Source organism: Ochotona princeps, chromosome 8 (genome assembly GCF_030435755.1).
Source record: "Ochotona princeps isolate mOchPri1 chromosome 8, mOchPri1.hap1, whole genome shotgun sequence".
Taxonomy (NCBI): domain Eukaryota; kingdom Metazoa; phylum Chordata; class Mammalia; order Lagomorpha; family Ochotonidae; genus Ochotona; species Ochotona princeps.
In genome coordinates this window covers 64539430-64610311 of record NC_080839.1, presented here as the reverse complement: position 1 = coordinate 64610311, position 70882 = coordinate 64539430, and the positions used below count along the sequence as shown (strand labels likewise).

At 49.5% G+C, this 70882-nt stretch overlaps 1 protein-coding gene and 1 pseudogene across 2 annotated transcripts; both read right to left on the bottom strand.

Moving 5' to 3' along the window:
* Positions 1 to 31245: 31245 nt before the first annotated feature.
* Positions 31246 to 67947, bottom strand: KIF3C (kinesin family member 3C). Of its 2 annotated transcripts, none has more exons than XM_004582645.2 (8): positions 65634 to 67947; positions 47474 to 47575; positions 46681 to 46803; positions 45702 to 45820; positions 44740 to 44856; positions 32064 to 32172; positions 31749 to 31921; positions 31246 to 31593 (listed from the first exon to the last, which is right to left on the bottom strand). In XM_004582645.2, the coding sequence occupies exons 1-8, from the start codon at positions 67185 to 67187 to the stop codon at positions 31494 to 31496; spliced, it is 2397 nt and encodes a 798-aa protein (XP_004582702.2). In that variant the 5' UTR covers positions 67188 to 67947; the 3' UTR covers positions 31246 to 31493. The 2 variants fall into 2 exon arrangements, with proteins under 2 accessions (XP_004582702.2, XP_058524162.1); XM_058668179.1 differs by having other exon boundaries at positions 32064 to 32169.
* On the bottom strand, positions 46981 to 47066 carry LOC118760753 (U6 spliceosomal RNA; annotated as a pseudogene).
* Positions 67948 to 70882: the final 2935 nt, after the last annotated feature.

Sequence of the window (70882 nt, the reverse complement as noted above, 5' to 3'; positions counted from 1 at the left end):
TTAGAACCGGCGCCCATTTGAGATCCTGATGCGTGCAAGGCAAGGTCTTCAGCAGCTCTGCTATCGCGCAGGGCCCCACAGGGCCCCGGCCATTCCTTTCTTAAGGATAGGGCATGCCTTGGCCAGTACTCTGATCTTCCTCACCTTGACAGTGTTGCTCCAAGAACTGCTATTGTTTTTGTTTTTCATTATTTTCTAACCCTGATTTCCCTCCACCCCCTTCTATAAACATACCCAGGATCCCTCCAGATTAAATAAGTCCCTTCGTTACACTGCCCTCTCAATTTATTTCTTTTCCCTCTTCCTTACCCATAAATACCTCAAAAAGTGTGACCTGCCCTCACTATCTCCATTTCCACACCTTCCTGGCCCCTTTCCTGGCCTCCTCAATGCAACAGTACTTTCTCTACATTAAGAAATAGAGATTTAGGCCTAACGCGGTAGCCTAGCAGCCAAAGTACTTGCCTTGCATGCGCCAGTTTCCCCTATCAGTGCTGGTTCATGTCCTGGCAGCCCCAATTCCCATCCAGCTCCCTGCTTGTGGCCTGGGAAAGCAGTCAAGGACGGCCCAAGGCATTGGGACCCTACACCGGCGTGGGAGACCTGGAAGAGGTTCCTGGCTCCTGGCTTCAGATTGGCTCAGCTCCAGCTGTTGCGACCTCTTGGGGAGTGAACCATTGGACAGAAGATCTTCCTATCTGTCTCTCCTCCTCTCTGCATATCTGCCTTTCCAATAAAAATAAAAATCTTAGAAAAAAAAGAAAGAAAGAAAGAAAGGTCTAGGTAGGGCCTGTGCTATGATAAATGTGGCGTAGTGCGTAAAGCAGTCCTGCAATACTGGCATCTCATATGAATGTCTGTGTCCTAGCTGCCGTACTTCTGAAGCAGCTCCCTGTTAAGGGATTGGGGGAAAGCTATGGAAGATTGTCCAGTTGGGCCCCTGCCACCTGTGTGGGAAGAAATTCCTGGCTCCTGGCTTTAGCTTGGCCCAGCCCAGCTGTTGGAACCATATAGGGAGTAAACCAATAGATAGAAGATTCTCTCTCTCTCTCTACGTATGTGTGTGTCTGGGGGGGTGGGGGGTGTCTCCTATTCTGTAGCTCTGACTTTCAAATAAATCTTAGGGGAAAAAAATGAGAAAGAAAAAAAAAGAAAGAAAAAGAAAGAACTAGAGGTCTTAGAGTGGGCATTTGACAAAGTAGTTAAGTCCCTGCTTGCAACACCCACGTTCCCTCTCAGTGGCCCTGCATGTACCACTCTGATGCAGCTTCCTGCTAATGTGCCTCCAAGGAGTTGACAGGTGATGACCAAGTACTTGAGTCCCTGCCATTCACCTGGGAGGCAGACATTTGGAGAGTGATGAAAGATTCTCTCCCCCTACTCCGCTCCTTTCAAATAAGCACATAAGCATTAAAACTAAACTAAATGGAGGTCTGATTCTCACAGCAAAGTGAATGACCTGCTGCTTAGACAAACATGATCTTTGCACACTTGAAACCTGAAATCAAGAACAGGTTGTAAAAAAAAAAAAGGCTGTAGAGACTCAGTTTAAATAATATGCATATTTTATCTTGGAATTCTTGTGAGATTTTCATTAAAAATTTAAAAAAAATTAGCATTAGCAAAATTCTAAAACTTCCATAGTTTATTTTTTAATGTCCGGAAAAGCACAAACTGAAGACATTATTTTTACTTTGAAAAGCATATCTAGAGAGAAGGAATTATGCAAGTAATTATCAGTTACTTCTGAGTGCTCTTTGAAGAACCTGTAAGTCTTCAGAAACAGAAGAACAGTAAACTTCCTTCGGGACTCAGGAGAGGAGCTTTCTCTGGTCCTTACTTAGTTCCAACTTTGGCTCTCTACCCTGTCTTGCAATGACCATCATGGTCTCTCCTGAGCCCCCAAAATTAGATCAGATAGACAGAGAGCAATAAGGAAAGCTTAGAACAGACAGGAAAAAGTCAACTTGGACTATCATATACCTTACTAAGTAGGACACAAAGATCAGTTACTCCTCACGAAGGTATTGAAGATTTCTCTGCACACCCCTCCTAAAATTGTTCTGCTCCTCAACTGTTAAAATATGGCTTGTTAGAGTTATAAGGCTGTTTAGACCATCCTAAAATTTGTGAAATTCAGTAAAAGTCACACTTGAATTCAATAAACTACTAAATATAAAAATGAAAATAGACACGAAACAGCCGAATAGCACCCTATATCCATTTTTAGGTTTATAGCACTGTTTTGATGACCACTGCCCTGTAGTGTCTCTTGAGGTCTAGAATTGTGATTCCTCCTGCTTGAGTTTTATTCTCCAGGATAGCTTTGGCTATCCGTGGTCTCTTGTGTTTCCAGATGAACTTTTGTATCATCTTTTCTGTTGCTGAGAAAAATGTTGGGATTTTGATTGGGATCTTGTTGAATCTGTATATTACTTTTGGTAATATGGACATTTTGATGATGTTGATCCTGCTAATCTGGAAACATGGTAAAATTTCTACATATTTTAATGTCTTCTATTTCTTTTTGTAATGTTTTGTAATTTTCATCATAGAGATATTCTATATGTTTGGTTAGGTTAATTCCAAGGTATTTGAAATTCCTCTCGCTGTTTTAAAGGGGACTTTATTTAAAATTTCTTTCTCAGCCAAGGAGTAATTTACGTAGACTACTGCCATCAATTTATGTTCTTTAATTTTGCATCCTGCTACCCTGTCAAATTCTCTTATGAGTTCCAGTAGCCTCTTGATGGAATCTTTTGGTTCCATACAGAGAATCATGTCATTTGTAAACAGGGATAATTTTAATTCCTCAGCTCCAATTTGAATTCCTTTAATTTGTTTCTCTTGCCTTGCTCTGACAAGGACTTCCAATACTGTGTGAACAGCAGTGGTGAAAGTAGACATCCTAAACAAACAACCCTGTGAAGAGATGGGTGAAGGAAATAAACAAACATTTTTCCAAAAGAACAAATTAAAATGACTAATAGGCATATGAAAAAATGCTCATGTTCCTAGGCCCAGTGCAATAGCCTAATGGCAAAATCCTCACCTTGCAACCACCAGAATCCATATGGATGTCGGTTCATGTCCTGGCTGTTCCACTTCCCTTCCAATTCCCTGCTTGTGGCCTGGGAAGGCAGGAGAAGATGGCCCAAGGTTTTGGGACCCTACACCTGGCTCCTGGCTTTGGATGGGCTGTGCTCCAGCTATTGCGGCCACTTGGGGAGTAAATAAATGGATGGAAGATCTTCCTCTCTGTCTCTCCTCCTCTGTGTATATCTGACTTTCCAATAAAAATAGATAAATTTTTTTTAAAAAGTGCTCAGGCTCTCTAGCTGTCAGGGAAATACAAATGAAAACCACATTGAGGTTCCACCTAACACCAGCGAGAATGACCTACATTCAGAATGCTACTAACAACACCTGCAGGCATGGATGTGGGGAGGAAATGTACCCTCCTTCACTGTTGGTGGGAGTATAGGCTAGTAAAAGCACCATGGAAGTCAGTAGGGAGAGTGCTAAGAGAACTGAAAATCAGTCTGTCAGGTTTCCCAACTATCCCACTTCTGGGAATATATCCAAAGGAAATGAAATCTGCATATGATAAATGGATCTGTAGTCCTATATTCATAGCAGCACAATCTACAATTGCTAAGACATGTAAACAACCCAAATGTTCATCAAAAGAGGAGTGGATAAAGAAACTGTGATATATTTACCTCCATGAAAAACTACTCAGCCGTTAAAAAAGAATGAAATTCTACTATTTGTAGCAAAATGGTCCCAACTTGATAAAATGATGCTCATCGAAAGAAGTCAATTCCTGAAGGGCAAATATCGTGTTCTCTCTGAAACAATTCAACCTTCATGCAAAATACAAGATCAATAGCCCTTTCAATACTGTTTTTGCTATATCTCATGGGTTTTGAAATTTTTGTTTTTATTTTCATTTTAAAAAAGGTTTTTTTCTGGTTAATTTCTTCACTGACTCAGGTCACACAATAACACTGTTTGCCTCAAGAAGGATTTTGATTTTCTTCTTCATTTCTTCAGCAGCATGTTGGTCATATAGGAGCATGTTATTTAACTTTATATTGTTAATTTTCTATTTTTTTCTTCCGGTTGTTGATTTTGTTTTATGGCTTTTCATTTTAAGGGGCTCCATAGTAACTGTGTAATAGAGATTACCACATCCAGATGGGAAGAAACAATGCAGTATACATCCCTACTTCCAAATCAAAGATGGACTCCCAATGAAACTATTAAATATATCTTAATAGAGTTCCGGACTCTCTGCAATTGTCCATATCTACAATGTTAGGATACACTTAAATATCAAAATGATGGACTTACGACTGATTTTGAAGGACTATACTATTGTAACAATATAGAGAAAACCAGTGAGGGGTGGGGTGGAGGTTTGGAAAGGGTTGGGAAATCCCAGAGCTCATGGAACTGTGTCATAAAATGATAAAATTTAAAAAAAAAGAAAGTGAAACTCAGCTTCATTACAGTTCCATTTAGGGGTGGCCTTGAAAGATGACAGTGTGGGCCGAGCTTCAGACAATATGCTGAATTATCTACTTTATGTGGGGATAGAAAAAGTCCAAGGTCAAGCCATAAATAGACTCATAGTCAGTACAGAATAGCTTGGCCAAGTGTGCAGGGGCCTGGGCAGAAACTGTGAGACTGGAGAAAGTGAGGCTGGAGGAGGGGGTATGCAAATAGACCTGGAGCAAAAAGTGTGAGGCTGTCATAGTAATGCTCACCCAAGAGCATCTACCATGGAAAAGGCACTCAACAACCAGACAAAACGATTTAGCTGCCATCAGCCACGTATTTGAGTATTTGATCCATTGAGTATTTGATCCATTGTAAGACTACATCAAAACCAAGTCCATGTAATAAACAAAGAGCTAAGGCAGCAGACACATGACTGTAGGAGCCTGTGGTCCCAGGAATTGGGGTTTTAGCAAGTGTGTGGATTCTTCACTTAGTAGTCAGGATACCAATTGATTGAATTACTGTCAGGTAGTCAACTGCCATCCTACACTACTCAGAAATGTCAGAGTGATGCAAGGGCCATCAAAGGCTCTCTGAGATACCAGCTCAGAGACGTATTCTATGAGGACAAGACACCACCCTATGACAATGTATTTTAGCTGTCAACTTGACCGCATAAAGGAATACCTAGTAAAGCATTGTTTTGAGGACATCTGCAAGGATGTTTCTTAGAGAAAATTATTAGCATGTGAGTTGGAGAGGACTTGGTGGAAAAGATTTGCCCTCAGTGTGAGCAGACACTGTCTGATCAATTGGGCCAAAGGATAACAACTAAGGAAGGCAAATTGGCTTCTTGGCTGAAAGTTGGGCTAGACTTTTCTTCTCACTTGACTAGTAAAACCCCAGGCTCACTGGCCTTTGTACTCCTGGACTCAAAGGGCCTCCTGGACTCTCGGGCACTTGGCTTAGGACTGAGTCACAGCATCAGCTTTCCTGGGTTATTTTCAAGATTTATTGTTTTATGATTTTATTCTGGAACTCCACCTGTGCTGGGAGGAGCCTGAGTACTTGTGCCGTCTTCTGCAGCAGGGAGCTGGATCGACAGAAACTTGGACCACTTCCAATATATGGGATGCCAGAATCACAAGCAGTGGTTTAACCTATTGAGCCACAAAATGCCAGCCCCAGAAATCTTGATTCCCAAAGCGAGGTCTTTCCCCCATGTGACTCACTCATTGAATTTTAATCTAACTTTGGGACCTGAATGCTTAGGGCTCCCTGTGTCAAGGCAACAGTTGACACAGAGAAGTCACCATCTTGGCCAGGGGACCTGAGCCTGATGATCAGGAGAAGGTGGGATTTTGTTGCACTTTGGAAGCCAGGAAGACCCTGTCTAGTACCCAAGGAATGAATTCACTTAGCCAGTATCATTAGTAAACAGATACAGCCATTTAGCCATAGCCCGAGTCAAGGATGGCTACCAGGGTGCTGGTCCCTTCAAGGCATGAGGGGCTGGGCCACACCACCAGGTGGCTCACCTAGACCAGCCCACAGCACTCACAAAGGGTGTGAGAATGCTGGATGGAGGAGGGAGACAACGAGGCGACAATAGTGGATTCTGGGTTTTGTCTCACTCTGACCCCTTTAAGCTTCACTGACTACAAGAGGCCCACAAGAATCCTACAAGCACTGCATCCAAAGGTACACAAGTCCCTGGTTCCTGGTTCACAGCACACATGCCCAGAACACTGAAAGACTTTCTTCCAGCTGCTAGGCATGTTCGCTGAACATTTTTCTCATCTGAAGAGTCATTTTGTCCAAGGCTGCTTCTCAGGGCAGCTCACATTCTGTGATGGGTCACTTGGGGTACAAAGACTCGGCTACCTGACCCTAACTCAGGATGACTGTGAAGTGCCCGGCCAGCTTCCGGGCTGCCTAGGAAGTGAGCTGCAGCAGTGGCTGGAACAGAATCCAAAGTAATTTTCTCCTTTGTCCAATCCTGCTGCCCTCCCTACCATCCCCTGCTGGTGTCAGTCCTGAGCATGCTTAATAAACCTGCCACATCCTAGCCCTCTTTGCAACCATGCTGTTACACACCAAAGAAGTTTCTGGAAGGATACCCGAGAAATTATTAAAAGTGATTATCTCACAGTAGTAGGACTGGGAGGTGAAAATTATGAAAAAGCGTTATTTTTTAATGAAGCAAAAATATACTAGTAATGATGTCTATTGAGAACCAATGAAGTTTTTTAAATGAAAGATTTTATTTCTCCATTTCTTCCTGCATCTATGCTGCTGCTACATGAAAGGCAATCCAAAATTTATTGAAATGCGTTGTCTTACCCCAGGAGGAAACACATACACATCGTTTGGCCCTGCTAAAACATCACAGGAGCTCCCGAAAGGAAAATAAAGAACAAATGTGAACAGATAATTCACAAAAAAGGAAAATTCCACTTGATAATAAACATAAAAAAAACAGCATCTACTTCATGAAGATCAGTGAAATTCATATTAAAATATGACTGATTGGGGCATAGCAGGCTAAGCCTCTGCAGCAGCATAATTCTCAGGAAACATTTCCTACTGCTCCCACCTTGAAATAACCAATCCAGTTCAACTAAACAGATTCCCTTGCTGTCTTTCCATTAGGAGATTGGCACTGAAGACCACCAAGGAGTGCAGGACTGGAGTGCAGCAAGGAGGCAGGGACTGTGTCTGCCACGTCCATTACACACCCTTACAATAGTTTGTTTTCATAGCACACTGTTGACAGGCGTGAATTCACCCACCTCAGGGATAAGAATGGGGAGCCAGAATCCTGATGTAAACTAGACTGTACTGCAGGTGGCCAAAAGGACATAGATGGTAGGAAGCTGGAAGGAAGGCAAAGGAACTGGAGGCCAGCCAGGAGCGAGTCGGGGGCAGCGAGTGGAGCTGCACCTTAGTTACCGTGAGGCTTTGTCTGGCCAGCTGTCCCCAGCATCTCCTTGGTTTCCTGCCAGAGGGATTTGACAGTTCCTTCCTCAGCAGTGCTAAATGCTCTTCATATTCCCAAACATTTGTCAGAAGCCAAAAATGCCTTTTTAAAAAAAGATTTATTTATTTTATTACAAAGTCAGATATACAGAGAGGAGGAGAGACAGAGAGGAAGATCTTCATCCGATGATTCACTCCCCAAGTGAGCTGCAACGGGCCGGTGCTGTGTTGATCTGAAACCAAGAACCTGGAACCTCTTCTGGGTCTCCCACGCGGGTGCAATGTCCCAATGCATTGGGCCGTCCTCGACTGCTTTCCCAGGCCACAAGTAGGGAGCTGGATGGGAAGTGGAGCTACCGGGATTAGAACCGGCGCCCATATGGGATCCCAGGGCGTTCAAGGCTAGGACTTTAGCCACTAGGCCATGCCGCTGGGCCCCAAAAATGCCTTTTTAAATGCTCATTACAGCAAGAGGTTTTCACATAGGTGAGCAGATAGCCTAGACCCAAATAGATTTGGGCTTCATCCCAACCTTGTCAACATGAAGCAATTCATTCAGATCCTGAAACGTTCAGTCTTTTCATTCACCAGAAGTTGGGAGAATTTACTTAATTAAACTCTAATTTTTAAATGCAAACAAGATAAGGCCTTGCTGTCATGGAGGTTTATTCATGTGGAGATGGGGAGGAATACATAAGACAATATCAGATATAGATCAAAACCTGAAAGAATTAGGACAAATTCATGGAAAGGAGTACACCTGGGGGCCAACGCTGCTGCACAGCCATGCCAGCATCCTATATGAGCACTGAGTTGTGTCCTGGATGCTATACTTCCTATTCAGCTTCTTGCTGATGGCCTGGGAAAAGCAGCGGAAAATGGTAGAAGGGTTTGGGCTCCTGAACCCATGTGGAAGACTTGGAAGCAGTTCCTGGCTTCTGCTTAATAGAAGTGACACAGAGAGGAACATACACAAAGCAAGAGAGAGAGAGAAATCTTCCATCTGCTGTTTCAGCCCCAAATGGCTGCATTAGCCAGTTCTGGGCATATTAAGCCAGGAACTCCATCCAGGTCTCCAATGTGGGTAGCAGAGATTCGAATACTTTTTCTTTTATGTGTGTGTGTAATTATTTTATTTTGGCAATCTTTACATAGTTGATTAGAGCACAAAGGGTCAAGGGCTATAGGAAAGTGGGTAAGACCTTTGTTTCCACATTATTATTGTTATTTTTTTTCTGTAACTGGGGTAAGGGGAAAGAAAAAGGGAGAAGCCCCACCCGGCCTCCCACCCATCCCAGGCCTCCGATGTGGAGCATGTGCTGATTAGTGTCATGGCCCTGCCTAATGTGATCCATCCCCAATCCAACATTCTGTCAGGTGTTAGGATCTAGCCCTGCTAGACAAGTCCCCAGCCTTAGCTTTTGCATGGACTGGTGTGTGGTGGTCAGCACTGTTTGGTGATAACAAGTTCTAAACAGGACTCATAAGTAGGCTGGCATATCAGTCTGACCCACACAGACCATCTGGTCTCTCTCCTCCAAACCATCAGGTCTCAGTACCTTGCTTACCTTCAAGGAAAAGGTACTCTGTCATTGGGAATCGTTCAGGATTGATTTGCAACCCACAAACACAATGGCCTAAACGTGGACATACCTAGGCAGCAATTCCACACCAAGACCCCAGAGCTCACCGCCTGGTGGCCAGCACATAGAGCCTGGTGCTAAATGGCTCACTGACCACCCAGGGCCCAGCTCACCACATGCTACGGTGGCTGGAACCAGGGCCCCAAGAATGGAGTCTGACCCGGCCCGGGACCTCCCAGCAGCCAACAGGCTAGGCTGCTGGAAGTTCTCCTACCCAGAACCCAAATTGCACTCCAAATGTTTTTTTTCTTTTTAAGATATGCCAGTACATTGGAGCCTGCAGAAGACACCTGGTACCATGACAGAGGACAGAACAAATTGATTAACTACCCCAGCCAAGTGTTGGCAGTAAATATCTGTACAAATGGAGACTCTAGATGAACTATGTCAACCAGTGGATTCTGGAGCGATTTCATTGTGCTTGGAGTAGTGAGATCGTCAGTAATCCAGAAATATTGCACTATCGAAACCTCTTGAGCAGGAGCCTCAGCATGCCACACGTTGGGGAATCTGGGGTAGTGTCAGGTGGCTGTCCTCCATCCAAGGTGCAGAAAGCTGGGTGTGGCTTCTCTGTTTGCCCCCAGCTTTCCCCCAGATACAGAAAGGGGAAAAAGAGAATGTGGAAATGGTGATCTCACCCACCTTCCTGTAGCTCTTGACCTTGTCATCCTAATCAACTATCATAAAAATAAAATATGATTAATAATTCTAAAAAGATTTGTTTTTATTGGAAAGCCAGATATACAGAGAGAATGAGAGACAGAGAGGAAGATCTTTCATCTGTTGATTCACTCCCCAAGCGGCCGCAACAGCTCCAGCTGAGCTGATCTGAAGCCAGGAGCAAGGAGCTTCTTTCGGGTCTTCCATGTGGGTGCAGGGTCCCAAGTCTTTGGGTTGTCCTCCACTGCTTTCCCTGGCCACAGACAGAGAGCTGGATGGAAAGTAGGACTGCTGGAACATGAGTTGACACCCATATGCAAGGCAAGGACTTTAGCCACTATGCTACTGCGTTGGGCTCTTGGCTCTATATTCTTAATAAACTGAGAATAGATCTTTGGTTACTCCGTTACAGAACCACTTCCTTGTATTCCAAACATAGGAACTCAGCTCCTCTTAGAATATTCTCAAAAGGATTTTCGCTTCACTTTACCTTTCTGAGTGCTCAAACAAAAGAAAGATGTCTTCTGGTAACCTCCCAGGATGTTCTGAAATGTTCATTCACACATCTGAGACCGAAGAACAGTGTTGCAGCCTGGGAGAGCACATTCATTGCAGCATTAAACATCATATCCTCCACCAGGCAATCATGGGGAAAATCACACTGGAGAACTGCTGTAATTTCATGTCACTGAGGAGAGCCAGTTAGACAAATCGCATCATAAACCTGCTTAAAGTCTGCAAGTCCTGGGAGTGGAAAAGCACTTGCTATGGAGCAGAAAAAACAAAGTGAACTACATGTCACACAACAGGACTTGGAGACGGACTTGAAAATGGGATATCTTCCCATGGAGGGGCAGCGGTCAGGACAGGTGGATGTAGAGACATAATCAACAGTTGGGTAAAAGGCTATTGAGCTCCCCAGGGTTAAATGAGTGCCCCAAGCAGGAAGCATGTATCAGTGAAGTGATCAGAGCTGTGTGGGTTCAAGCAATGCGGATGCTGGACACGGAGTCTGCCAGCAGGGTGGAGACTGGGAGAGTTCTCACAAACATTGCCAGTGCGAGAGGCTGTGAAGAACAAGGAAGCTGCAGGAACTGAGAGACAGCCATGTTCCACATCCGAGTACTGGTTCACGTCCTGGCCGCACAGCTCCCAGTGCAGCAATCCTGTGAACACACCCTGAAAGGCAGCAGATGATCCTCCAAGTACTGGGGTCCCTGCCACCCATGTGGGAGACCCAAATGCACTTCCAGGTTTTTGATCTTCGTCTGGCCCAGCTCTGAGTATTGCAGCCATTTGAAGAGTGAACCAGCGAAAGGAGGATACACTCTCTTCTCTCTCTTTCACTCTCACTTTCCCTTCTCTTTACTTTTTAGGTGGATTAAAAATACCTACATAGGACCTAGATAAAATCCTCGCCTTGCATTTGCCAGATCCCATCTGGTGCTGGTTTGTATCCCGACTATTCCTCTTTGCTTCCAGCTCCCTACCTGTGGACCAGGAAAGCAGTAGAGGATGTCTCAAGGCCTTGGGATCCTGCACCTTCTTGGAAGACCCAGGAGAAACTCCTGGCTCCTGGTTTCAGATCAGCTTGGCTCCTGCTGTAGCGGCCACTTGGGACGTGAACCAGTGGATGCAAGATCTTACTCTCTGTCTCTCCTCTCTGCAAATCTGACTTTCCAATAAAAATAAAAAGAGGAAAAAATACCTAAATAAAAAGAGAAAGAAAACAGTAAAGTAGGTTCTGTACATCACAGTCTGGTAGCCCAGCTCTATGTTTTGCAAACGCTTCCCCTAGATGGGGAACATCTAAAGAAATGGACTCCTGGGCCCAACACAATAGCTCAGTTAGCTAAATCTTTTCCTTACAAGCACCAGAATCCCTTATGGGCACCAGTTCTTGCCCCAGCTTGCTCCACTTTCCCATCCAGCTCCATGTTTGTAGCCTGGGAAGGCAGTAGAGGATGGTTCCATAAGCCTTGGGACCCTGTACCTGGCCTCGACCGTGGTGGCCATTTGGGGAGTAAACCAGCAGATAGAAGATCTTTCTCTCTATCTCGCCCTCTCTCAGTAAATCTGACTTTCCAGTAAAAACAAATAAAATCTAAACAAACAAATAAACAAAAACAAAGAAAAGAAAAGAAAACTACTCCTCACCATCCCCATCTGTGTCCTTCCCCTACAATGTTTATACGTTGAGCAAAGGAGGTTTTAGGTCCTAGCAGATGTTACATGGAGCATGGGGACTAGCAGGTATTATAGGCTCCCCTCTCCCACCTCCACCACATCCACCTGCACTCAGTGTTTTGTAGAGGCAGACAGCTCCTTCTGGCAGGTGGGTGACTCCCTGCTGGACAACTCCCCTTGCAGCTCTGGTGCTTGCTTCATGAGCAGGATAGACAAGAATAGCCAGTGTTCCTGTCCACAGAGGCAGTCATTGGTCATTGATCTACTGGAGCTGGTGTATAAATGTGTACTTCAGTTATCCATTGCTGTCAATAAACCATGGTGGCTGAATCCAGTGACTTCACACCAGGATGACCTGTTGGGCTTGTGAATCTGTGGGTGGGCTGAGTGGCTCTTCTGGTTTCACCTGAACTTGCAGAGTTGGCTGAGCTGAAAGCACCAGTGGTACCACGCTAATTTTCAGTAGAGACACTGCTGAGAATCAGAGAAATATCCATCATAAAAATGCAGTGTCAGGCCCAGCGTGGTAGCCTGGTGGCTAAGGTCTTCACCGTGCGTGCAGCAGGATCCTATATGAGCACCAGTTCTAATTCCAGTGGCCGTGCTTCCCATCCAGCTCTCTGCTTGTGAACTGGGAATGTGGTGGATGACAACCCAAAGCCTTGGGATCCTGCGCCTGCATGGAAACCCTGGAGGAGGCTCCTAGCTCTTGGCTTCAGATTGGCTCAGCAGTGGCTGTTGCAGCCACTCAGGAAGTGAATCAGCAGACAGAAGATCTACCTCTCTGTCTCTCCTCCTCTCCGTATGTCTGCCTTTCCAATAAAAATAAATGAATCTTTTTAAAAAATGTAGTGTCTACAACATAGCTTCACAAATGGATAAACCACAGTAAACTATTATTGAGTGAGAGAACAGACACATTTCCTTTTTTGTAAGATATCATTCCACTGATATAAAGTACAAAAGCAGGAAAATTAATCTGGCCATGAGAAGCCAGGATAGTGGTAACTCCTGCAAAGAAGGGATTGGGTAGTGGGCGGGGACTAGCAGGTGTTATGGGGGCATGTTCTGGGCTGCTAGGACACTTTGTGTCTCTATCCACATGCAGATAACTTCTGTGAAATCTACCCAGCAGGATGCTTTGAAGTTTGTATCAATTTCTTTTTGTAACATTTTAAAATTTAAACAAAAATATCCTCTTCCAATTCCTTAGTGTAGCAATTGATTACATTGACTTTCAGTAATCTGAGCAAAAAAAAAATAAGTAACTCAAAGGGTAAAATAAATATCCATGTATCCATCCTGAAAGAAATAACTGACTGAACAACAAATAAATAAGGAAGAGACAACTCCCAATAGCTTAAATAGGTGATACCTCCAGTCTCAGGGAGTAGAGTATAACTCCTGTTATTTAAGTATAGGCTGCTCTGGTGCCTTCATTTCAAAGAGTACCACATGGAAATAATAAAAAATAATAAATAAATAAATTTTAAAAGGAATTGCGGCCAGTGCTGCAGCATCATAGGTTAAGCTGCTGTCTGCAGCACTAACATCCTAAATGGTTACTGGATCAAGTCCCGGTTGTTCCATTTCTGTTTCTGATCCAAATCCCTGCTAATAGCCTGGAAAAAACAGCAGAGCATGGCTGAACTCCTTGGACCCCTGCACCCATGTGAGATCCAGAAGGAGCTCCGGCCTTCACACCAATCCAGCTCTGGCTGTTGCAATCTCTTGGAGAGTGACCCGGCAGATGGAAGATTCTCTGTAACTCTATCTTTCAAATAATAAATAAACTAAACTGGACTACAGTTTTGAATTCCTGCTGCTCTACTTCTGACCCAGCTCCCTGCAAATCTATCTGGGAAAGCAGTGGAAGACAGGCCATGCACACAAAGAGAGAGAAGAGAATCTATCTGTAGGTATGCATGTCCCTCTCTGTCACTCTTTCAAATAAATGAATATGATTTAAACACAAAACTGAAAAAGAAAATCTTTTTTTTTTAAAGATTTATTCATTTTATTACAGCCAGATATACAGAGAGGAGAGACAGAGAGGAAGATCTTCCGTCCGATGATTCACTCCCCAAGTGAGCCGCAACGGGCCGATGCGCACCGATCCAAAGCCGGGAACCTGGAACCTCTTCCGGGTCTCCCACGCGGGTGCAGTGTCCCAATGCATTGGGCCGTCCTCAACTGCTTTCCCAGGCCACAAGCAGGGAGCTGGATGGGAAGTGGAGCTTCCGGGATTAGAACCGGCGCCCATATGGGATCCCGGGGCGCGTTCAAGGAGAGGACTTTAGCCGCTAGGCCATGCCGCTGGGCCCTGAAAAAGAAAATCTTAAAAAAAAAAAAAAAAATAGGTGGGAGCCTGGCACAACGGCCCAGTGGCTAAATCCTTGTCTTGTACACAACAGGATCTCATATGGGTGCCAGTTCCTGTCCTAGCTGCTCTACTTTCCATCAGTTCCTTGCTTGTGGCCTGGGAAAACAATAGAGGATGGCTCAAAGTCTTGGGACCCTACACCTGTGAGGGAGACATGGTAGAAGCTTCTGGCTCTTCGGATCAACTCAGCTGGGGCTGTTACGGCCACTATGGAAGTGAACCAGGGGGTGGAAGATCTTTCTCTTTGTATCTCTTTCTCTCTATATATCTGCCTTTTCAATTAAAATAAACAAAATCTTTATATATGTATATATATGCAGCCTGGCAGAGTAGCCTAGTAGCTAAGTAGCTAGCTTTGCATGCCCAGAATCCCATATGGGTGCTAGTTTGTTTCTTTGTTGTTTCACTTCCCATCCAGCTCCCTGCTTGTGGCCTAGGAAAACAGTGGAGGATGATCGAAAGCCTTGGAAACCTGCACCTGTGTGGGAGACCCTGAAGAAGCTCATGGCTCCTGGCTTCATACTGGCTCAACTCCAGCCATTGTGGCTATTTGGGAAGTGGACCAGCAATTTTTTTTTTGTCTCTCCTTCTGTCTGTAAGATTGCTTTTCAGTAAAAAAAAATAAATCTTTATATATATATATATATATATATATATATATATATATATATATATATATATATATATATATAACATAAGGACATGGGAGGGTTTAAGCTGAGCAATCACAACCATAGTTTAGGTTTTTGAACAGAGATGCTTTGCTGGGAAATAACCCCTTGGAGGGCCCGGTGGCGTGGCCTAGCGGCTAAAGTCCTCTCCTTGAACGCGCCCCGGGATCCCATATGGGCGCCGGTTCTAATCCCGGAAGCTCCACTTCCCATCCAGCTCCCTGCCTGTGGCCTGGGAAAGCAATCGAGGTCCCAAAGCTTTGGGACCCTGCACCCGCGTGGGAGACCCGGAAGAGGTTCCTGGTTCCCGGCATCGGATTGGCGCATACCAGCCCGTTGCGGCTCACTTGGGGAGTGAAATATCGGATGGAAGATCTTCTTCTCTGTCTCTCCTCCTCTCTGTATATCCGGCTTTCCAATAATAATAATAAAATCTTTTAAAAAAAAAAAAACAACCCCTTGGAGTGCACTGCTGGGGCTGGGATGGGGTGCAGGGTGGGAAGTGTGTGTGAAAGCAGGAGTAGCAGCCATGAGGCCCATGGGAGGCTCTCACAGTCCCTCGGGTGAGACTGGCTCGGAGAGAAGCAGCTCTGTTAGAAAGGGTAAGCTATGCAGGCATGAGGACTCACTGCTGAGAGCCACACTTAGTGCAACACCCTGCGAGCTGCAAATGCTCTGCAATCCAAGAATACACGAACGAAGGCACAAAGCTTGCTTGCTTTGCTGTCTGAACTGCCTTTACCTCACTGCTGCAGGGGAGACTACTCCAAGCTGGCTTCTGCTGGCTAGGTGGTCCAGAGCATCTGTGTAGGTGTGTGTGTGCATGTGTGAGTGCTGGTGCATATTTGGACTCTCACAGCTTCCCCCTCTACTTTGTAGTTCACTCCTACCCCCTCCTCTGTTTTCTTCCTCAGCTGCAAGGACGGTTTTCAACAGCTCTTGGAGACTTCTTTTCCCTCTGCAGAGCAAAGGGAGTGGGGGTAGCCTGAGAGCTGTGCCAGGCTCTTGGAGGTGGCAAGCCTTGGTTGGTCTCCAGGGCCCTGGTTGCTGGGAGAGGGGAGTTGTGAACTCCAGGAATGGCAAGGCAGCTCCAACCAGGGTGCTCTGAGGGCAACAATCAACTAATGCCTTTAAGACTTTCTTACAGCCAGTTTGTTGTTGTTTATTTATTTTATTTTATTTGCTGTTCATCCTGGCTAGAACAGGCAATCAACATATGAATTTAATTTGAGAGGAGAAGGCAGACAACCTGCCAGCAAGGATTGAGCAGCCTACTTTTGCACATCAAAAGAAACTGTCACACTGCTTTGTCAGGCACAGCCTAAGGACACAGAAATCATTCCTTCCAAGGCTAGCAAAATGTCTAGAATTCCCTGGGCAAATAAGCCATTGCTTTATCCTTAAGTTTCAAAATGCTGGAATAACTGGCAGGAAACCTGTCTTTCTCTTTGCAGAGATAGCCTTGAAATCCTTGCACTAGTCAAGAGCAGGCAAAGATTAGTTTCTACTTAACTTTTACAACCTGAGCCGTGGAGACCTGGCAGGGTCTCCAAATACAAAGTGTCACCAGTTCAGCTCTCTCTCCAAGCCAGGTCAGTCCCTCATCTCTTCATTTTGCCCTCACGTAACACTGTTTCCAGGGACATCCCTGGATGCCTTTTTCAGACCCCTCCTCCCTCCCTCCCTCCCTTCTCCCTTCCTTTCCTCCATCCTTCTTTTTTTTTTTTTTTTTTTTTAAGATTTATTTAATTTTGGGCCCAGAGCAGTGGCCTAGCGGCTAAAGTCCTCGCCTTGAACACGCCGGGATCCCATATGGGCGCCGGTTCTAATCCCGGCAGCTCCACTTCCCATCCAGCTCCCTGCTTGTGGCCTGGGAAAGCAGTCGAGGACGGCCCAAAGCTTTGGGACACTGCACCCACGTGGGAGACCCAGAAGACCTCCTGGCTTCTGGCTTCAGATTGGCTCAGCTCCAGCCATTGCAGTCACTTGGGGAGTTAATCATTGGACAGAAGATGTTCCCCTGTCTCTCCTCCTCTCTGTATATCTGACTTTGCAACAAAAATTAAATAAATCTTTTTTTTTAAGATTTATTTTTATTACAAAGTCAGATATACGGAGAGGAGGAGAGACAGAGAGGAAGATCTTCCGTCTGATGATTCACTCCCCAAGTGAGCCGCAACGGCGTGTGTGCGCCGATCCGAAACCAGGAACCAGGAACCTCTTCCGGGTCTCCCACGCGGGTGCAGTGTCCCAAAGCTTTGGGCCGTCCTCCACTGCTTTCCCAGGCCACAAGCAGGGAGCTGGATGGGAAGTGGAGCTGCTGGGATTAGAACCGGCGCCCATGTGGGATCTTGGTGCATTCAAAGCTAGGACTTTAGCCACTAGGCCACCGCATCTGGCCCCCTTCCTTCTTTCCTTCCCTCCCGCCTTCCATTCTCTTCCTTCCTTCCTTTCTTCTTTCTTTTTTCTTCTCTCTCTTCATCATTTTCCCACAAATTCACTTCTTTCTCTCATATGCAATCACATATCTTCGCTATTCAAATATACAGTTAGCCAGATTACACAACTGAAGTTGCTCCTTTCTTTATATGTGCTACTTCATGCCTTCCATTCTTCATTAAAAATATAAATAAGTAAACTGAATCATCACTTTTTTTCTGTAAGTAAGAAATACCATGACTCCTTTCAAAATTTTATTTTGAAAGGCAGAAACAGAAGCAGAACTTCCATGCACTGGTTCATGTCTCAAATGCCCATAACAGGTAAGACTGGGCCAGGCCAAAGTCAGGAGCCCTAAACTATTTCTAGGTCTCTACCAGGGGTGGCAAGTACTTGGGCACTAGACCAGCATCAGCTGGCTCCCAGGGGAATTAGCAGGAGCTGGATTAGAAGAAGAGGAACCAGACCTTATATCTGCACTCTCACGTGGGGTGTAGGCATCTGAAGCGGCAGCTCAACTGGCTTCATCACAACACTCTCCTTTTATGGTTGTTTCAAATATGGTTCTAGTCCTGGCTGCTCCACTTCCAATCCAACTCCCTGCTGCGGCCTGAGAAAGCAGCGGAGAATGGCCCAAGGGCTTGTGTCCCCACACCCACGTGGGAGACCCAGAAGCAGCTCCAGGCTCCTGGCTTTGGACCAGCCCAGCTCCGGCCGTTGTGGTCACTTGGAGAATGAACCAGCAGAATGCTTCTGTGTTTCTCCATCTCTCTTTGTAACTCTATTTTTCAAATAAATTAATACAAACTTAGAAAAAGCTTTTAAGTCATTGTTTTTGCAATATTAGCATCTTAGATGAGCACTGCTTGGAGTCTTGGCTGCTCCACTTCCTATCCAGCTTGCTCTGAATGTGCCTGGGAAAGCAGCAGAAGTTGGCCCAAGTGCTTGAACCGGTTTCCACCCATGTGGGAGACTTGGATGGAGTTCCAGGCTCCTGGCTCTGGCTCAACCCAGTCCAGCTGCTGTCATGGTGATCATTTGGAGAGTGAATCAGGCGATGAAAACTCTCTCTTTTGTTTGCTCACGCTCTCCCTCTCTTTATAACTGACTTTCAAATCAATCAATTAAAAATACATTTTCAAAAAGGCAAGAAAATTTCGCATGGTAATTCTTGCTCCCTACATTTTTTCTTTTAAAAATTGTTTATTTTTTGATTTGAAAGGCAAAGTTACAGAAAGATAAGGAGAGATAGAGAAAGAGACCTTCCATCTGCTAGTTTACTCCCTAAACAGCTTCAGCAGCCAGAACTGGACTAGTCTGAAGCCAAGAGCCTGGAGCTTTTTCTGGGTCTCCTTCATGGGTACAAGAGACACAGGACTTGGCCTATCCTCTGCTGCTTTCCCAGCCTGTCAGCAGAGAGCTACATTGGAAATGAAGCAGCCAGCACTTGAAGTAGTATCCATATGTGACACAGTACCACAGGTGAAGGATTAACATACTCTACCATGGCACCGGCTCCAACACAGCTTTTTCTATTTAAAAGATTTCTTTACCAGATGGTACGGTGGTATAGTAGCTTAATCCTCTGTCTGAGGTGCTGGCATCCCCTGGTGAGCTCTGGTTTAAGTTCCAGCTGTTCCACTTCTGATTCGGTTCCCTGCTGATGACCTGGAAAAGCAGGAGAGAATGGCCCAAGACCTTGGAACCCTGCACACACGTGGAACTCTCAGAAGAAACTCCTGGCTCCCAGCTTCAAAGCGGTCCAACTCCGGCTTTAGTAATCATTTGGAGAGTGAAGCAGAAGGTGGGTGATCTCTCTTGGTCTCTTTTTTTCTCTGTAACCACCTCTCAAATAAAAATTAAGAATCTTTTAAAAATTGCTTAAAACATTATTTCAAAAGCAGGGTGATACAAAGGGAGACATAGAAAGATTTTTAGGCAATTTTAAAATGCTTCTTAATTTAAAATTTATTTCTTTTTGTTGGAAAGGCAGATTTACAGAGGGAAGGAGAGAGAGAAAAACCTTCCATCTGCTGGTTCACTCCCCGATTGGCCACAACAGCCAGAGCTGAGTTGATCCAAAGCTAAGAGCCAGAAGCTTCTTCCTGTCTCCCATGCGAGGGCAGGGTCCCAAGGCTTTGGGCCTTCTTGACTGCTTTCCCAGGTTACAAACAGGAAGCTGGATAGGGAGTGGAGTAGATGGGACTCGAACTGAAGCCCATATGGGATAACATCACCTGAGACAGAGCATTAGACTGTTACACCATTCCACTGGCCCTTAAACAATTTTTAAGGTTAATTATTTGTTGAGAAATGAAAAAGGGAGTAGAGAACCTGGCGCGATAGCCTAGTGGCTAAAGTCCTCACCTTACACACACCGGGATCCCATATGGGCACTGGCTGGTATCCTGGTTGCTCCACTTCCCTTCCAATTGCCTGCTTGTGGCCTGAGAAAGCAGTCAAGGACAGCCCAAAGTCTTGGAACCCTGCAGCAGCATGAAAGATCTAGAGGAAGCTCCTGGCTCCTGACTGGTTTGGCTCAGCTCTGGCTGTTGCAGCTACTTGGGAAGTGAACTAGCGGACATAAGATCTTCCTCTCTGTCTCTCCTTCTCTCTGTAAATCTATCCAATAAAAATACATAAATATTTAGACCCAGCATGGCAGCCAGTGGCTAAAGTTCTCACCTTGCACTCACCAGAATCCCATATGGATGCCAGTCCGTGTACCAGAGTCCCCACTTCCCATGCAGCTCCCTGCTTGTGGCTTGGGAAAGCAGTTGAAGATTTCCCAAGACCTTGAGACCCTGCGTCCACGTGGGAGACCTGAAAGAGGCTCCTGGCTCCTGGCTTTAAATTGGCACAGCTCTGAGCATTGCGTCCGCTTGGGAATCATCAGTCAGAAGATCTTCCTCTGTCTCTCCTCCTCTATGTATATCTAACTTTCCAATAAAAATAAATAAATCTCTAATAAACAAATAAATCTTTAAAAAAAAAAAAGAAAAGAAAAGAAAAAAGGAATAGAGCTCCCATCTGTTGCTTCACTCTCCAAATGCCTGCAGTGACCAAAACTGGGTGAGTTGAAGTTGGGAGCTGGGTACTCGATCCAGGCTTCCCAACTGGGCAGCCAAGGTCTGATCACAGGCATGTCCTCGTTGCCTTCCACACTGCACATTGGCAGAATTCAGAGTCCGGCATTGATTGCAATGAGACTGTGGAAGGCAGAGCTGGTGGCTTAACCACAAGGCTGTGTGACCACCCCTAATCTCTTTAATTTCACATGTACATGGGTTCAAAGTGATCCTGTGCTACTTATGTGCTGTGTAGAGGACTGTAAGTGAGATATTGAAATACAGTCACTCGAGATCATTGTCTTTCCTTATGCCTTCTTGGTGTAGAGCAGGTTGCAGGCATTTTGAGGATCTAGCTAGGTAAAGAAGTTGATTTCAGGATACAGTCTGGTTCATGGCATGCATGCATGTGGCTAGAAAGTGGCGTCCATGTGCAGATGAATTTTTTTCAGCTGCCCGTGTACTGACAGCCAAATTCTGAAGGGGCAGGGGCAGAGATGCTGAACAGCTAAGAGTTCTATGGTGCCTGGCACTGGGCATTAGTGTGGGCATAACAGAGAGGCCTGTGCTTTACACAGCCAAAATCTAGCCTGCGGAAAAGGCTGCCAGTCATAAGACGAGTGGATGTGGGTACTTGGTGCTCATCCGTGTCTGTTTGGAATCCAATTCCCCCAGGCAGGAATGCAACGTGACATGCATGCAAAAATCCCACTTTTTGAAGAAAACCACGCAAAAGCGAATGTTTCAGATCAGGTGTGATCTTATAGCGATAATGAAAGAGCTCACATGCCTCGTGTGTGTGTGTGTGTGTGTGTGTGTGTGTGTGTGTGTTGCATACTTTCAACCATCCCACAAGCACTGATACGTGAAGATAATATTAAAAACTCAAACTCTAAGAAGATGGAAGGAGTCTAAATCTGAACTCCGTGGAATAATCTGTGCAGTTCCTGAGGCAGTTCTAGTCTGCCTCTGCCTACGTTATCATGTGAGAGAGTAAGGCAAGTTCTGTCTTGCTTAACCCTCAGTTATTCTGGATCTCCCTTAGGAAATTCATCCTTTATCCTAACGGATACAACTGTAGCAACCTATTACAATGTCAGGGTACTTTATTCTTCATAAAATTCTGTGGTGCCTCTTATTGTGAACAGCTGCTGAGGGGAGTAAGCATGAGGAATGGGTCATCATTACTCTATTTTATTTTTAGAAAGATGTATTTTATTTGTGTGGAAGGCAGAGTTACAGAGAGGGAGAGGGAGGTGAAGAGAAAGAGATCTGCGTCTCTGCTTCACTCCCCAGATGGTTGCAGCGGGGTTGGGCCGGGTCAAAGCTAGCAGTTTCCAATGACGGACCCAAGAGCCACATTCTGCACCTTTCCCAGGCAGTGCTGGACTGGGTAGTGGAGTATGTAGGATACGAACCGGCAGCCATAGGAGATGCCTGTGTTTCAGATTGGAGGATTAGCTTGCTAGGCCACCTCACAGACCCCATTGAATCTTTTTTTAAAAAGCAAATATTGATATGGGCCTGGCGACGTGGCCTAGCGGCTAAAGTCCTCGCCTTTGAACGCTCCGGGATCCCATATGGGCGCCGGTTCTAATCCCGGCAGCTCCACTTCCCATCCAGCTCCCTGCTTGTGGCCTGGGAGAGCAGTAGAGGATGGTCCAAAGCTTTGGGACCCTGCACCCACGTGGGAGACCCGGAAGAGGTCCCTGGTTCCCGGCTTCGGATCGGCGCGCACACGCCGTTGCGGCTCACTTGGGGAGCGAATCATCGGACGGAAGATCTTCCTCTCTGTCTCTCCTCCTCTCTGTATATCTGACTTTGTGATAAAATAAATAAATCTTTTTTAAAAATGCAAATATTGATAATAATATGGATTAGAATCTATTGAATAAAACAGGAATCTATGAGTCCACATTGACATAGATACATACACAGGAACAAAAGAAAAAAGCTGTTTGTCGCAAGTTAATGCCAGTGAATAAATGCAGAAGAATGGTATCAAAAAGCCATTTGGCAGGCATCATAGCAATAATTCAAGTAAGAAACATCTATGGGTATTAACACTGGTGGGCAAAATGTACAGGAGGAACGGGAGATTTACATAGTTTTATGGTATCTCTAAACAACATGCATATTTTAAAATCTATTTTATTTGAAAGGCAGAGACAGAGCGATATACACCGAGAGCTGTCCATCCTCTGGTTTGCTCCACTCCCCAGGTACCGCATGAGGCCACGGTGAGGAATTAGGAACTAGGGGCAGGTATCCTAAAGAAGAGGTGCAGGGACCCCACTACTTGGGTCATCACTGCTGCCTCCCCTGTCAGGGTGCCCAGGCAGATGCAGGGGTGTGAAGCCAGGCACTTGAATGTGGAACACAGGCAACCCAATTGGGCTCTCATCCACTCTGTCCAAAGTTTGTCAACTACAAGGGTCAGAGAGTAACTTCACAACACAGAATCCTGGCACGCCTCAGGAGCACTCAGTGTTCACATTACCGATAACGGATCAAGAGGATGCAATCTTGGCCACCAGATGGGACACAGAGACAACACCACGGCACTGCTGCATATCACCTCAATGCTATCACAAAGAGACACCAGAGGCTTGTCTACATCTGCAAATGCCCTGGCCTGTGATTGTAAAGTCCTTTAGGGGTCTGAAAGGCACGCATGAATTGAGAAACTCCGGAGAGGAGACTGAGTGTCACAGCAGCCAGCCTGGGACCCTGGACTCAATCCTTAAGCTACCAACATCGTTCATGGCAGAGTTGGCCAACTCCCTCAGTGTAGCTGAGTAAAGAGCGTGTGAGTCTTTGAGTCTAATCTTTTTTAAAACTTCTATATTTTCTTTTTTAAAGAATTATTTTTATTTGAAAGGCAGATATTACACAGAGAAAAGGAGAGACAAAGAGAGAGGTGTTCCATCCACTGATTTACTCCCCAAACAGCTGAGCTGATCCAAAGCCAGGAGCCAGATTCTTCTTCTGGGTCTCTTATGCAGGTGCAGCGTCCCAAGGATTTGGGCCGTCCTCAACTGCTTTCCCGGGCCACAGGCAGGGAGCTGGGTGGGAAGTGGAGTAGCTGGGACATGAACTGGCAGAGGCTTAGCCTTCTCACCATCGTGCCAGCTTCAAAAGTTACATATTTTTTAAAGTCAAAGAAAGAGAGAGATTGAGATCTGTCTGGTGCTTCATGGTCCAGTGGCTGGACCATGCTGAAGCCAGGAATCTCAATTACATCTGGTTCTTTCAAATGGGTGGCAGGAACCCAAGGACTGGAGTTTTCACCTGTTGCCTTTCAAGATACGCCTTAGCAGGAAGCTGGGTTGGAAGTGACTGGGGACTGGTGCTCAGGCACCGTGAGATGGGAGGCAAGTAACCCAAGTGGCAGCTCAGCCATGATAGCTGCCCTTCTTGGTACTTCTTTGTAACTGCACCATGAGTCTTACATCATTCTTATCATCTTTTTTTTTTTTTTTTCAATTTGCAGGGTTTATTGATCCAAGAAGAAAAAGTTAGGAGGAAAGGCAGGGAAAAGGACTTTATGCTTTTCCTGGGTTGTTTAGTCTATTGGTACATCCCATTCTACATCAGAGTGCCTGGGTTTGATTCCTGCCTTAGCTTTCCACCAGCCCAGACCCTGGGACATAGCAGAATGAAGACCAGGCTGCCCAAGCAGGCTGTGTAACCAACTGAGGCTGGAGAGCAGCGCCGGGCTGTGCGATGAGGCAAGTGCGGCCCCTGCCTCAGAGCAGTCACTGAAGAGGCTGGGTCAGTGGGGGTGTGCTGCTCACGAGCTGAGCCTTGGTTTCCTGTGCACTATAATGGTGGACAGCCAATGCCAGCACCCGACACAGAACTTCACCCACACAGTACACACCTGACATGCACGTTTCTGTTCTTTGCACTGACCATGGCTGCTGCTGTGGGTCAAATTCCCAGCTCTTGTCTGGAGGACTCTGACTGAGGTCTTTTCAACCCCACAAGACCGTGTCTCTGAAACACTGCTCTCGACATATTCCTGCTCTGCGCCAGGATGTTGAGCAAGCTTCCTCACCCTGCAGCCTGAAGTCCAAGTTCCTCAGCACAGCCTTCGAGATGCTATCACCTCACTCTGATACCCCAGCTCATTGCAGCTCTTGCTGAAGGCACAGACGCTGTCGAAGTGGTCCAAACATACCCTCTGCTTGCCTCAGCTCTTCAGCATTCTTAGTATAACTCCTCAAATTAAAAAAAAAATATAGAGAGAGAGTTGATGTGGTGCATGCAAACATTCCCTAGCAAAGTGCTGGTCTGGATCTCGGTGATTCAGCTTTCAATTTGCTTTCTGTTAAGACACCCAGGAAGGCAGTGCAACCTATTTGTGATTCTTTATTGGAACTGCTGGCTCCCGGCTTAGTCCGGGCCTAGGTCTGGCTGGTGCAGCTCTCTGGGGAGTGATCTAGCACCTTGAAGATCCCTCGCTCCCTTCACTCACTCTCCATCCTCTGCCCTTTAAATAAAAAAATTTTTTCAAAGGCAGAGAGAGAGAGAGAATCTTCCACCTACAGGTTCACTGCTTAGAGGGCCGGGCCAGAGCCAGCTCAACCTGAGTCTCCTACATAACTCGCAGAAACGCAGTTGCTTCAGCCATCACCGTTGCATCTCAGGGGCTGCCTCGGTGGGAAGCTGGAGCTGGCAGGCTCCCAGGCACTCTGATGTGCAGTGAAGGTCTCTTAACCCACAGACTACGCGACTGCTCTGCCTGCTTCCACTCTGGATCTGTGGAGATCCCACCTCTTTGTGGAGGTCTACTTGATCACTTACTAATGACACAAGTTGGAAAGGTTGTCCTTTTTTATTGTATTTTTTACAACAGTCAATAACACATGCACCTGTCAAATCCTACACATCCTTTTTTATTTTAAGATTTATTTATTTTTATTGGAAAGTCAGATTTATAGAGTAAAGGAGAGACAGAGAGAAAGATCTCTCATCTGCTGGTTCACTCCCCAAGTAGCCACAATGGTCAGTGCTAAGCAAAACTGAAGCCAGGAGCCAGGATTTTCCTCCAGGTTTCCTAAGTGGGTGCAGGGGCCCAAGGCTTTGGCCATCTGACTGCTTTCCCAGGTCACAAGCAGGGAGCTGGATGGAGCTGGATGGAAAGTGGGACTGCCGGGATACAAACAGGCACCCATATGGGATCTAAGCGCATTCAAAGTGAGGGCTTTAGTTGGCAGGTTACTGCACTGGGCCAGCGGCTTCCCCCTTTGAAAGTGAAGTACAGAGCTCACCAAGATGCCGAGGTGACTGCCAAGTCTTGCATCATTCTTTAAAAAAAAAAATCAGAAAACACACACAGTGTGCCTGATAGTAATCCTTATGTCCTCCAGGCCCAGCTTGTCTGCTGACTATCTGTGTGACGGAAGTCACTTTGCTTTTTCTAGCTTGCCTTTCCTAATTGCGAAATAAGAGATTAGGGTAGGCAAAGATAATCACTGCAGTTCTCTCATCCAACCACACCAGCAGCCCATCCTTCCCAAACCTGGCAGTGAGAAGAGGCCTGTGGCTGAGCAGGGGTTCCTGGGGTCTACCCAGTTGACAGGCCCAAGGCTGGCACTTGTGTGGGCATGGCTCAGCATGGCTCAGGGGTAGATCTGACATGCTCAGACTTCAGATAGGAGTCACTGGAAGATAGATTCTTGGCTTATCCCACCCCCACCCCTCACTGGCTTAAACTCACACTGGTTTGTCGGCATCAGACCTAGGCTGACACAACCCAATCCCTGCTAGGAGGCTGAGTTTCCCTATCCTTCCCACACAGTCAGCCCTTATAGGTTGTACTTGTTGGCTCAGGGTTGCATTATGGCTGCCACTCCCCCAGCCAGCACGATGCACGGTGACCAGTTTCACTCTTCCCTCTCCTGGGGTCCTCTTCCTTCAGACATCTGCAGAATCTACTTCCTGGTCTTTCTGAATTTCGCTCAATGTCACCTTCTCAGTGAGCGTTGTTGCACTAGGATCTGGAACACCTCATCACCTGGCGTCATTGTTCTTGTCTGCTCATTTCACCATCCGACAGGCAGTGTTTTTCTGCCCACCCTAGAGTATAACCACCACGCACACTGAGATTTCTGTCTGCTATTCTCACAGATAACAGGCACTCTATTTATTGAATGAATGAATACACCCCCAGGAAATAAATCTGAGTTCTGGGCAGAGAGAGGAAGAGAGGAGATGGGAGAAATCTCTATGAGGAAAGTATACACTTTTCCAGAAATCCTTAGCAGCTCTCCATGGTGCATCCTTAACCACGATAAAGATGCACGTTACATGCAGCTGTGAGAGTTTGGTAATACCAGGACTTCTCCCTGGGCATGCTGCCCTCCTTGAATGGAAGCGATTTCTTAAGGAAGGAAGAAGGGAGAGAAGAGTGGATACGAGGTGGGTCACTCCCAGTGGCCAGCAACCGCAGCTCCTTCTGGCCCAAACAAAAGGCAAATCTCTCAGGGCGATTTGGATGCAGAGAATTCTTGGACCCTGTGGTAAGAACAAAGGACTATTGGCCAGTGAAACAGAATAAATACAGATCGAAATCTTGAATCATCCTGGCTGATGGCTGTGCTGATCAAGAATACCCAAGGAGGGGTGGCGCTGCAGCACCAGCATCTCATATGGGCGCCAATTCTAGTCCTGGCTGCTCTACTTCCAATCCAACTCCCTGCTAATGTGCCTGGGAAAGGAGGGTCTGAGTGCGTGTGCCCCTGCATCCATGTGGGAGACCCCGAAGACAATCTTGGCTTTGGCCTCACCCAGCCCTAGCCATTGCGGCTGTTTGGGGAGTGAACCAGCAGATGGCGGATCTATTTCAAATAAATAATTAATATATATATATTTAAAGCTGTTGTGTGGTGAAAATTGTAGTGCAGCAGATTAAGCTGCCTCTTGGGTGGGCCTTATCCTGTACCCTAGTGACAATTTGAGTCCTGGCTACTCCACATTTACCAGAAGAGCACAGGCCTCAGAAAGAAGAGTGTGTGAAACACAGGGGTCTCTGTGTTGTTCTGACCTAGGGTCCTTTCTTTTCCCAGGCCAGCTTTTGTTTGTTTGAAGATTTGTTCAAAGGTCATGGTGCAATGGCTCAACTGACTAATCCTCCCCTCACAAGCACTGGGATCCCAATTGAGTGTCAGTTTATGCCCCAGTTGCTCCACTTCCCATCCAGCTCCCTGACCTGGGAAAGCAGATGAGGATGGCCCATAGCCTTGGGTCTCTGCACCCATGACAGAGACCCCCAAAAAGCTCCTGACTCTTGGCTTTGCATCAGCTCAGCTCTTGCTGTTGCAGCCATTTGAGGGAGTCGACCAGAGGATAGATGTTTCTGTCTGTATCTCCTTCCCTCTGTAAATCTACCTTTCCAACAAAAAAAAAATAAAAAAAAAAACCCCAAATGATTTATTTGAAAGGCAGAGTTAGAGGGAGAAAGGGAAAGAGAAAGAGATCTTCCATCCATAGATTCACTGGCTGTTACAGCCAGGGCTGGGCTAGGCCTGAGCTGGGAGCCTACAACTCCATTTGGGTCTTCTTGTGGGTGTCAGGAGTCCAAGTCCTTGGCCCGTGCTCTGCTGCCTACCCAGGCACATTAGCAGAGAGCCAGAGCAGCAGCGGAACAGCCAAGACTCCAACTGGCACTCAGATGTGAGATGTAGATGTTGCTGGCAGCTGTTTAACCCACTGTGCCACAATGCCAGCCCCAAGGTCACTTTAGTGAACATCTATTATGCCTGAAGTCCTAGGCAAGACACCTGCAGCCCTAAGGCCTGTGTAGATCGGGGTGCTGGTCTCCTCACAGTTAAGATGATTACCTTTCCCAGCCATGCAGTGGCCCCAGGCAAGGCATGCTAAGCTACTCTTACTCCCAACCAGCTAGCTGAGAAACTTCATTCTGCCCTGCACCATTCCCCGCCTGCCTCCCTGTGTGGCTTCCCCAGGTTTGGACTGTGAGGCGTGGGGAAATAAACCCTGGGGTCTTCAAGCCCAACTTCACTGCCAACTGCCGTCAGCTAAACACACTTGTTCCGTAACTTAGGTGTGCAAATCTGTGGCGGTGATTTACAGCTGGTAGGGAAAATGAGCTGTGTGTTTGTGTGTCTGTAAGGCAGCACACGCAACACCTGGTGACTCCAGCCACAGCAGCCCCTGGTTAGAGCTTGGGGGCAGAGCCCGGCGCAGGTGCAGGCAGCCCCCTCCAACAGTTCCTGCTGGGCCTCAGTGCCCCACTGGGAGTTGGGATTTTGCTTTTTAATCGTGAGGATGTTTCATTTACTGTTCAGATCTTCACAATGGCAGAAGCTGACAGCTAGAACTGGGAGGGAGGGGGAAAGATCCTGGGAAAAGAGGACATTGAGCAGCAAGGCCTTGGAGGTCAGCATCCATTGGGAGCACACATGGCAGGTGCCCCAGGCTGCGGGCTCCGTGTGCAGGATTTCCTGCTGGAGGAGATACTTTCACACACGAGGAGCAGAGGGCAGCGTGAGACTGACACCACCTCAGCAGTTCTGAGCTCAGTGTCAGCTGGCTGGGGACTACAAGGCTACAGCACAAGTAGTTGCGGTCACAGACCTGGCACAGACATGAGCCTGGGGCCTACCGCCCAGTCCTCAGAGCCAGACAGGCCCCCTGTATTTACCAGCCAGTTCTTTTCTGAGCTACTGATAACTGTGGCTGGCTGCCGAACTCCCTGGAATCTCTGCTGGAAAAAAACAAGGATGAGAGATGGGAGAACACAGAAAACCAGTGAGTAAAAGTAGGAAGGAACAAAGGCCAGAAACCGACTCCCAACAATACTCATTCCTTTATTGTCAGTTGTGTTAACTTGAACAGGGCTGGGGCCCGCAGGCTGTGGGCTGCACCCAGCCACAGGTGCAGCTCAGCTCCACAGGGAGGCCTCCACCCTCAGCCAAGGGACAGGAAGTAACGCTTTATATATATATTTATATATTACATATGTCCCTTATAGTCATATGTATAGAGTGACAGGAGGGGGCACTGTATTAACTGTCATCCTAAATAAAGACCATAGCAACAGACACAGAAATTTGGTCCTATTCAAGGCCCTTACTCTGTCAACCAAATGTCTGATACATCAAAAGGAAGAGGGATAGGAGACAGAGAGACTGAGATCCAGCCACATCGGGTGGACTGGTTCCCAGCATGTCTTAGGCTGAGTGCGGAGTGTCCCCTGTGGAAGCAAACGCACGCGCAAACACACACACACACACATACACACGTACACAAAACTGCAGGCAGGAACTCCTCCTTTGACGCAATGCCGGGCCTGGCCCTGGGACTGGGGATGGTGTGGTTGGGGGCATTGTGCTCTAAGACTGTGAGGGACCAGTGACCAGACAATGTGGAGTCGATGTGTCCAAGTGATGGGGGCAGTGCGGGAAGGTGTAACACGTGCTTTGTTCACAAATGCAGAAGAGGTCGGAGGCAGACGTTGCTCCACACACCAGCCCCGGAGGTCTCTGTGCCCAAGGCTGCTGGGGGGGTACCCTTTGGGCACACAATTGCTACTCCAGCCCCAGCTGCACCTCTGATCCGATCTTGGGTCTCATATCAGCTCTCAGGGACTCTGGTGGAAGCCCCACCATCTGGCCCAGCAGTCATGGCGGAAATGACAGCAGTGGTGAGCTAAACTCCGGAGGTGAGCTTGAATGGTGCGTCTTCCTCTTGGAAGGAGAATCCCCCGGCACAGCAGATGTCAGGCAGACCCTCACGGCTCTGTATGGACCCCAGAAACTGAATTCCTCAGCCTTCAGGAAGTGGATGCTGCCCTACCTCACGTCCTTGCCTTTATGATTGCATTTGCTCACTCCACTAGAACTGACACCAGACACGGAGTCAATGCAACTCAGCTTTTCTTTTTGGTGGGAATTGTCCTGTCACCCACGATGTCTGGAGGTGTATTGGGGCTATCCCAGAGGAGGGAGGGTCTCAGCCTAGGGCTTGATTTGCACAACTGGCCAAGAAAGGGCTGGTTTTCAACCAAATGGGATTCAGAAACAGGGGGCTTGAAAGGGCAAGCTGGGTGTCCGTTTGCCGCACCAAGTGAGAGGAAGAGCCACAGATGGTATGTTTTGTTGAGCCAGGGGTAGGATGGCTTGGATCCCTCCCGCTGGGAACTGGGCCCTCACAGCTGCAGGCAGGGAAAAAAAAACGAAGAAAACAGGAAAGAGTTGTGTCAGATCTGGGGAGCTGGCTTGTGGCTTGCTGAGCGGAGTTCCCCAGAGGGACAGAGAGAAGTGCCATCCCTAGAGGAACACCCCCTGCTGGGCCTCAGGTGGCGTGTTTTCCACTTGAAACCAGGGAGCGGGAGGTGGGCAGGAAACAGCTGCAGAAACAGTGAGTCTGTGCCCCCAGGCCAAGGAGCAGGTGCTGCACGTTGGTGAGGTCACTTCAGTCCCTGAAACATCCCAAGGGGGTGGAAGAGGAGGTGGAGGGCGGGGCACTGGGCCTGGAGCAGCCCACAGCCACTGGCCCTCAGTAGACACCCCATGGTCTTCAAGTCCCAGGTGGTGCTTAGTGGCTGCTCTCCACCAGCAGAGCAGGAGGTGAGCTCCCAGCAGTGAAGGTACTGTTCTCGGAAGCACTGGCCACTTTGCCTTCTAGGGCAGCAGATGCGGGGAGGAGCTGAAGTCTGACTTGGGTCTGAAGTTCCACGGGGCGGGGCAGGATGGCGCAGGCGAGGGCATCTCCCCCCGCACGAATAAATAACATGAATTAAATAAAGGGGACAAAGAAGGGCAGGTGGAAACTCCACCTGCTGCATCCCTGCCCCCGCACACATCTACCACGCACATGCACGCACACGCACACGCACACACACCAAGCGGCACACGAGCTGGGTGGGCCCGGCTTGGCTGCCCCACCCCAGGAGTCCATTTGATGGGCAGAGTGCCAGTGCAGGTTGTCACTCATGGTCCACCAGTGTCGTGGGGCGCGCAGAGGCAGAAGCTGAGGCCATCGGTGCATGTGCGGTGGAAGGGGGGAGCCGCTGTGGACTCTGACACCTGCAGGAGGCCAGGATGTAGAGGCTTAATACACAGGCAACGGACAAAAATCACCCACCTTTCTCTCCCTCCACCCGGCACTGTTCACGGCTGGCCCCCATACTCCCCAGAGGTGACCGGAAGCTCCCCTGCCTCCCGCTGGCTGTGATACTGACCAGGATCTGGACTTCCGAACTTTGGATGTGGATGGTCTCTCCAGTAAACTGTCCAATCTCATGAGCCTCTCCATGTGCAGTGCACGAGGGTCTTGTTCTTGGTCCTGGGAGAATTCCATCTCAAAGATAGCTGGGGGGGACACGTCCAGCTCCAGAAACATGATGTTCTCGGCCTGGGAGATGAGCACCATACCCCTGGTGAGCAGCAGTCCCAACATTGAACTGGCAGGCACCCCAAAAACTCGGGTGTGTGCGGGTAGGCGGTTAGAGGGAGCTGGGGCTGCTGGCACTCCCTCCCACTCCACAGCTTCTTACCCTGTACCTGGGGTGGGACCCCATTGCCATTGCAACCCGAGCATACTGGCTGATAGGCCTCTTGTAGCCCACTGCTGATGTCGGCCGCTTCTTCATCTGGCTGTTACTGCTGTAGGGGAGAGGCTAGGTTAGAATGACTTTCTTGCTAACACAGAGGGCAAATGAGACGACAGCAGAAAGCAGCTGCTGGGGCCTGCACTGTAGCTTAATGGGTAAAGACACTATCTACAATACCAGCATTGCACATGAGCACCAGGTTGAAGCTCTTGGCTGCTCCACTTCCAATCAGGCTCCCTTCTACGTGTCTGGAAAGGCAGTGAAAGATGGTTCAAGTCCTTGGGCCCTGTAATGCCTCTGGGAGACTTCGGTTGGCATTCCTGGCCCCTGGCTTTGGCCTGCCAGCTCTTTTTGCCTTGCAAAGATTTTTACTTTTATTGGAAAGTTAGATATACAGAGAGGCAGAGAGACAGAGGAAGATTTTCCATCCGATGATTCACTCCCCAAGTGAGCCGCAACGGCCGGAGCTGAGCCGATCTGAAGGCAGGAGCCAGGAACCTCTTCTGGGTCTCCTACATGGGTGCAGGGTAAGCAAGGCCTTGGGCTGCCCTTGATGGCTTTCCCAGGCCACAAGCAGGGAGCTGGATGGCAGGTGGATCTGCTAAGATTAGAACAATGCCCATATGGGATCCGGTGTGTGTGAGGCAAGGACTTTAGCCACTAGGCAACCGTGCCAGGTCCAAATAAGGAAGTGATGAAGTATTGACACATGGATATAACACTAACTTTTCTAAGCAAATAAATTTTTATTTGTTTCTTTAAAAGGCAGAGAGAGAGACAGAGATAATCTACCTGCTGGTTCACTCCCCAAATGGTTGTCAAGGGCTGGGGAAGGGGTCAGAGCCACTGAGAAGTGGCTGCTGACGGGTTTGCAGGGGCGACAATGTCCAAAAATAAGACAGCAGTGACAGCTGCACAACTCAGACCTACTAAATTGATGGTGAATTTTATGTGAACTACACCTCAATCAGGCTGTGATTTAAAAAAGTGAAAAAAGGCTTATTTTTAAAATAGTATTTTTTAACACAAACTTTTATATCTAGAAATTTCCTTAATAACCAAGGATAAAAAATATATATGCGTGGGAGAGCAAATGTGTGTGTGTTTTGGCTGAGATATAATTGCAAAAAATCACAAACAACTCAAATATGCATAAATAGAAGCCAATAAGTTAATATTGAGGGGCAGACACTTAGCCTAATGGATCACATGCTAGTGAGAGCCTGCTACCCCTGTGGGAGTGTCTGGGTTTAATGCCAAGTTTAGGCTTTGACTTGAAGCTTCCGGCTAATGCAGACCCTGAGAAACAGTGATGACGCTGCAGGTAGCTGGGGTCTTTCCGGGTGGGGCCTGTACTGAGTTCTCTCTCTTGGCCTCAGCCTTGGCACAGACCTAACCATGTGCGAATCTGGTAAGTGAACTCACAAATAGGAGTTCTCTCTGTTTCTCTTTCCTCTCAAAAGTAGCATTTTAAAAATATATTACTTGGGCCAGATGCGGTGGCCTAGCAGCTAAAGTCTTCGCCTTGAACGCGCCGGGATCCCATATGGGCGCCGGTTCTAATCCTGGCAGCTCCACTTCCCATCTGGCTCCCTGCCTGTGACTTGGGAAAGCAGTGGAGGATGGCCCAAAGCCTTGAGACACTGCACCCACGTGGGAGACCTGGAAGAGGCTCCTGGCTCAGGATCGGCACAGCACCGGCCCCTGCACTCACTTGGGGAGTGAATCATCGGATGAAGATCTTCCTCTCTGTCCCTCCTCCTCTCCACATGTCTTTGTAATAAAAATAAACAAATCTTTAAATATATATATTACACAGCCATATTAAGGAAAATTATGAGGTCATTAAAATTTTTGTGTGGCTCTACATACACCTGAAAAATTTGCCAAGAGGAAGATCAAAAAAAATTAAAAGATAAGCTTTTACTTTTAAAAATGTATATGCACATCTATGTATTTTGTAAAAAAGATTTATTAATTTTTATTGAAAATAAAATTATAGCACAGTGAGAGATACAATGTTCTTCCCTCTGCTGGCTCACTGGCCAAAAGCCACAATGACTGGAGCTCAGCTGATCCGAAGCCAGGAGCCAGGAGCCAGGAGCTTCTTCTGGGTCTCCCACACACGTGCAGGGTCCCATGGCTTTGGGCCGTCCTCCACTGCTTTCCCAGGCCACAAGCAGGGAGCTGGATGGGAAGTGGAGCAGTCAGGACGCAAACTGGCGCCCATATGGGATCCCAGGGCATGTCAAATGAGGATTTCAGCCACTAGGCTACTGCGCCAGGTCCACATCTATGTATTCTTATAAAAAAAAGTTTAGATACTTGAAAGCGTTAATATATATTATCTTTTTAAAAGATTTGTTTATTGTAAAGGTAGATTTGCAGCCTGAGAGAGATACAGAGAGAAAGATCTTCTGTCGGTGGCTGGTTTACTCCACAAATGGCAACAATGGCCGAAGCTGAGCCAATCCGAAGCCAGGAGCCAGGAACTTCTTTCTGTTCTCCCATGCGTGTCCAGGGTGCCAAGGCTTTGAGCCATTCTCTAATATCTTCCCAGGCCACAAGCATGGTGCCGGATCAGAAGTAGAGAATCTGGAATATGAACTGGCACCCATATGGGATCCTGGCATTCCATATGGGATCCCAGTGATTGCAATTTAGCCATTGAGCCATCATGCTGGGTGCCTATTATTTTTTTGATTGTGTGATTATAGGCTATTTTTATTTTTTTATGCTTTTCTGCAATATCTAATTTTATATCTAATAAAAAGTTTAAACATTTAGAAAAAGTACAGTAAGTTCTAACTATCCGCACCCATGCCTAACACCCAGCTTTGTAAAATCTGAATATGTTACACGTAAGTCAAATCTTTTTGAAGAGATAAAATATAGGGGCCAGCATTGTGTCTTAGTGGTAAAGGCACAACCTGCAACACCAGCATCACATACAGGTGCCAGTTCATGTCCTGGCTGCTCCACTTCCCACCCACCTCCCTGCTGTGGTCTGGGAAAGCAGTAGAAGATGGCCCAAAGCTTTGGGACCCTTCACCCACATGGGAGACCTGGCTCCTGGCTCTGGATCGGCTCAGCTCTGGCTGTTGTGGCCACTTGGGGAGTGAATCAGTGGACAGATGAAGGTTCTTTCTTTCTGTCTTTCCTACTTTCTGTAAATCTGACTTTCCAATAAAAATAAATAAATCTTAAAAAAAAGAATTTTGAAAAATTTGGCACCAAAACAAACATTCTCATTTTATTTTCCTGAATGTTCTGTAGGACTGCTACATATGTAGAGGGTAGACATTTGAACTGACAGTTACAACATCCATAGCTCCTACCAGATTGCCTGGGTTCAAATCCAGGCCCCACTCCAAGTTCCAGCCTCCTGCCGAAGTGCACCCTGGAAGTGCACCCAGGAGGTGATGGCTCTCTGGGCTCCCAGCTTGGGCGCTGGCCCAGCCCCAGGCATCATAGCATGTGATAGCAACTGTCTCTCAAAGAAACAAAAGTTAGTGGAAAATGAAAATACAAGATCAGCTTAATATGGTGCAATAATTTTTGAAATCCATCTCTTGTTAATAGTTTCTAGGTTGATTCTGTTTTTTTTTTTTTTTTTTTTTTGTTATTAACACAGTACTACTGCGAACATTAGACCACTTCTATTAGGGGCATTATACTCAGGAATACATTGTTGCATTAGCGGGGATGCATATCTTCAACTTCTCTAAACGCTGCCAAAATTGCTTTTCAAGGTGATTGTACCTGTAAGTTTCCACTGCTTCATATCCTAGCCAACTCGTGGCAGCTCACACTTTTTCTCTCAGCCACATGAGGAGTGTGATGTATTACTTTTATTACTGGGGCCAGGAAAAAAAAATCAACAAAGCTGTTTCCATTTTTCAAAATAAAACACTACAGGTTTTAAAGTAAGAAGGATCTGGATTTGGACATTGGCCTGGGCCCTTGGAGCGCTGTCACCTTGCGAAGTGGCTTTCCATCTCAGAGACACAGCTGTGTCGTCCCCACCCACAGTGCTGCAAAGAGGAGGGAGCTGCACTGAGGACGGCGTGACCACCAGGGCTCCCTGTGTGGTGGCTCTGAGGATTATTTCCTCTCAGTTCCACTTGCTAATTTCAAATGGGGAACCCAAATGAAATGAAATAAGCAATGACAGGAGTCCCAGGGGGAGCAGAGTGGGGGAAGAGGCAGGCCAAGCCAAGTGTCTCTGGGACAGGACAGCGTGTTCCTAGAAGCTGGAACGAGTTGTGCGGCAGCCACACAAGGCTGTGCCGGCCTTCTGTAGTGGGGAGGGGCAGGGAGTGAGGCTCGGAGCGTGTGTGTGTGTGTGTGTGTGTGTGTGTGTGAGAGAGAGAGAGAGAGAGAGAGACGGCTCACAGAGGGGTCCCTGCTGACCCTCTGTGTAGGCAGAACCAGGACACTTGGGGCCACACTGGAGTCTGCCTATGGGGACGGTGGTGGCAAGAAGACGGCTCAGCAGCATGGGCCGCTCCACCAGGGGTGAGGGCACTCTAACAAGAACCACCTGTTAGTGCCCAGTGGCTTCCCTGCGTCACACAGTGAACCTGATGGCCACCTCCTGGGGTGTAGATGCAGCAGACAAGGAGATGGTGGCTCAGAAATGGGGACGTGTCATCCACATCCAAGGTCACAGAGCTGGGAAGGCGAGAATCTAAACCTTTCCAGGGACCCTGAGTGGAAAGTGGAGGGCTCTTTCAGGGCCACGTTGAGAATGGTCCATGGCCAAAGACAGCGCCTCTGGAAATGCAGGCTCTGGGAATTGGACAGAGGCGCAGGGCTGAGCGAGCGGTGCAGTGGATCCATGTGAACTGGCAGCCTGGCCCAGGAAAGATGCCAGGAAGAGGGGACTGGGGGAGGGGAGCCCGTAACTGGGACACTGAGCTTGCTGCCTACTCCCTCTTCTGCTCTAGGCCCACTTCCCTGGGACTGCTCCCCCTGTGTGCAGTGTCATGGCCCACAGCCTGGAGCTGTGGCCTGGCTCTGCTGTGACCCAGCCCTCCCCATGCACGCCCACGACAGCAGCCATGTGCTTGGCAAAGCTGGAGAGCTCTCTATCCCAGGATCCTCCCTCCACAATTGGCTGTTAACATCATGTTTTCTTCCCTTGGTATTAAAAAAAAAAATACATAATAATAATGCCTCCCAGTCACACTGGGATGGTTGACACCATCCTCATTGCTGGGCTGGCCTGACCACCCTCCTTCCTCTCCTGTTCAGAAAACAGCACTTGTCACTGCTGGGGGTGAAGTTCTGGGTCTCTGTACCTGGTCTCCGAGCTCACACATCAGCGGTCTCACTCCATTCCCGTCTCCCTCAGCTGTCCCACCCCTGCCTGTGAAGGGTGCACCTTCTCTCAAGTTTCAGGCGTGCTTGGTTCTTACCGGGCTGAGGCAGAAATCTAGGCACCCAGGGGCAGGTGTCTGGCCCAGCAGTTAGGATGCTGACTTTAAAAGGCATCCCCCATCTGAGGACCCAGCTTTCAGGGTCAGCTCCAGTTTCTTGCTAAATCAGAGCCAGGGAAGAGGCAGTCATGGCCCAGTCAGTTGGCTTCCTGCAAGGCAGATCTAGGCCTGAGTTTCTGGATCCTGGTTTCTGCCTACCCTAGCCCTAGGCATTGCAGGCATTTCCAGGGTCTCAATGCAGAGCGTAAGGATGTTCCTGGGTGAGGAAGCCAGCGTTAACTTCTTGTCTGTAGTGGAAGGGATTCTTCCTCTAGGACAGGTGCAGTTCTGGAAGCTTACATCATTTCATTTTAACCTTGAGAACCCTGGAAGATACACACCACCATCCCCACTTCACAAAGCAAAGCATCCTGGGTTCAGACAGGTTAAAAACACTTTCTCAAGGCCACAAGTAAGTGGCAGAGCAGGGACTAGAACTGAGCAGGATCTAAATGCCAAAGGCCAATCTCTTCCTACTGACGAGACTTTGAGAAGGGCAGGTGCCTGGAGCTGCAAGAAGCAAAGGGTTCAAGTCATAACAGAATCCTGGGACCTGGGCTAAGGTCAGGGTCAAACATCCTCCTCTTAGCAGCCAGTTTTGTAGAAACACAATGACAATGAGACAATCTGGGGACAAGGTCATATTGTAAAGCAGTGACCGTTAGAGCTGGCTGTAAGAATGTTTTCATCAGGGCAACACAAACACAGGATTCTTGGTGACTGGGGAAGGCAATCACCCGACCTTCTTCTGGCCCCACCGTGGCTGCACAGGGGTGGTGGAGAAACAAGTGTGCAAGGAATCAGGGCTGCCTGGCAACGACCCCTGCTCTAGAGCTAGGCTAGGGAAAGAATGTGGGGGGCGAAGGGAAGGAGTGGGGAGAAGCTGCTGGCGTGGGAGGTGGCAAGATGTTTTTCCAGCAGAAGTTCTCTAGAGGGCCAGCGTGACCTTAGGTAATTTTTCTCAAACAATAAGCTTTCTTCTCACTTAGAGCAGCATCCTCACTCCTAGAACACCACTAGGCCACAGGGAAACAGTGTCTCCCACCCTGAGTGCAGTGGGGACGGAACAATGCCCTGATTAATTAAATATGCTTTGGAGAGAAAGCTTTTTTGTGCTTGTCTCCCAGCCCTGATTAAGTTACGTGGCCAAGGGTGGGAGCCTATCCTCCCGGGAAGGGGGGCAGCTGGTTCCTTGGAATGAGCGTTGCTGAGTTCAGGGACTTCCAGCCTGTAATGTGCACCTGTGTGATGCTCCAGCAGGCTGCCCTGCCTGGCCCTCTGCCGGGTCACAGTCACAACTGGGATTTCAATGTCAATGAAATTGTTTTTTTCCATCCCAATCACCACTGCTTTTGAAAAAAGTAATTTGAAAAACCTGTTTCATATAAAAAAGAATGAATGGCCCATTTTTATTGTCTTGTGTTTATATTGAATTTTTTTTGAAGTTCTGAAATAAACATTAAATATTTTAGTCACCAGGCATTGCAAACTGGACAGCCACCAAGAAAAAAAAGGGGGGGGGGCACAAAATCTCAGGATTGCTTGCTATTTCTTAACAGATGTTTTTGAAACAATTTCTTTCTGGGGCCAGCATTGTGACATAAGGAGTAAAGCTACTGCCTGAGAAGCCAGCATCCTATAGCGGCATTGGCTCAAGACCCAGTTGCTCCACTTCGATCCAGCTTCCTGGTGATATGCCTGGGAAAGCAGCAGATGATGACCCAAGGGTTTGAGCTCCTGCACTTGCACGGGAAATCTGGGAAAAGCTCTTGACTCCCAGCTTTAGACTGGCCCAGCTCCAGCCACTGCAGCCATTTGGGGAGTGAACCAGCAGATGAAAGACACACACACACACACACACAAACACTGTACAATTATTTTAAATAAAAACAAATCTTTAAAAAATTCTTTTTTGGAGTTCTTTTTAGAGCAATTTGTAGTAACTGTTCATATAAGTTGTATGCAGTGGAGAATATGACATGTCATAACTGACTTTATCTTCTACCCATACCCAGAGATATTTTAAGTCTCTTCTACACAAAATATAGGTATCCTGTCCATCTTCAGAGCAGGCGTATAGACACTCTACATAGAATAGCAAGTTTAAGTTATGAATATACTTAAATATAACTTTAAAAAAACATGTAATCACATACATGAGGGAACTTCAAAAGTGCTTGCAGGAGCAGGTGTGTGGCGTGGTGATACTGGTTAGGACATATCAGAATGCCTGGATTCAACCTCCCAACCCTAGTTCCTGATTCCAGCTTCCTGCGGATGCACACCTTGGGAAGCAGTGGGTGACAGCTCAGGTGGTTGGGTTCCTGCCATCCACATGGGATAGCTGAATGGAGATCAGGGTTCCCAGCTTCAGCCTGGCCTGGCCCCAAACATTGTGGACAAGCTGGGTTGGTGAACCACTGGCATGGGAACTCTGTCTGCCTCTCAAATAATAAATGAAAGTTACAGTATTTTTAAGGGGGAAATGGAATTAAAGAGAACTTTTTCGGTGTAAAATTTTTTAACTTCATGTTTTTTTTCATGATATACATTCTCCATGAACTTTCTGAAGATCCCGCAAATATCCCAATTTGCAGGAAACACAGTCAATGGGGATTTACCCAGATAAACTGCCAACACAAACCTGCCAACGCAGGCTGAGGAGGAGCTCTCTGCAGGTGTAAGGTAAAAGGTAAGTACGTGGGAATGGATGCTTTCCTAAGACACCTGGGAAAGGAAATACTACACAGGTAAACCGAAGCAGGAAGCTTTAGAAATGACCAGAATTTTCAAGTTCTCCAATGACAAAGAAAGCCCTGAATTCTTCTTCTTTTTTTTTTGCATGATTTTCCCTGCTCCAGATCAGTGGGAGAAGCAAGGTGGGCTGAGGACATCACACATGCCAGCAGTGCAGAGGGGGCTGTAGAGAGTTCACGGGAGAGGCTGCTGCGCTGCCATTTGCAACACTGGCATCCCGTATCGCAGGGCTGCTGTGAGTCCCAGCTGCTCTGCTTCTCAGCCAGCTTCCTACTAACACTTGAGAAAACAATAGATGATGAACCAAGTGCCTGAGCACCTGTCACCCATGTGCACACCTGGATGCAGTTCTAGACCCCTGGCTTTAGCTTGACCCAGCCCTGGCGCTTGCAGCCATTTGGCAGGGAACCAGCAGATGGAAAACCTCTCTCTTTATTTCTCCCTCTCTGTAACTGTGACTTTCAAATAAATAAATACATAATATAAGAAATAAAATGGAAAGTTTATATTCAAATGCTAACAGACACTACCACTAGAAGGACAATATTTTCATTCTTTCAATGTCTAAATTTTCCATAACAAAACATATTACTTCTGCAATGAAACTAACAGTTATCAAAAACAGATAAATTTTAAAACCATTTATTTTTATTTTAAAATTTTTCTCATTTTGTTTGACAAAGAGATAGACATAAAAGATCCTCTATCTGCTGATTCATTCCTCAAATGTCCACAAAGGCAAAGCCAAAATCCTGTATCTCCCCCAAAGGCGGCAGGGACCCCATGATTAAACTATCACCTGCTGCCTCCCGAAATGGGCGTGAGCAGGATGCTGGAATTAGAAGCAGAGCTAGGGCTCAAGCTAGGCACTCCAATTTGGGACACGGGAGTCCCAAGTGGTACCTTAACTTCTGCACTGCACTGAACATCTAATTCAACTTGCAAAAAAAAAAAACAACATAGAGTAGAAGTGCCTAGAATGGGCATCTAACTTGGAGGTTTAGATGACTGTATTGCACATCACAGTATTAAGGTTTGATTCCCAGTTTTGGCTCCTGACTCTGGCTGCCTGTTAGTGCAGACCTTGGGAGGTAACAATGACAACTCAAGTCAGTGGGTCCCTGCCACCCAGATGGCAGCCCGGGATTGAGCTCCTGGCTCGCTGCTTGGAGAGTGAACCAGCAGATGGAAGATCCCTGCCCCCTTACCACCTCTGAGTATGTGCCCATAACTCTGACTTCAAATAAATACGATAAATTTTTTTAATAAATAGAAAGAGGCAGGTCCTGGTGCAGTGGCCTAGCAGCTAAAGTCTTCGCCTTGAACGCACCGGGATCCCATATGGGTGCCGGTTCTAATTCCGGCAGTTCAACTTCCCATCCAGCTCCCTGCTTGTGGCCTGGGAAAGCAGTCGAGGATAGCCCAAAGCCTTGGGTTCCTGCACCCACATGAGAGACCAGGATGAAGCTCCAAGCTCCTGCTTCAGATTGGCACAGTTCTGGCCATTGTGGTCACTTGGGGAGTGAATCATTGGATGGAAGATCTTCCTGTCTGTCTCTCTTCCTCTCTGTATATTTGACTTTGTAATGAAAATAAATAAATCTTTAAAAAAAGAAGCATGAAGAAGCATGACAACAAAATGTGGTACCTCAGGGAGAGAGGCATTACCACAAAGGACATGGAAATGGACAGAAACTAAAAGTAAACTTGCACTGAGTCAAATAAATCTCCTGAAGTAGATTATTGTACTGTGGTTATGTGAATCAACAGACTCACTCAGGAAATGCAGGCAAAGGGACATCAATTTCAAATGATTTGATAGAGCAATATAATGTAGCAAAAATATTCCCAGTTTGGGGCCAACGCCGTGACAACCACGTGTGGTGCTGGCATCCGTTTGGATACCAGTGAGTGCCCTGGCTGCTCCACTTCCGACCCTACTGCCTGCTGATGTGCATGGGAAACACAGTGAAAGGTTGGCATAAGAGCTCCGGGCCCTTGCCATATAGGAGACCGAGATGCAGCTCCTGGCTCCTGATTGCAGCCTGGTCCAGCCCAAGCCGTTATGGCCATTTGGAGAGTGAATGTGGATAAAGATGTTTATTTGTCTCTTGCTCTCTCTCCTTTTTTCTCACTGTAACTCTTTCTTTCTTTTTCTCTCTCTTCCTTTCTTCCTTCCTTCCTTCCTGCCTGCCTTTTTAATTGGAAAAGCAGATATACACAGAGGAGGAGAGAGAGATAGGAAGATCTTCTGTCTGATGATTCACTCCCCAAGTGGCCACAACGGCTGCAGCTGAGCCGATCCGAAGCCAGGAGCTTCTTCCGGGTCTCCCACGCGGGTGCAGGGTCCCTAATCTTCGGGCTGTCCTCGACTGCTTTCCCAGGCCACAAGCAGGGAGCTGGATGGGAAGTGGGGCTGCCAGGAGTAGAACCGGTGCCCATATGGGATCCTGGAATATTCAAGGTGAGGGCTTCATCCGCTAGGCTATTGAGCCGGGCCCAAAGTCTGCCTTTCATGTAAGAAAAATAAACCTTTAAAAAACATGTCATCGGGCCCGGCGGCGTGGCCTAGCGGCTAAAGTCCTCGCCTTGAACGCACCGGGATCCCATATGGGCGCCGGTTCTAATCCCGGCAGCTCCACTTCCCATCCAGCTTCCTGCTTGTGGCCCGGGAAAGCAGTTGAGGACGGCCCAATGCATTGGGACACTGTACCCACGTGGGAGACCTGGAAGAGGTTCCAGGTTCCTGGCTTCGGATCAGCGCGCATCGGCCTGTTGCGGCTCACTTGGGGAGTGAATCATCGGACGGAAGATCTTCCTCTCTGTCTCTCCTCCTCTGTGTATATCTGGCTATAATACAAAAATTCTAAAAATAAAAAAAAAAAAATAAAAAACATGTCATCTCTTGGGGCCGGTGCGATGGCTCGATTGGCTGATCCTCTGCCTTCAAATGCCAACATCCCATATGGGAGCTGGTTTGTGTCACTTGGCGGCTTCACTTCCCATCCAGCTCTCTGCTTGTGGCCTGGGAAAGCAGCAGAGGATGGCTCAAGTCTTTGAGAACCTGTACCCACATAGGAGGCCTGGAAAAATCTCTTGGCTCCTGATCAGATCAGCTCTGGGCATTGCGGCCATTTGGGAGTGAAGCAGAGGACAGAAGGCTTCTCTCTCTCCTTCTTTCAGTAGGTATCTTTCTAACTATAAAAGAAATTAATAAATCTTAAAAAATAAGTTATCTCCAAGCCTCTCTCACCTTACCTATCACTTAGCATGTTGACAGTATGACTACAATCAATGTGAGGAAACCTCTCCATCTGCAAACCTGTGTACACATGAAATAACCCACAGAGCAGAAACCCCACCAACGCCTGCCCCCACAAGGCACTGCAGCAGCGGGCTTCGAGCCTGACTTGGCAGCAGAGGCACTGGGAGGCCTCGAGTGGGAGGAAGCCACACATGTAAGCCCTGAGCCCCACCAGCAAGCTTAAGTGGGCCTCTCCGTAGCCCAATTCACTGGCAGTTCTGGCCTTGGCCAGCTAGAGCAGCTCTGCGACCCATGGTGTTCCCCTGAGAGCTCCTACTCCAGGTATGGAGCTGGGTTGTGAATCCCAGATGACACCACTGAGAATCCCCTCCTTGTGGATTTGACTTTTATACATTTGTGCAGGGTCACCGGGGTTTGGAGTAGCCGTTCAGCAAGAAGACAAGCAAGCATCCAATGCTCTGAGAAGCTCTTAGAACAGCTGGCCACCTCAGCCCTCAGGGAAACCTGTGCCCTGGCTTAATATTAACATTCCTAGGATTGAGAGGGCAAAACATCTTCTAGAAGAGCCTTGCTCTCTAGCCACTGATTGGTACAGTTGCTTGAAGAAGGGCAGGCAATCCGGCTCCTGGGCTTTAATCTCCTTTTGGCTTGCTATTCAAGGCCACCAGCAGAGGGCACTGCACACCCAGCCAATGGATGCAGCTGCCCTGGCAGGGGTAGGATGTAGAAACAGGTGGAATTGCTGACTCACCCAGCAGGGCTGGGCTGGGTACGCTGATGGTACCTCTGTCATGCCAGGATCTGCTATAAACTGATTACTCATCTGTAGAATCTCATGTTTGTACCTGACGCACAGAGGGGTCAGCAGTGTGAACTACAGTTGCTGTCTTTTGGTATCTGACAAGTACTTTCCTCTGCACCAAGAAAAGGAGTCCCATTTCTTGTCACAGAACACCTCTCCTGCATGGAGACTCCCTACACACCAGGTCCCAATTAACCCACCATCCTGCCCCAGCCACGCCACACTTGTCTCCCTGTGGGCTGTGCCCCAGGCCCCTCTGCAGACCCACACGGAGCGCGTGGCAAGTCCCAGGCAGACATTGGAGTGGGAACTCACGCTCCAGCAGGCACCAGAGGCTGGAACTTCCACTGCTCCTCCTCGCAATCCAGGAAAAGCCGGTTCATGATCTTGTTCTTCTCCTCGGGGGGGATGAAATTCTCGATGATCAGGTACCTGTGAGCAGGATGGAGGCAGGGATAGGAGTGGGGAGCGCAAGATCACGTGTGTAGCACCTGCCAAGGCTGAAGGAGCAGAGCACCAAGCCAAGAGACAGGGGGATTGGGGAAGGTAGAAAACCCAGTGTGTTGCTGATGGGGAGAAACGGGTCCCTACAGAAGCAACGTTTAAAACCACCACATCGGGCCCGGTGGCGTGGCCTAGCGACTAAAGTTCTCGCCTTGAACACACCGGAATCCCATATGGGTGCTGGTTCTAATCCCAGCAGCTCCACTTCCCATCCAGCTCCCTGCTTGTAGCCTGGGAAAGCAGTCGAGGATGGCCCAAAGCTCTGGGACCCTGCCCTCGCGTGGGAGACCTGGAGGAGGTTCCTGGCTCCTGGCTTTGGATCAGCGCAGCACTGGCCACTGAAGTTACTTGGGGAATGAATCATCGGACGGAAGATCTTCCTCTCTGTCTCTCCTCTCTGACTTTGTAATAAAAATATCTGACTTAGTAATAAAAAATAAATAAATCTTTAAAAATAAATAAATAGGGGCTCGGCAGTGTGGCCTAGTGGCTAAGGTCCTCGCCTTGATCCCATATGGCTGCTGGTTCTAACCCCGGCAGCTCCACTTCCTCTCTGTCTCTCCTCCTCTCAGTATATCTGACTTTGTAATAAAAATAAAATAAATCTTGAAAAAAAATAAGTAAATAAAACCACCACATCAGATGCAGACTTTACGGGAGGGGCCAGCCCTCAGCAAAATGCAGGAAACCTGCAGAGGTTCTGAAGGGGGTCTTTGGGAAGGAGAAGAGTCCACCAGGGAACCCAGGACAGTGGGGAAACGGCAGGGGCCTACTTGAGCTTGAGTTCCCGGGTCTGCTCATTCTGTGCCTCCTCCAGGTCCTGCCGCACACGGATGTACTCGTCATGTTGGTCCTGGATCTCCGCCTTCACCGCCTGCAGCTTGGCGTAGAGCTGCGAGGGGACAGAAGCAGCTCAGAGGCTGCCTAGCATGGCAGGGAGGCGCCAAGGGCCAAAGACTATGGCCCACATGCTCAGCCTGCTGCCTGCTTCTGCTCTGCCCACTGCGAATCGGGTGGGGCTACTTAGAGGGCTACCCTGTTCAACTGCCATCCATGACACAGGATGTTCAGGTCATATTAACTTGTCCAAAGAGCCCAGACCAGGGCCAGGGGCTCCTTTGGAGACCAGTGCTCAAGGACAGAGGGTTCCTGAGTGGGTTGGGAAGGGAAACCTGGCCTCTTGAGGTACTCTGAAAGGTAGGGGCACGGCGGGTAGCACTGGTCTCCTGACCCCTGCCTAACCCAATCAGCCCTGTGCGAGACATCCACATCAGTACCCTGAGGGCTCCCTGGGTTCATCCTGCAATCTAAACTGGAACTGTCGCTTCCTGCCCTAACCCTCCACCTCCCATCCCTGGGCAGGGTCCTGATGAGCTGACAGTCTACCCATGGCCTGTCACAGGGGCCCTGAGGCACAAGTGGCAAGAACAGCTCTCCCTCACACTCAGGGTCGCTCCCTCTCCCTGGCCCTTCTCCAGGCCCAGCGTTCCCCAACCGACTCACTGCTGATGCTGAAATGGGGGAGATGCAGGCCTGCGAGGACAGTAACCCTGGGGGCAGGAGGTGGCAGCTCACAGCCTCTGAGCCCACCAGTCCAAGAGGAAAGGCTCTATTCCTGGCCACACAGACTCCTGCCTTCCCAGCCCCTCACCAGTGGCACAGGCCACGTGACTCGGGCTTGACAGCTTGAGCTGACTGGGGAGGAGGCCCTTGGTCCTTGGCTACCCTGACCATGCCCTGCTGGTCTCTCACCTTCTTGAGCTTCTTGGTCTTGACCTCCACCTCCTGCTGCAGGGACGTGTAGGTGCCACGGAGCTCCATGGTCTCCTCGTCTCGGAGCAGCATCTCCTGCTGCATTTCCCGCTCGCGGCGTTTCTAGGCCAAGGCAGGGCAGGGGGCTGCAACAGGGGTGGCCTAGACGGGTGAAGGGTTGAGGGGGGTCCCCGGGACCAGCTAGCACTTCCTATCATATGACATGACATCAGGTGCTGGGAGAGGGCAAGGAGCACTCCATGCCCATGTCTACTACTCCCATTCAATCTTATTTTTTTTTTAAATATGGAACACTTCACGGATTTGCAGTGCTAATCTTCTCTGTGTCGTTCCGATTTTAGTATGTGTGCTGTCGAAGCGAGCACCTCCCATTCAGTCTTGAGTGGAGTCTCTTGCAGCCCTCCTCTCCGCTGTCATAGCCATGGTTTTGAGGGGCACTGCCTTGTGCTGATGGAGACCCCAGCCCCAAGGGGTGTCAGGCACATGGACAGATGCCCACTCCCTCCCTACATAGTGTCATGATTGATGGGTAGCCAGTGAATTGGTTCTTGACTTACCGAAGAGTATTACTGTTTGCAAATGAGGCACACCTTAGTGGAAGGCCCTGGGACTAGTTCAGGTGCTTTGTGCAGGCTGGCATCATGGAGTGTGGTGCCCCCATGGGATCCAGAGCAGCACAGCTGAGTTCCTCAGCACTTGGTAAAGGGCCTCCCAAGTCCATGATGGCTTCCTGCCCTATAGCACCCCTGCCTTGATCTCATGGCAGTCCTACCTGCTCAGCAATCTCCTGCCTCTTGAGTTCCAGCATCTTCTGCTGCTCGTTGGTGTGATCCATGATGTTCCTTCCTCCGATCAGCAGCTTGCTCTCCATGGCCTGGGGACAGAGTGGGGTTCTGAGATGGCTTTGCAGAGGGCTAGCCTCACCCCTGACACATACCCACAGTTTGCTGCTCTGTGGCCCTCAGGGGGATGGTGGTTTCCTCTCTGGCCTCTTAGGCCCAGTACAAAGCTCCTATTGTCAGCTGGGCCTTTGGGGGGCTGAGAGGAAACCCCGCAGAGGATTCAGGGCTCCTGATCTGTCTGTCTGCTTTGGATGCAGAGGGATACAGTTCTCGACCTAACCCTGGCAGCTCACTGGGTCCCAGTGCCCGGTCAGCAGGGAGAAGGTGAGAGCTGCAGAGGCTGGACAGCCCGCTGGCTCCTGACTCTACCCAGGCAGCTGGGAAGACTCTCATTCTCGGTTGGCCTCGCAGCAGATGATAAGCCCAAGGGGAGAAGTCTCCGCAGCAATGAGGGGCCATCTAGGGCCCGGCAGGCAGAGGAACTTTGGGGACAGCTAGAAAGATGGGGCTCCACTGGAGGGGGCTTCTCCCTTGTGTTCTGGCCTCTGAGGAACAGGGACAACATGGCCCATGCTCCAGAACGGCCAACAAACATTTGCAGAGGGCCAACTTTCTGCAAGGTGCTGAGCTTAGTTCCTATCAGCATCATTTCTATCCCTCCCCTCCCAAGGAGAAGAACCATTCCACTTAGCATACAACAAAGGCAGGTCATGAAGTGAGGAGGGGAGATTTAGCCCAGTGCCCCTTCTCTCTTGGTGAGCCCTGTGTCATGTGGAAGTCACTAAGTGCTTGACACACATCTTTGTAGGGTGTTTCTTAAATCCCAGGCTGGACTGAGATGGTCTGTGTGCACTGGGACTCCAGTGGATGCAACTGCATTGCCACCAGCAAAAGGCGACTGCCCCACAGCATGTGGTCAGGCTGTGCTTCTGCCCCAGGATTCCCAAAGGGCTGAAATCCCCTCAAGACACCTGAAGAAACTGGCTACACTCTAACTGGAATTCTTCCTACAGAATCAGCTGACCTGACAGAGTGCTTTTGTGGGTGGGTGGGTGGTGGTGGGGAGGGTTGCAAGGAGCCACTAGTGGGAGCCATGGGGACAGAGAAGGACAGGAGTTCCCGGACCAAAGATGAGACAGAGGCACAAGCCGGTTTCAGAGGCCAGGGAGAGAGGAAGGGACCCTAGAGAGCCACTTGCCCTCCTGCTCTGGTATCTCAGCATTGACCCCATCACCATGTGGCAGATCAACACACCTGATTTCTGCTTGATCCTGCTGGTGAGCAGTTCCTACATCCTGCGCCCCGGTGGCTCATGTCCCTCCTTCCACCCCTTCAACCACCTCTTGCTTAGCCCCCAGGCCTGGCCAGTTACACAATGCCATCATCACACATGCTTCCTGGAGGGACTCTGGCAGGGACTCACCACATTCCTCATGACCCACCTGGACGACTGCCAAAGGCTCCCACTGCCTCAGTTTCCCCTTCCACCCATCTGTCACATGGAACGTGGAGGAATCTGCCAATCACACAGGCATGAACAGGGCTACTCAGGTTCAGCTCCTTAGTGGATTCCTTTCAGAAGGAAACACCAGGTCTGCAGCAGCTACAGGGCAGGGACTCACTACTTACCTGGTGCCCAGTCTGAACTCCAGCTTTGCTGAAAGAACTCTCTGCTGTGCAATGTACCACGCAGCATGTAAGCCTGCGCTCCTGCTCCCCTCCACTCCCACCTGGAAAAGTGCCACTTATCTTGTGAGACACAGCTGCAGTGCCTTGGGAAATTCCCTGAGATTCCCAGAAGCTGCTTTCCAGACAGCCCGCTCACCAGGACCTGCTCCCACTGCTTGTTCTTGAGTCACATCCTGACTCCTCTGCCAGGGCCTTTAGCCCAGGCAGGAATCACACCTGACTCACACCCCAGGGTCCTAGGTTAGCACGGAGCTGAGTGCGTAGCAAGCACTCAACCAGCATTTGAGGAACCAACTGGAATCCTTGGGGTGTCCCACAGGCAGTCTCAGTTTCAGGGGCTGTCATATCCATAAGAGGCCTGGGCTCTTTGTCCCAGTCCTTCTCCTACTGACTGATCAACCCGAAGTCCCTGCAGGGTCTGAGCACCTGGGGAACCCGGTGGGGAGTGAGGGCAGCATGAGACAACAGAGGAGCCACATGCAGGAAGCCTACACTTGAGGACAGAGGATGACGACCTGGTACCGGCGTCTTCAGGGACCTGAAGCCTGGGCTGGTCTCCAAGCCTGGGACACACTTGTCCACTGAACAAGTGTGGACTGCATTTTCCTCAGCATTCACTTCCTGCCATGTGCTAACATGACACTGGTTCTTGGAGTTGGGCCTTTGGTGCAGTATTAAGAAGCTATTTGGTGGGCGAGTTGGATGGCTCAACCAGCTAATCCTCTACCTACAAGCACCAGAATACCATGTGGGCACCAGTTTGGTGTCAGCTGCTCCACTTGCCATCCAGCTCCCTGCTTACAGCCTGGGAAAGCAGTAAAAAATGATCCAAAGCCTTGGGACCCTGTACCCAATAGGAGACCTAGAAGAAGCTTCTGACTCCTGGCTTTGTATCAACTCATCTACGACTGCTGTGGCCATTTGGGGAGTGAACCAGTGAATATAAGATCTCTTTGTCTTTTTTCTCTCTGTAAATCTGCCTTTCCAATAAAAATAATAAAGTAAATATTTTTTTTAAAAAATGCCACTTGGGATGTCCCCAACTCACATCAGAGACCCTAAGTTCATGTCTCAGCTCTCCTCCTGATTCCAGCTTCCTGTTATGTTCATCATGCCAGGTAGCAGGTGACGGCTCAAATACATGGGTCACTGGCACCCACGTGGGAGACCCAGACTGAGATCAGGCTGCTACCTTTGTGGCATGTATTTGGGACATGCTAAAAGAAAGAGCTGCTTTTCAATAAAATGGAAATATATATATATATATACATATATACATATATATATATATTAAAGTCATCGGTGCTCAAGCAAAGCTGGACATTCAAGTCACCTGGGGAACTTTTCAGCAATGCAGAACTAGACTGCAAAGCCTACAACTCACCGGGATCCCCCTAGGCTCAAGCACACTAAAGGATGGAAGGGATGGCTGTAGCGCCATTCTGCTCACACCGTCATTTTCCCGATACCAGCTCAGTAAGCTTTAGCAGCCCCTCCAAGGTCACATCATGTCAGAAAACTCAAGTAGAGGATCCAGATGAGTGCCTGTGTGGCCCCAAGTCCCAAGCCCATCCTAATGCAGCCACTGTCCCCAGAGATTGAGAAGCAAAATCTACGAAAGGAGAAATCAACCTATTCCCAGCAAGAGGAAGTGCCATGTGACTACTCTGGGAGAGTTCCTTCAACCTGGGACAAAAGGTGTTCTTGGAGTGTAAGGAGAGGCCAGAGGCCTGAGCTTCAGCAGCAATTCTACTGGCGGTGGTGGCAAGGCTGAAGTCAGAGGCTATTCAAAGTGACAAGGTAGTTGGGCAGGGACAGAGGCAAGGATATGGAGAAAAGAGAAGGGGAAATGAACTTGGGGAAACACAATGAAAACAGGCTCCACTGTCCTATGGTCTCGGCCAGGAACTGTGCAGGAGAGAGTGCCCGTGGGAAAACTCCCTGGTTTCCCAAAGGCCCCCAGCCACCTCAGGCAGTCAAGGGCAGGGAAACCTCCAGGCTGTGTGTGCTGACGAAGAAGTACCAATCTGCGTTGGTTAGGCTTTCACATCTTGGGGAAAAGCATTGTTCCTGCCACTCAGCCAATGACAGTTGAGAGCCACCAGTTACAGAAGGGTGGTGTGTAGTTAACACTCTACTGCTCCCAAAGACACTGACCTAATCCGCTGCCACAGCTGAAACCCCAGCAGCACCTGGCCATGCAGCAACATGAAGGTTTTCTGGAGACGCAAAGGATACGATGACCCTGCCAAGAAGGAGGATGCCGCGTCTGACCTGGGGAGTGCCACGCCTGGTTCCCTGACCGCCTCTGCAGAGACTCCTATGGGAGAGGCTCCAGGGAGTGTGGCTATTCTAAGACTCAGGAACCAGGACTCTCCCTCCGCAAAGATGAAGGAAGGTTACAGATGGGTCTCAGGTCTGGAAACAACAGTCCCAACGGGAGTGAAAGGGAAAAGTCCCTGACTTGCCCAACCAATCCCGCTACAAGGAATAAAAGTGTCTGCCTAGCGCTTTCTTAGTGGTACAAAAGAAAGCTTTATCACTTGTGAAAGACAAACAATTTATGCAGTATGTTCTCTTAAGTCAGCAGTGGGCTTAGCACAGTAGCCTAGTGCTAAAGTCCTTGCCTTACATACATTGGGATTCCACATGGACCCTGGTTCATATCCTGGTTGCTCCACTTCCCATCCAGCTCCCTGCTTGTGGCCTGGGAAAGCAGTCAAGGACGGCCCAATGCTTTGGGACCCTGAACCCACATGGGAGACCGGGAAGAGGCTCCTGGCTTCAGATTGGCTCAGCTTTGGCCATTGTGGTCACTTCGGGAGTGAACCAGCAGATGAAAGACCTTTCTGTCTCTCCTTTACTCTGTAGATCTGACTTTCCAATAAAAATAAATAAATCTTAAAAAAAAAAAAGGAGGGGCCCGGCGGCGTGGCCTAGCGGCTAAAGTCCTCGCCTTAAATGCCCCGGGATCCCATATGGGCGCCGGTTCTAATCCCGGCAGCTCCACTTCCCATCCAGCTTCCTGCTTGTGGCCTGGGAAAGCAGTCGAGGACAGCCCAAAGCTTTGGCACACTGTACCCGCGTGGGAGACCCGGAAGAGGTTCCTGGTTCCCGGCTTCGGATCGGCGCGTACCGGCCCGTTGCGGCTCACTTGGGGAGTGAATCATCGGACGGAAGATCTTCCTCTCTGTCTCTCCTCCTCTCTGTATATCCGGCTTTCCAATAATAATAAATCTTAAAAAAAAAAAAAAGGAGCAGTAGTGGAATTAAATACAGAATGTTTTAGCAGGATCGGAAGGACGCATTTTTTTCTTCTTTTTTTAGGAGGACACATTCTTAATCTCTTACTGTCCTCATCTTTCAGAAAAAAGAATTGCAGAGACATCAAAAAAACCACAGAAATAAAGCAAAGTGAGAAACTTCACGTATTTTCTACCTTGTTTAGCTAGCTTCTTTCATTTTCCCCTTTTCCCTGGACTTTTCCATAGGTATCATTCATTTTTCACCCTCCACAGACATGGTATAAATACGTCTACAAACTTCTTTCCTGCTATCTCCATTTTATGTAATGTTTCAAGCATTTTGTCTCTTCTGTAAAATTCATGATTATAGTTTTAATGGTTGTTTATGGTGAATAATCTATACATGCTCATACATCTAATTAACCCCCAGTCCTCGCAATCTGCTTCACCCCCATGCTCTGAAATGCGTCCCATACCAGATCCTTTTCTTTGCTAACAAACCAGGCTCTTTTGTTTTATTTATTTATTCTTTACTGCATTTTGCTGAGAATAATAAAGGCTACCTCACCCTTTGCTGCAGGGATCTCAATCCTTAACCATCACCCATGGAGGGCAGGGAGGGTCCAGGTTGCCTCCGGTCCCTCAGCCTGATTCAAGGCAGGGGCCAACAAAGCAGGGGGCTGGGAATCTGAGTTGTGGGTCTCCGGGATAAACTCCTGGTTGCTTTCAGCGGCTCCATCAATGCTGCCTTTGTAGTCTTTCAGAGCAAGAGTATAGGTGGGTGGCGCCTGGGTTGAGGGCTGGGTTTGGTCCGGCCGGTTCTAAATAAGTCCAGTGTGACTAGAAGGCCAGCAGAGGCTGTGGGGGTGGAGGTGAGAGGGTTGGGCATTCCAGGCCACAACCACCTGACTCTTGAAAGGACAAACCCCAAGGGAAATTAGAAGGACCCAGGGACTCAGAGACCCCAACTTTTAGGCTTCACAGAAGAGGATATGGAGGCCAAAGAGGGAACCCCTGGAGCCTGGGCCCTCCCAGCAAAGCCCCCTGTACTCACACATATGTCTGCTCCCCCACAGGTGATACACGTCCCACATAACTTTCTGGTATAATCAGGGTAGGTCCCGATGCAGAGTATCAGCAGCAGGTACGCCACTTTGCCAAGGAGCAGCCAGGGCCGAGGCAGGGGGCACACTGGCTTGTACACACAGTTTCTCCTTCCTTGTTCCAGGAGTAACCAGGGTATAAATTCAGAGAGAGGGGAAAGGAGGCCTCGGGATCCCATTAAATACTGATCTAGACAGCTAGAGAGGAGCCAGCAGGCCCAGCCAGCTACTCTTTTGGGGAGATACCATCAGCTCTGACTTCCCAAGGACACTGGAGGCAAATGGTTCTGCCCAGCCACTGCTGGCTCATCTATGACATTCTGCAGGAGGCAAGAGCCTCGGGTGCATTTTGCTGTGTGCCTGTGGCTGGGCTAGGCTCTTTTTACATCAATTACGCTGTCTCATCATCACTAGAACCTTAGGAGATAATGATTATGATCTCCAATTGACATACAAGGAAACCAGGGCTCAGACAGGTGACTCACTCAAGGTCATGGAGCCGGCAGATAGCAGGTGGGATCTGAGCACCAGCCCTTTCCTGCATTCACAGCTTTCCTCTGGGAGGAGAAAGCAGCCTCTGGAGAAAGCAGCACCCGTGCTTGTCCCTTCCCCAGCTCAGGTACCAGCAGGAAAGCTCAGGGTACCACGGTGCTCTCTTCCAGTTCAGAGATATCATGGAGATGCTTCTGCCTGCATGTGGCTCCCACGGGGGCCCCTGCACTGGAGCTCTTGACCGTGTGCTGGGGAGAGCTGGTCAGTGCCATCAGAGGCCCAGAGGCTAAAGCCTGAATGTCCATGGGCATGGCCTCCCTCTCTGCTGTAGTTGTCTATGCCATTATGCCCTTGGGGGGTTTCTAATCTGCCACACAGGGGCAAATGCCCCACAACTTTGCAGGCTTTGGGTAAAAATGCAAAGTTGGATAATGGCTGTCAAAGTATTAGGAAGAGGATAAAGTACCATCAAAGGTCAGAGGCTGCTCACTTACTCGGTGCCTCTTTGCTATTTTCCTGCCACCCACCACGAAACGCAAAAAGAAATTATTAATTCAACAGAGCTGCTCCCATTGCTTAGAAAATAAAGCTGTTAGGGGCGGTGTTATGGTTTGGTATGTACAGCTGCTGCCTGCAGTGCTGGCATCTCATATGGGTGCTGATTTGAGTGTTGGCTGCTCCACTTCAATGGCCAGAACTGAGCCGAAGCCAGAAGCCAGGAGCTTCTTCTGGGTCTCTCACACAGGTTCAGGGTCCCAAGGCTTTGGGCCACCCTTGACTGCTTTCCCAGGCCAAAGGCAGAGAGCTGGAAGGGAAGTGGAGCAGCTGGGATATGAATCATGATATGGAATCCCAATGCATGCAAGGCGAGGACTTTAGCACTAGGCTACCATGCTGGGCCCCTGATCCACTTCTAATCCAGCTCCCTGCTAATAGGCCTGGGAAAAGCAGCAGAAGATGGCCCAAGTACTTGGGTCCCTGTGCCCACATGGGAAACCCAGATGAAGGTCCACGTTCCTACCTCAGGCCTGGCTCAACCATAGACATCGCAGTCATCTGAAGAATGGACCAGTAAATGGAAGATTGTCTTACCCACTCTCTCTGTAATTCTGCCTTTGTCTTTCAAATAAATCTTAAGAAAAAAGGAAAAGAAAAAAAAAAAAAAAACACCGAGGTTCCTTCCTTCACAGCCCTGCTCCTTTTCTGGCTCCTTGATTGTGGGTCTTGAAGAGTCAGCAGTAAGAAAAAAAAGAACGAGAGAACAAGTGAGCGAGACAATGGGGAAGGCACACACAGCACTATTTCCAGATGCGTAGAGCTATTCTGGTGATCCTCTGCCCTGAGGGATGGAAATCAGGACACTGAGTCTGAGTCTCCTCCTTGGCTGGCTCGACACACAACAAAACTGATGTTGTGAGTGCGAGAAGTCTCTCATCACGGAGAAAGTACAAGGAGCAGGCACACATCCTGAGATGCCAGTTAGCATGCCCGCCTCCCACCGTGGAGTAGCTGGGTTCGATTCCCTGCTCAGGCTCCTAACTCCGGCTTTCTGGGAGGGGGTGGTGATGGCTCAAGTAATTGGGTCTTTGTCATCCATGTGGGAGGCCTGGATTGAGTCCCAACTTCCTAACTTCAGCCCTGGCCATGGGAAGGAAACCAGTGAATGGCAGTTTCTCATGACCCTGGAAATAAACGTTAAAAATAATAAACTATTTAGATTGAGAAAGCCATCAACCATTGAGGGTAGTTAAACTACAATGTCAACCCTGACCTGGGCAAGGCAGGATGGCCAGAAGTGCCTCAGTCCCTGTTGAAGGGCAGGGGGAAAATAACCCACCCCTCTGGCTTTCAAGTCGATGAAAATACGTAAAAACATCAGACAAAAAGGGTCCACACACACACATGAGCCGACCTCTCCCTCCTGTGGGCTGTCCTGGGCCACAGCCTCCAGGCTCCCAGTGCAAGCCTGCTCACCCTTTTCGCTCCCACAGGCTGGTCCCTGACGCACAGCTCCCAACCCACTGCTCTCAAGGTGAACCAGCAAATGGTACAAAACTCCAGCAATCATCTACCCACTATTTCCTGACAGGGGAAGCGACTTGTCCAAGTTCACAGGATGACCAGTAATTGGGAATCCATGGGCCTGGCTATCGGTCCTACTTTCCCTCTATTATTCATTACCTTCCAGCACATCTTCCCACCAGATCTTGACATATGTAGGAACTTAAAAAAAAAATGATGAATGGGCCCGGCAGCGTGGCCTAGCAGCCAAAGTCCTCACCTTGAACGCCCCGGGATCCCATATGGGCGCCGGTTCTAATCCCGGCAGCTCCACTTCCCATCCAGCTCCCTGCTTGTGGCCTGGGAAAGCAGTCGAGGACGGCCCAGTGCGTTGGGACCCTGTACCCGCGTGGGAGACCCAGAAGAGGTTCCAGGTTCCCGGCTTTGGATCGGCACGCACCAGCCCGTTGTGGCTCACTTGGGGAGTGAATCATAGGACAGAAGATCTTCCTCTCTGTCTCTCCTCCTCTCTGTATATCTGACTGTAATAAAATAAAATAACAAAAAAAAAATCTTAAAAAAATGAATGGAAATTAAACTAAAAGTTTATATTTGGTTACAAAAGACTTTGAAATCCTAGCATACCTGTATATTTTTACCCTGACTAAAGGTTTTTTCTCCCTTGAAGAAATTTATACTAGTTTTAGTTCAGTCGAAAAATATAATATATGCTTATTAATGAAAAACATATGAAAGTCTTTTAAAAAGTCAAAGTAAAAAATATAGGTGCCCCTGCATATTAAAATCCCTAGAGCTGACCAATATTGTGAATTCTTGTGATTTTTCTCTAAAAATTTGAAGTCTTAAGACCAAGTTAGCTAAATCAATCATTTATAGCTACTGTTACTTTAAAAGATTTGCTGATTTCCTTAAAGGAAATTTTTTTTATGATTTTTTTTTTGTTATTTTTATTACAAAGTCAGATATACACAGAGGAGGAGAGACAGACAGGAAGATCTTCTGTCCGATGATTCACTCCCCAAGTGAGCCGCAACGGCCGGTGCGCGCTGGTCTGAAGCCGGGAACCTGGAACCTCCTCCGGGTCTCCTGTGTGGCCGCAGGGTCCCAATGCATTGGGCTGTCCTCGACTGCTTTCTCAGGCCACAAGCAGGGAGCTGGATGGGAAGTGGAGCTGCCGGGATTAGAACCGGCGCCCATATGGGATCCCGGGGCGTTCAAGGCAAGGACTTTAGCTGCTAGGCCACGCCGCCGGACCCCTTAAAGGAAATTATTTTGGTATTTCTCTAGTACTTTTGCAATTTTTTTTTAATTTGTTTAAAAACAGAGAGACACAGAGATCTTTTATTTGTTGGGTCATTCCCAAATTGCTCACAAGAGCTGAGCTGAAGCCAGGCTAAAGGCAGGTACTAGCCATTATCACAACTTCCCGAATGCGTGTTAGCAAGAAGCTGGAATTAAATGTACACGCAGGCATTCTAGGTGGTGTCCCACAGCTGTGCCATATGCCTGCCCTGTTCTTGTTGACTCCCTAAATGAATGCTGGGCTGAGGTCAGAGGCTGGGGGTTTGCATCATATGAGTCACAGAGATGAGTTAAGTGCCCACTGGGGCCTATTAGCCAGGGATCAGGCAGGAACCCTTCCTTTCGGAGCTGAAGTTACAGCACGCATTGAAGCTAATAGGCTAAGGAGCCAGGCGGATATGGGATCTTCAAGCTGGTTCTGCCTCTTCCTAGGTGTGTGACTTTTGAGTTGTTTATTCCTTAACACTGCTCACTGTCACATTCCAACATTCCAGGCTCAGTTGATGCAAGTATTTGTAGAGTGAGCCAGTGGATGGGATGGGAGACATCTGTCTGTCTCTCCCTGCTTCTCCAACAAATAAAATAACTTCTTCAATTAAAAAAAGTAATCTCCATAAAGAATACAGCAGGGACTGGCATGGTAGCCTAGTGCCTAAAATCCTCGCCTTGCATGCACCGGGACCCAGATGGGCACAAGTTCACGTCCCGGCTGCTCCACTTCCCATCTAGCTCTCTGTGGACTGGGAAAGCAGTCGAGGATAGTGTAATAATGCCTTGGGACCCTGCCCTGGGAGATGCATGAAAGACTCAGAAGAAGCTCCCAGCTCCTGGCTGCAGATCAGCTCAGCTCTGGTCGCTGTGGCCACTTGGGAAGTGAGCCAGTGGATAGAAGATCTTCCTCTCTGTAAATCTGATTTTCCAATAAAAATAAATAAATCTTTAAAAAAAAAGAACACAACAAAAGGGCAGGCATTGTGTCGTAGCAGGTAAAGTCGGTGCTTGGTACTGCTGTACCCCGTATCAGAGAGCTTGCTTGACGACCAGACACTCTGCTTCTAATCGCGCTTCCTGCTAACATATCCCGGGAGGCAGTAGGTGAAGGCTCAAGTGCTTCGGCCGCTGACAATCACATAGCAGAACTCCGGCTTTAGCCCGCCCCAGCCCTGGCTGTTGTAGGAATTTGGAAACTGAAACAATGAATATTACATCTCCTGCTCTCTGCCTTTCAAATAGGTGAAAAAATAAACAATTAAAATGGGACTGGGGAACTTTAACTGTAAAACATTTTCAGAAAAAAAAATCACAACACAGCAGAAACGGTAGCTATCATTATTGCTGGCCCACTTGGAGGAAGGCCTCCAGATCCATCACCTAGTGTTCTAGAAACAGTCCAACTCAGGGCCTAATACTCCTCTGTGGGGGACACCTGGGAGGAAGGAGACCCAACTAGAAAGGTGCTCTTCAGTTCACCCACAAGTTAAATGCCCAGGAATTCCTCAGACACACTGAGTACAAGTTCAGATGCGTTGCCTGCTCTCAGTCTGGGGGTCTGCCCTGCACAGCCCCCAGACTGGATCTGTGGCCAAAAGGATTATTTTCTTATCCAGACACGCCTTCAGGCTCAGCCACAACCAGTGCCCCAGACTGGCCCGGCACTGAGGGCTGGCAAGGCGCAGGCCGCACAGAGTCCCCCTCTGCAGCTCTGTTCCAGCCTTTCCTTCCGGTCCTTAGAGCACAATGAAGACATTATCACAGCCACTTCACCCAGCGTCACGCTATCCACAGGCTAAAGGACAGCACGGTAATACACTCCTCCCCGCAGCCAAGGTGCGGCAGGAGAAACCCAACACTGGCCCAAATGGTTGCTGGGCTGCAACGTCTGAAACATTTTTGTCTTATATGCTTCCCACCAGCCAAACTCCTATGTTACCCAATGTCGCCAGCACATGGTACCCATATGGGATGCTGGCCCTAAAGGAGAAGGATTAGGCCACTGTGCCTGCCCCCACCTCTCATTACTTATTTTTTTTTTAAGAAATAGGTTTCTCTCTTTTTTTTTAAGATTCATTTATTTTTATTGGAAAGGCTGATATACAGAGAGCAAGATCTTCCGTCCGATGGTTCACTCCCCAAGCAGCTGCAACTGCTGGAGCTGAGCCAATCCGAAGCCAGGAGCCAGGAGCTTCTTCTGGGTCTCCTACTCGGGTGCAGGGTCCCAAGTTCTTGGGTTGTCCTCGACTGCTTTCCCAGGCCACAGGCAGGGAGCTGGATGAGAAACGGGGACGCCAGGACTAGAATCGGCGCCCATATGGGATCCTGGCACATTCAAGGCGAGGACATAACCACTAGGCTATCATGCCAGGCCCTCACCTCTCATTGTTTCTTAAAGAAACCCAACTCTAATTTAAGAAAATTCTTACTGATATGGAACTGTATCACAAAAGAACAATAAAAAATAGCTTAAAAAAGAAAGTAAAGGAAAAAAATACAGGAGAAAAAAGTTCTTACTGGGGTCCGTGTGTGACACAGCACACTAATTCTCTGCCTGTGGCAGCAGCATTCCACCTAGACGGCAGGTCTAGTCCCGGCTGCTCAATGTTCAATCCAGCTCATGTTAGCCTGGGGGAGTAGCAGAGGATGGCCCAAGGCTTGGGCCCCTGTGCCTATATGGGAGGTTTGGAAGAAGCTACTGGCTCGTAAATTTGGACTGACTCTGCTCTGGCACTTGCAGCCATTTAGGGAGTAAGCTAGTGGATGAAAGATCTCTTTCTCTGTGTCTTCCCATCTCTCTTTGAAACTCTTTCACATAACATAAATAAATCTTAAAACAAACAACACAACAAAAATTTTTCAAGCCAGTGCTGTGGTATAGCAAGCTAAGCCTCCATGTCAGGCCTGCGGCACCAGCATCCCCTTATAGGCACCGGTTTGAGTCCTGGCTGCTCCACTTCCAATCTAGCTCCCTGCTAAAACACCAGTGAAAACAGTGGGAGACAGCTTCTGTTTTCATAAATGCAACTTATTGGTTACCAGGTACATCACACGATACAGAAACAGTGCAACTGGCCAAAGGATAGGGAGACGTATGTTGAGCTCAAAAGACAGAGTAGATGTGCTGGCTCTGTGGTTTCCTATTGGAGTAACTTGCATGAGAATTGCAGTCACATGGGTGGTCTTTGAACGCCAGGCTAAAATCTATCTGACATGCCAGAAATGTGGCTAGGTGAAAACCTCCATCAGGCAGTTAAAGAAAACATTAATGACAGCCATGTGCTGGCAACTGTGCAGTGCTGCATGTTGGTATCTGGGTCTTTCAACAGCACAAAGACATGGGTGTGATTATTATTATCGCATCCTAGCGACTGAGGCCTCCATACTAGTAAGTCACTAAACCCAGACCTGCTGACTCTGAGGCCCAAGTCCTGTACACAGAGCTCCACGTGCTGGAGGCTGCAGAGAGATGGAAACAGGAGTCCCACAGAGTGAACGCGTCGAGACCAGCAGCCAGGGGTCTCAGCTGAGTCCCCCTCTTCTCAGGATGAGTTCCCAGTTGCCACTTTCAACCCTGTGCTGGCTTCCACACTCCCCTGGTCCATCTCCAGTAAGCCCTGCAGCCTGTCCCTCAGATACCACATGAGGTCTGCTGGAGCGCCTAAGATTCTCACAGCCTCCCCAGCAGCCAGGTCCTAACCTGATGTTCCTAATTCTTTCAGTGTAAAAGAGCATCATGTTTTATATCAAACTGAGCTGGGATTAAACAGATCTGCCACAGGAACACCATGCAGCCTTGGGCAGGTTGCTCAGTCTCCACAGGCTGCAGCTGGTTCTCCCATAAAATGGAAACAATAACATCTCCCTTGGAGGGTGCTTGCTTGGATTAGATGAGTCTGTACATAGTAACATGCCTGGCACAAAGCAAGTGTTAGGAAAATGTTACTTTTATTGCTATTGTTGCTGAGCTTTCAGACTCCCTCTCCTGCATCCTCAGGGATGGTTCATGTCCATGTCGAGAGGTGGGAGGAAGGAGAAGGACCCACAGGAGGACACGAATGATCCAGTGTGGCTTATTGTCCCTGCGGGGACTGCCTCCCATTTCTTTTCCCCATGCTCTATGTATGAGATACATACACAGAGCTGCTGGGGCTCCAGCCAAGGCCCCCTGCCCTGCTCCCTAGCCCCTTCTTTCCTTTGGTTCAATCCTGCACTGTGTGCCCTCCTCAGTCTGTGCCTTCCCCAAACACTCCTCTCCTTTGAAGTAGCTAGACTCAAAGCTTTAGAAATCATCTAATCCATTCCTCCAAAAAACAAAAATCGATTTCAAAATTGAATTTTTGAAATGAATTTCAAAATCCATTTTAAACTAATTTTTCATTTGTTTATTTTCACCTATCTGAAGGGCAGAGTCGATAGAGACAAGAAGAGATCTTCACCTACTGCTTCGCATCCCAGATACCCACAACAGCCAGGCCTGGCCCAGGCTTGTGAGTCATTATCAGCCACTCCAGGATGCATCAACAAGAAGCTGGATCAAAAGTGGGGAAGCCAAGACTCAATTCCAGGCACTCTGACATGGAATGCAGGTGTCCTAGGTGGCAGTTTAACCCACAGTGCCACAATATGTAGTCCTAAAGCAGGCATGTTAAAAAAAAATTCTTGTTGGGCCCAGCACAATGGCTCAATTGGCTAATTCTCCCCCAGCAAGTGCCAAGATCCCATATGGGCACCAGTTCATGTCTTGGCTGCTCTACTTCTTACTCCCTGCTTGTATCCTGAGAAAATAGTACAGAATGGCCCAAAGCTTTGGGACCCTTGTATCCACATGGGAGACCAGGAAAAAGCTCCTGGCTCCTGGCTTTGGACTGGCTCAGTTCTGGCCAGTTATAGATACTTGGAGAGTAAACCAGCGGATGAAAGATCTTTGTCTCTTTTTTCTCTGGTTGTGCAAGAGAACATCTGATCTGCCTTTTCAATATACATAAAATAAACCTTTTAAAAAAAACAATTCTTACATAATTAAATTTGAGCCAAGCAGGCCTTCACCTAACCAAACTGCAGACACTCACCAGCGTGCCTCCCAGGATGTGCACTGTGCTCAAACTTGGCTGTTTCTCTGAGTGCTACCCAAGACTGTAGCTTCCCCTGGGCATTCTGGGTCTGTGATGTCACCCTCTGCTCCTCTTCCCTTGCGGGCCCACCAGCCCTCAGAGACACTTACACAGCTGGCTGACTAACGGTGAATCTGAAACAGAGCCCTGACCTTGGCCACAAACATGTACACACCCGCACATCCTCTAGCCCCCTGAAGCCCACAATCAACGGGGCAACCAGGAAAGGCAGAGGAAGGGAGGATCCGAGGGCTGGATCCTCGCACACAGTGAGGGGCAAACCAAGAGCAAGGCAGCCTGAGAGGTGGTGGGTGGAGAGGCTGGGAGAGACAGACTAAGTCAGATAGGCAATGAGGACACTGGGTCACATAAGCTCCCACTCAGCTCACCCCTACCCCCTCCAGGGGACTGGAGCCAGCAACAAGTGCAGTAGATCCCAGAGCCCAGGACCAGCAGCAAGTTGAAGCTGGGGAGCAAGAGCTTGGCTCATCACTAGAAGGGCTCCAAGCACCTGTTTCCAAGGTCTCCTGGGCTCATGTCTGGCTCTGCTCCCAGGGGCCGCAGGGCTACAGCAAGGCAGCCAGGGCTGGCAGGTGAGGAAGCAGCGAGGCTAGTATAGTTTCCTGTCGTGGCCATCACAAGACACCTGCTTGGAAGACAGAAGCTGCCCTGTGGCTGCTGACACCTTCCATTTATGTAGATCTTCTGGCTCATTTCTAATGGCCTCATACTCCTGATCTCATTTCATCTGCAGCACAAGGCCAGGAAAGAAGAGGTCTGGGACTATTTCCTCCTTCCTGCTTTGTCCTGAGGGTCCCTCTGGAGCCATCCTACAAGCAGCCAGCTCAGAACCAGACATGCCACAGGAGTCACAGGGAGGTCCCTGGGCCGGGCTTGTTCACTGTAACTGTCTGGAGCTGGGTGTGACTAGGAGTCACAGGATGCAGCATCATTCCCTTCCGGGATATTCCCCCAGGGCCTCCCTCCCTTGCTTACACCTAACACTTGGTACCCAATGACCATTTCACCCCAAGGCCAGGAGCTGTCAGGTAAGGCCTTAGCCATGAGTCACCCAGGGAGCCCTCAGGAAGCACCCGGTGCTGCCTGCAAGAGAGCATGGGCCTACGGGAATCGGAAAACATGGGTTCTAGTCCTGGCCCTGCCACTTACCAGCCAGCATCACTCCACCTCCCCCATCCTTGTTTTTATAACTGTCAAAGGGAAGCAATCATACCTATCTCTTGGGGTTGCTGGGAGGATTAAATGCAATTGAGAAATCCAACTGTTATTTATAGAAAAAGAAATTATTCTGATTATCACGAGCAATTGAAAGAGGGCTGGACCAAGTACAGGAGTCTGGGCTCTCCTTATTTCACCTGCATGGCCCTGAGCATGGGCCCTACCGGCCACAAGGCCACAGCTCTCCCTGGGCCATACCTCCAGGGCAAGAATCCTGGTGTGGGGCGGTTGCTGTTTTCTCTTGACTATCTAGATATTGGTGTCCCATGCTGACTTGCATCCCAGAAATCTTACCCAAGGGAGCTAGTCAGCTCTCAACAATGGGAACCTTCCAGGCACCCCACCCGCTCTACCCACTTCCCAGGGGGCTCTCTTCAGAGCCTCCACTGCTCTGCTCTAGGAGGGAGGAGCGTCTGGGAGTAGAACCCAAGATAGACTGCCCAGGTCAGCCTTGCCAGTGGCAAACCCCAGTACATTTGGACTCCCTCTTCATGCTGGGGAGGGCTGACTCTGATGGCCCTGTCTGTTAACAGCTGCTTCTCCCAGGATGGCCCTAACGATACCAGGCCCCATTCCTCCCTCCCTGGAGGAAGCAGCTCAGAACAGCCCTGGCTGAGCTCACTGAGGTGAATTAAATATTCAACACGCGAGACCCAAGCCCTCAGTGCAGCAGCAGCGGCACATTCCCACTGCACAGACAATGCTTTCAGGCCAGCTGTCACTCTTCCAGCTGTGGCAGGCCAGGCTTCCCTGCCCCCAGCTCACACCCCTGGGTAGGAATAAAAAATGGCAATGATAGCCTCTTCCCAGCAAACTCCTGGTTCCTTGTGGCTTTCCTCTAACCCCGGTCTGGAAGGCTCCAGGGACCTGGAATGCTCAGTGGTAGCATCTGCCGCACTGAAATGAAACAGGTCTACAAGCAGCCAGGCGAGGGTCTAGGCAGCCTAGCCCCACCTAGGGGCCTGGAGGCTCCCACTGGGAGGGGCACAGCTGAGGCCTTGACACCCCTGGGACAATGAAGAACTGGATATTACTGGGTGTGGGAGCTGGCTGACTTGCTCTTCAGATTAATATACATCATGGAGTTAGCTCAGCAGACCTCAGATCTCGCAGAAGGGAAAAGAAAGCCTGGGGAGAGGGGCAACAACTTATGCAGGGTCCCTGAGTGAGAACAGCTCAGCCTAGACTCCAGGGCTCTCTGTACCCCACTTCCTCCAAGACCCACCACCCCTCACAGAGATTATTCCTACTCAGGCCAAGCCACGGTGCGCTGTGTGGACCAGGGACCACTTTCACAGGGAGTACTCCCTTTTCATGGTCCTGCCCGCCCCTCAGAGAGCTGGACCAAGGTCTGTGGGTTCCAGCTCAGCTGTGCAGTTTGATTGGATACAGCCTGGGTCTGGCTGCTTCTCTGCACCTTCATCTCAGCTGTCAAATGGGGGTTTGAGAACCGCCAACCCAGATGACATCATCCACCTGGAGGGGTCCATAAGCAGAGAAGTGCTACCCACCATCAGGAGGTCTTGAAAATGATAAGAGGTCTGAAGATGCTACAGAGGGTATGAGGCTGTGCAGAACACATGCTCAGGAGAGGCCAGGGTCCTGCCCAGGCCATCCCACTAACCTTGACCCATCCTGAGACCAAGAGCTGCAGGTCAGACCACCCACCTGCTTTGTTTTGTGTGTGCATGTATGTACACACACATGTACAGGTGTGTATGCATACCTGGCACTCCTATAGGGCGGCAATCTGCCCAACTGGTCCAGGAGGGCAGTGTGTGACACTGCAGGAGGTCACCTGACTCCGGGGTCAGGTCACAGCCTCCCAGAGTCCTCCCTCCATGCCAGCCTTGATCCCCTCCCCGGAAGCCCAGGCTCCTCTGGGACCTTTACCTTGTATTTGGCTGCGAGTAGCTCAGTGGCCTGCTGTTCCCGCCGCAGGTCCTCCAGCATCTTCTCCTTCTCCTCCAGCAGTTTCTGCTTTTCCTCGCTCACCAGGCTGCGGTCATCCTGGATGGCCGCCTTCTCCTCCTCCAGCCGCTCCTTCTGCTCCTGCAGGTAATTCTCCATGTTCTTCTCCAGGGCCGACTCCAGGACAGGCTGGGGTGGCCGGTGGTTGTTGTTGTTGTCATCCTCCTCCTCCGCCACCCAGGCCTCGATCACAGAGCCCTCAGGGTAGCCAGCCGGGGCAGAGGCTGCCTTCTTCCTGCGGCTGCTCTTCCGGCGGGGCCTCTTGCCCAGCATCCCCTTCTTCTCCAGCTGGGCCTTCAGGCGGGCAATCTCCTCCTGGAACTCCCGCAGCAGCGTGTCCTTGGGGTCCTCGTTCACCCGGGGCTTATTCTTGATGTTCTTGGCACGGTTGGCAAAGCGCAGGGTGGAGAGGCTCTCGTCGTAGCTGTGGGAAGCAGGCCCTAGAGTGGCCACCATGATGGTTTTGGCATTGCCCCCCAGAGAGTCCTGGAGCAGCCGGGTCAGCTTGGAGTCCCGGTAGGGAATGTGGGAGCTCCTGTTGCCCGCCAGGGCGGCGATCACATTGCCCAGGGCGGACAGTGAGAGGTTGATCTTGGAGGCTTCCTTCGGCCTCTCTCCACCACCGGTACCACCACCACCACCACTGCTACCTGCATTGTTGCCACCACCGGCTGACTGGGAGGCTGTCCCTCCAGCTGCATTAGGGCCCGCCTTGTTTTGTCTCTCGCTGCCAGCCAGATCCACCAGGTTGAGTTTGCCCACCCGGATGTGCTCTTGGCCGTCAGAGCCACGCTCGCTGCACTCCACCGTGATAACAAAGATGGCGTGCGAGCGGGAGCTGACCTCGTTCATGTGGGTGCTGCCCACAGCCCGGGCCTGGTTGCCCAGGTTCATCACGTGCTCAATCTCCTTGACATTCTTGGTGACGAAGGAGGACAGGTCCTTGATGTAGACTCCCGTCTCGGGGTTCTCCTTCAGCTCCAGCCTCTTGCCCGGCTCCTTGGAGAGCAGATCTCGGATTTCCTCCTGATAGATCTCCAGGTAGGAGGCCCGGACCAGGTACTGCTGGTTCTGGGAGCGCGAGATGTGCGTGAAGATGTGTTCGAAGGCGTTCGGGATGACCCCGCGCAGCTCCGGCTCCACCCAGGTGCCCTGCATGGTATAGGTCTTGCCCGTGCCCGTCTGGCCGTAGGCGAACACGGTGCCGTTGAAGCCCTGCAGGACCGAATCGATCAGGGGCCTCACCGTCTCGTCATACAGGTCAGCCTGCTTGGAGCTGGCATCATACACGGCGTCAAAGGTGAAAGTCTTGGGCAGTTCCCCCGGCGCTGCGCGGGGGTTCCGCAGAGTCACCTGGCCCAGTTTCACATCCATAGTCAGGATCTGCTCGTGACCCGCGGCCTCCTCCTTCCTGCTCAGGGGGCGGCACCGGGCCACCACCTTCAGGGCCTCGCTGGCCTTGGTCTTACTGGCCATCTCGACTCTTCTACTATGCGCGCTCTGCCCACTCCTTGCGCCCTAGGTCGGGATCCTCGGGGCGGGAGGTGGGGGCGCCCAGACCCTGGGGGCGCAGCGCTTTAATCCCACATGCAGCCCCCCTAGGGTGGGGATGCTGGGGGACGGCCCCACTACTACCGCTGCTGCTGCAGTCCGGGCCGCAGCTGGCCGTGTCCGCTCCGCCGCTGCACCGGCTGGCTCGGCACAATCAAGCAGAATCCCCGAGCAGCCGAGGGAGCAGCGCTGGCCCAGAGGCAGCGCCTGGAGCCCGCCCCATGGCCCAGGGCAGCAGGGAGCGAGGCCGTAAACAGCCGCGGCAACAATGAGATAAAGGAAGAGGGGAGCAATGGGATGGGGGGTGGGCGGCAGAGCTGTCTTCGCCTCCGCCTCCTTCCTCTACGGATCCATGGCGCGGCCGGGGAGCAGGGCAGCGGGGTCGCGGCCCTCCCTCGCGAGCGCCGAGGCTCACCTGGGGTCCTGCCCCCGCGCTGAAGGACCATTCATCGCAGCCCGCGCAGCTGCGGCTGCCTCTGCCGGCGCCACGGCCACGGGCGCCGCCGCGGGAGGATGAGGGAGAAAAACAGAAGGGGATGGGGCGGAGCAGCGGCGGCTGTAGAGTGATGTTGCTGCCGCCGCGCTGCGGCCCTGGCGAAGTCTCCCGGTTGGGGTGGGGCGAGGGGCGGCGCCGCGGGGCGGGGCGCGCGGGCGCGGCCGGGCGCCGGGTGGGTAGGCTGGGGTGCACCGTCCCTCCCTCGGCCGCCGCCGCCGCCGCCGCTCGGCCCCGGGGAGGTGACGGGCGCTCGGTCCCGCCCACCCGCGCGCGGCCAGCATGCCGGGAGTTGTAGTCCCGCCTTTGTTAGCCGGCGCGGCAGGTTGCGGCGCCCTCGCGCGCGCGTCGGGGCGGTCTCCAGCACAGGGGGGCGAGCCTTCAGGGGACGTTGAGGTCGTCTCCCCGCCCCTCCCCGGGCCACGCCTTTTCTGTCAGTAGATGTTCCACACACCGTCCCCCTCCTTCCCACTTCAGGACGCTCCCGGATTCCAGGAGCCTAGCTCCTCAATGTTTCTTGGCTCTGCGTTCCGTTTCCTGCTCTGGCCGCCCCCTTCTATCTGCTGGAGGCGCGTCCCTCCTCGCCCGTGTCTGCACCACAGCCGGGTAGGTCCGTTGCTCCGCCGCCTTTCCTGGGGCCGGCAGAGCCTCGCCCGACTCTCAGCGACCCCTGTCCTGTTTCCCTGCGCACCCATGCCTGCACCTGCCGTATCCCAGGGCCCAATCTGGGAACTGCACCCTGTTGTCCTCAAAGAGCGCGTTCTAGGAACCACCAAGTGCTACTAGCTGGGTCTTGGAGCCTTTGGCCAGGACCCAGTCAACTGTGCGAACTTGGTGCCCTGCCACTTGGACCTCCGTGAATCTGGCCCCGACCAGTGGGTTGTTTTGTTTTTCCCATGGCAGGAAGAGGCATCGAATTTCCATAAAACCCAACCCGGATTCCAGTTCCAATTCTGCTTTGCTCCAGCCCTCCTTTCCTCATCACCTTGAAAGACGTGGTGATTCCTTCCTAGGGTGAGTGGGCAGCAGTGAGAAGCTGATTGCCTGCACATTGGAAGGCCAGGCTCTGTGCCCGATGCTGCTTTCTGTGAGTTTCCCATCGCCCCATCCCACTCTGCCAGGATGCAAGCTGAGTGTAATTCTTTGTTGTTATTATTTTTGAAGGATTTATAAGCACAGATAGAGAAGACAGACATTGTCCACCTTCTGGTTCACTCTGCAGGCGACAGTGGCTGGGGCTGGGCCTCTCCGAAATGGAGAGCCAGGAGCTTCTTCCAGGTCTCCCAGGGACCCGAGCGCTTGGGCTATCCTCCCCTGCTTTTCTAGGTACATTAGGGAGCTGGATAGAAAGTGGAGCAATTGAGACTTGAACCGGTACCCATATGGGATGTCAGCATCACAGGTGGTAGCTTCTCCGGCTAAGCCACAGTGCTATTCCCATTTCCAAGTATAATTCTTCAAGTGCAAGGACAAATGTGCACTGTGCAAAGACTGAGCAGAACTGTCCGTGTGAGAACCAGAGGGGCGGTGCCATCTCCCTGAAACCCCGAGGCCCCAGAGGAATCCTCTCTGCTAAGTGGTTGCAGTCCTGTTCCAAAGGGCCCAGCCATGAGGCTCTTCAGCTCCACACACCGTTGTGCCTGCCCGCTTGTCTTCCCAAGTCTGCGATGCCAGGTGGAGTGGGTGTGAGGCTTGGCTGGGGGCGCACTGGTGGTGCAGTGACCTGCCTGCACCCGCTCTTGTTCAGGCTCCCCATGCCTGTGAGTAACTTGGCTTTGGGAATGGCCAGTGGGCAGGGCCTTGGCTTTGTAGACACATTTCTCTTGGCTCTGGCAGCCTGACTTCTGAATGAACTGTCTGGCTCTTGAGTCAGTTTCTTGTTGCACTTGGCTTTGGGTTCTAAGCACCCTTCTCTCTGCTTTGGCAAATACATCTAGATAAAAGGACTCTTCATTGTAACTAAGTAAGATTATTTAAAAAAAATAAATAAACATTTTTTTTTAAAAGGACTCTTTGTAGCCCCTGTAATCCCAGCTGGCAGAGTGGGTGTCCGCATCTTCCTCTAGGGGAGGAAGAGCAGAATCTATGGTTTATAAGATATGCGACTGTGAGTCAGCTAACTTCTCTGAGCAACCCTTTTCCCGGTGGGATATGCAAGTACAAGAATGCTTACCTTACGCACTGGACCAACCTGAGGATTAAGTGGCAAAGTGAATGAAAAGACATTGAATCCACTCATGAAACAGTAGTTTTCCCTCCTTTGCATTCAAAGCTATTCATAATCTATATCTTCTTTATTGTTTCTAATTGTTATTTGAGGCACACACACACAGAGCTCCCATCTGCTGGATCCCATTCGCTGGATGCACACAACAGCTGGAGATGGGCCAGGCTCGGGCAGGCTGCTAAGAACTCAGCTCTGCCATCTAGACCTCATCGTCAGCTGCTGCCCCCCAGAGTACCTCAGCTGGAAGCCGGAATCCAGGGCAGAGCTGAGACACAAACTCCAGTACTCAGATCTGGGATGTGCCATCTTTACTGTAAAACCAAAACCCAGGGCCCGATGCGGTGGCCTAGCGGCTAAAGTCCTCACCTTGAATGCACTCCGGGATCCCATATGGGCGCCGGTTCTAACCCTGGCAGCTCCGCTTCCCATCCAGCTCCCTGCTTGTGGCCTGGGAAAGCAGTGGAGGACGGCCCAAAGATTTGGGACCCTGCACCCGTGTGGGAGACCCGGAGGAGGTTCCTGGTTCCCGGCTTCGGATAGGCGCAGCACCGGCTGTTGCAGCTCACTTGGGGAGTGAATCATCGGATGGAAGGTCTTTCTCTCTGTCTCTCCTCCTCTCTGTCTATCTGACTTTGTAATAAAAATAAATAAATCTTAAAAAAAAAAGAAAACATTATTAAAAAAAAAAAACTGAACCCCACTCCCCGTGTCTTCCTTCACAGCATCATCTTTTTTTTTTTTTAAGATTTATTTATTTTATTGCAAAGTCAGATATACAGAGAGGAGAGACAGAGAGGAAGATCTTCTGTCCGATGATTCACTCCCCAAGTGACCGCAACGGCCGGTGCTGCGCCGATCCGAGCCGGGAACCAGGAACCTGCTCCGGGTCTCCCACACGGG

What these genes read in the sequence shown, in the direction of transcription:
- KIF3C (XM_004582645.2), bottom strand. Translation starts at nt 67,187, where the DNA reads ATGGCCAGTAAGACCAAGGCCAGCGAGGCCCTGAAGGTGGTGGCCCGG. An exon ending in CCTCTGGTGCCTGCTGGAGC is followed by an intron (nt 32,173 to 44,739) that starts GTGAGTTCCCAC and finishes TCTCCCCTACAG; the next exon opens with CAGTAACAGCCAGATGAAGA. An exon ending in GGTCCCACCCCAGGTACAGG is followed by an intron (nt 31,922 to 32,063) that starts GTAAGAAGCTGT and finishes CTCATCTCCCAG; the next exon opens with GCCGAGAACATCATGTTTCT.